This window comes from Saccostrea cucullata, unplaced genomic scaffold (assembly GCF_032062105.1).
Source record: "Saccostrea cucullata isolate Sc308-1 unplaced genomic scaffold, CSIRO_AGI_Scuc_v1 ctg5739, whole genome shotgun sequence".
Taxonomy (NCBI): Eukaryota; Metazoa; Mollusca; class Bivalvia; order Ostreida; family Ostreidae; genus Saccostrea; species Saccostrea cuccullata.
Genome location: NW_026935798.1, coordinates 1 through 68,571, shown reverse-complemented (window position 1 = coordinate 68,571; position 68,571 = coordinate 1). Strand labels below are relative to the sequence as shown.

The window sequence follows — 68,571 nt, the reverse complement described above, 5'->3', positions numbered from 1 at the left end:
TAGCCGTATCAACCCTGCAGGGCTGATATGGATTTGCGGGGCTGATATCCGTATCAGCCCTGCAAATCCATATCAGCCCTGCAGGGCTGATACGGCTATTGTGGCGTCAATATCACACCCTTAGTAAATTAAACCCAAATAACAGTACTTGTACTCATACACAATTTTAGTGGGCTCATATTCTCTTAATTCTAACTTTTTGAAAATAAGGTTAATCTTCATTTAGAAATACATATAATACTATAGAATATTTTCAAATTACGGATCAAGTGCATTGAAATAGAAATAGAAACAAACCCAAATCTTATAAGACATTGGACTATGAACATGTATGTAAGAAGTCCATGCATGATTATTTACTTAGTTTTTCTCAACTGTATTTTATTACTAAGTATGTAATAAATATAATAAAACATACCCTTCTCCACATCACATCCTGTATCAGTCCTCAACCAATATCAGCCCTCGGGCCTTCGGCCCTCTGGCTGATATTGGTGTCTCGGGCTGATACAGGATGTGGTATGGAAAAGGGTATGTATTATTCTCTATATAAATCTAAATTTTTAAATGAAAAAAAAATATTGTGAGTTGGATTTTAATGATGAAAACTATGTTAAATTGGTATGCCCGTCATATTTCTCTAAACTAAAGAGGTAAAGTTATGCAGTTAGATTAGGACTGGCATATAAAAATGTACCAAAAAATAAATTGTCTAATAAATTCAATGTTTTTGTTCAAGAGCGCAAGACAATCTTCATAACTAACAGAATCTAAATATGACTGCTATAATTTTGGTATCACAACTTTGATCAAACTAAGCAGATCTGTTACGCGTTATTTCTTGGTTTTTGAACCAAAGTCCTAAATTCCAATAATTATCTGTGAATTATGTTTCAAGTTAGTTAAGTAACTTACAGTAAGTTAGTAATAACTTTTTCAATTTATTTTGTTGCCTCGTTCCACAATTTCTCATAATAACAATGTGACCTTAATTTGTGTAAAAAAAAATCATATAAGTTGAAAAAGTGCGTAAAGCTGTATATACTACGAGAACGAGAACGGATTGGAGAAGCATTGAATTTAACAGGCGACAATTTACTTACATTTAATAAGGACAACTTTCCTTTTGTCACAGGTAGTACCCCAAATGTTTTTAGGGGCACTCACATGTGAAGACCTGGAGTTAAGGGTAGGGTGGTTGTCTATGTACTTTAACACAATCTGATGATGAAATGAAAGAACAACCTGAATTGTAGCATCTAGGTTTAAAAAAGAAATTATAGTGCAAATTGTACACGAGGCGAATAGACAGCATGCCTACTGAAGCATGCACCACGCCTTTTTAGATAATACATCGAGAGAGGAAGGCGGCCAAGAATATAAAGATCTGGAAGACAAAAGAAGGAGCAGTATACTTATATCAACGTAGTCTAAAAAGATTTTGTCACCACAATAGACAAACAGACACATTCAAAGGTATGTCATTAGACTAATATGTTCAATTGATTATTAGCAAGATGTGTATAAAGTGTGATTTTAAAACTAGAATAAATTTGACAAGGAAGTGATACTCCCAAAAGAGGGGGTTGGCAATACAATGATTCACCCGACTTTGTTTAAAACTGCATATCTTTGTATCAACCATTCCTTTTTACAGATTTTCGACAAAGCTTTTGGTTATCATTTGCATATATATATATTTTTCCTGCTCACAATTTCATTAGAAGGAAAAAATCGTCTCAGATGTGAACATTAACACTGTGATTGTTTTGTGATTGTTCGTGACTTTCACCTAAAAATAGCCCAAAACAGCGTATGCGTAACAGTTATCCTGGGAGAACAGGAACGTCATTTCCTAAATCATTCAGTTAATACATATACATAAATGTCTTGGATTTGTTTATGTTGTTATACCCCCCGCTTGAAAAGCGGGAGGGTATATAGTAATCGTTAATTCCGTTTGTCCGTCCGTCCGTCTGTTACGCTTTGGGGTACCCATCTCTTATCCGCAACTCCTCTCATACCACAGAATGAAATTTGATGCAACTTTCACAGAATCTTTATTGCATATTGCCATTGTGCACCTCCTATTTTACTTTTTGATCCGACACATATTTTGGGTTTCCCGACCACAGGAAAACATGGACTTTTTCACCAGTTATAATCATGTGGGAGGCGGGGGGTATCATTTAGTGAGCTCATCGCTCACAGTACCTCTAGTTTTAGTTGTTTTCAAAATACATGTATTATTGAATAGACTGGGAAGTCCCTGCTTTTACTGATACATTTAGCGGCATTGACGGGTTTTTACTGAACTAAGCAGGATGGATTTCAGGTTTTAAAATACTAGTATTCAGTCCTTATACTAAAACCAACATGTATGTTTAAGAAAAGCACTTTATGAGATTTTTTTCGATAACGCTGACATTTATCATAAATTGATTTCCAAACCTGGGAAAAAATCTCACTTCACTGTTTCTCTTAATCACCTCCATTGCAACAATAGATATATATGCAATTCTTTTTTTTTTCATTTTTCCAGAGACAATATATAAATTCTTATATTAGAAAATATGTTTTAAAATTACAGGTAATAAATGCATGCTAAACGTTTTAAAAAAATTCAGAATTATTATATGTGTTTATGAAAATAAAAAAGCTTAAGTTTTAAATTTGCAAATAATGGAATTACTGTGGAAAATAATATGCAAAATAAAAAAGAACTAAAAACAAATCTCACTAATATTGTTCGTTCAAAAACTAACTTCAGAATTTAAAAAAAAGATACTTTAAAAATTATTTACACAATAAATGTATGCAGCATAACTCCTTAATATTTAATTTTTGTGATGAAAATTAAACGTAAATTTATAAATCCTATATCAAGTACAGAGCTTCTCTCTGAAGATCTTACTCTTATTAAAAACAACACGACCACTTTAGCTTTTGTTTTAAAGCTTAGAGAGTCCGCCATTGGGTTCTTCTTCTCTGTGATACTGTTTTAAGGAATCATAGAGACTGAAAGAAAGGCTTTCAGCAAATTTGTCTTTCATATTAGATTTGACTACTTGAAACCTCTTCTTTATATTTTTTTCCGTAAAGAATCAACCGTTGGTGATGGCAGATTTTTGCAATTCTTATCTCTTTATCAAAAGAACAGAAAGCACATAGATGATAATAATTACGCATAAAGTTCATATTCACGTAACATGATTCCATGATGTTATAAACGTTACATTATCGGGTCTCTAAGATTTTATGCAGGGGTGTGTGTACACGGACATTAATTCTGTTTTCATATCCCGTGGTTAGGAAACAGGACGCACGTCAAAAGCTTCACTATCATCCCTGTTAGAGTTTGTCATGTCGCAGGTGAAATCACTATTGGTAACTGGTTTAGATAACGGAGACACCCTCGTGTCTGTAATACCTTAACAGCCCTTAATTGAGAATAGTGTCAAAGGACCACCGAAATACACGGTACATTTTCTAGAACTGAAAAAAACCCATTTGACTGCCGTCACGAGAAAAGGGCCCTTAAGGTCAAATTTTCATAAAAAGACTTGTTAGTGAATTTTGATAGCCGGACTCTTTCTGAATGCAAATATACATAAATTTTGAAAATATCTCATGTTTTCAGTATTTTATGAGCATTTTAGTGAGGCGCTCCAAAACCAACTTTGACATTACTCACTGAAAAGGTAATGACGTCGCCTGGGTCTAATTCATTTTTCAGAAATTCTTAAAATTACGTTATTTTAATAATCTCAATCGTTTTGAGAATTTAAAACTTGAGAAAGTATTTTTTTTTCTTCTAAGCGACTAGTATGTAACTTTTCTTAAGGTATTTCGTATATTATTATTATTTTTATACTATTTTAGAGCAGATCTAGTTATTTCGTAAAAAGGGGGTCTAGACAGAATCTAGAAATACTAGAAGTTTATACATGTAACATAATCAATAGGGAAATAATATTTGTTTAAATCCATACAAATAATTTTTTTTCATATGAAATAATCTAATTCGATTTATAAAATATATAAAGAACTCGCAATCAATCTAAATGGTTGTTTATTCTTACTTCAGATTAGAAGAACAAATAATAACTATTCTGTTTTACTTAAGGACAGATGATACAACTTTTTTCTTTGTACGAGGCTTGTTATCATGTCACGGGTTTAGAAAGGTAGACAATGAGCGATACCTTAATGATAGGGAAACAAGTTCACAATGAGACCGATTACCAAGTAATTTTCAAACATCCCCATAGACTGAAACGGAATATTGCATAAATTTGCGATTATTCTCTACATCGAGTACAAAAGAGTTACATGATGAAATTTCTCTCGATATAGATACAGCTATGTAGCCCGCTTTGTGTGTGTGTGGGGGGGGGGACTTATTAATACGATACACCTTTAAATTTCATTATTTTTCACAGATATTTCACCTACATAGCAACCGAATAATCCCCGACCTTTTGGTGCCTTTTACCTGAAATTGAATATTTTTATTTACCTATTTTCCTCATGCTTCTTATTTATTTTCATTTACTCATGCATATTACATGTAAATGCTTTATCGAATTGAAATGTTTGTCACTCCATATAAACTCAATCTAGCCCAGTGATAAAATTTTAAGTAGAGTGTAAGTGTTTGCATTGTAAGAAATCCCAATTTTCAAGTAAATGTATTCTTCGTTTACCTCTTAAAAATTATTTGGAAATAGATGAGCATGGCCATCTTTTTATGTTCATTGGAAGTGGAAATTGAAGTAAAACCATGGCTTACAACTGAAAAAAGATAACATCTCTAATTTTATTTCAAGACATGATACATTCAAACAATAACGTCATGTGCGCTGTATTTTAGATTTAGCTGGATGTCAGTTCAGTCTTTTAAGAGCTGCATATTTTACCTATTTTTGTTTCGGATGACTTGTGATACATTCCCCATTTTTAACTTTTATCCTTTGTTAATTTTGATATCAATCTAGACGGAAAGCTTCGACATTCCCTGTTGTTAAACGATACTCGAATAATGAAATCGTTGGTAGGTTTACTTAACTTCTGACTCCCATATTGTCAAAAACAATTTTTGCTAGAAATAATCTTCTCAATTTGATATTTGAATGATTTTATTTAGATCTTTTTCAATGTTTTCTTTGATTGAAAAAATTGATATCTTTTTGTTTTTTTATCGTTAAACTACTAACTAATAATGTTTTGAAGTTTAATTCCAATTCATTAAAATATATCAAATAACTTATATGCATTACCAAAGGACATTCTTAGCAAAAATACAGAAACAAGGTTCTAAACTCAAACAAACATAAACCGAGTGCTATATATACCTCTTTGTCAACGTAAAGCATCAAAATCACTGAACATGTACTTAAAACAAAAACTTCATATCGGCTTTGACGCATGCAGGCATTGATTCGGTATTACATGAATACGGATAAGAATTCATAACTAAATAAATAATACTGCGAGAAGTGTGAAGTGATAATCTTTGAATATGCCTACAATACCTAAAGATTGCGCTAAATAGCCAATGTATGTACATTTACATCAAAAGTATATTGAAGTGCACACAAAAATTAAGAATATTCCTTAAATTATGTGCTGTACATCAATCTGGTAACGTTGTAAGCGACAATTACAATAATGTAGAGAATGTTTAACATATATTATAATATAGCATACTAGAACTTTGTCTATTGATGCATTCGACTCCTCTAAAATTAAGTCCTAGCAGTTCATATCCCCATGTTTATACCGGTATATGCATTTCCCTTTTTGTTTTAGAGAAGAAAGCCCTCTTCAAAACATGGGCTCTTCAACTGTGTCGAAAGTTATTCAAATAACTGTTGTTTTCCTTGGGTCTACGTGTGCGTTACTGCCCAATAGAAGTGGGTAGGAAAAATGCGTGATTGAACACCAGTAACCATAATCTTGAGCATCGGTTGGGGATATCACGAGGGATGGACGTTTGTAACGAGGTCTAAATTTGACACCCAGACTCAAATACCCCTTATTCTAATTTGGCTGGGAAAATGTTCCGTTTTGATATGCCAATACCAAGGAGAAAGAGCTCTTGTTCCCTTTTATAATAGTCATTTTTTTTATAAGCAAATGATTCAATTTTGCTTTTATTCTAGCCTTTCATTGAATGATATCCCCCCCCCAAAAAAAAAACGCAAACTATTTCTTTATATTTTGATTTCAAATGGGGACACACCCCCTTGACAACCAGCTGAATCATCTGTATCAATGCAATCCTCTCATTTTCATTCATCGGGATTCAAAGAACATTCCAGATTTAACATTATGAAGTAGCTCAGTGTAACCACATGTAATCAAACACCTTTCCTGCCAAGTCTATACATCAGTTGATACCCCACCCCATGCATTCCATCATATCATTATAATGACGAAAGGTAAACTATATGTAATGACTATAAAAGTTTTTAAAACATAAAATGAAAGAATAGTTTTGACAGAAATCAATCCTTACGGTCGGTTTTCCTTACTTTATATAAGAAAAACGTTAAGAAATTATAACTTTTTTTTTTACTTTATGTTTACTAATATAGATACAGCTATGTGGATGTGGATGGCTTTGTTTTATAAGGGTGTGTGGGGGTCCGACGTATAAATGCGATACACTTTTAATCTTCCGTATTTTTTATGGTTATTTTACCTACATAGCAAACGACTAATCAATCATCGACCTTTTGGTATCTTTTACATAGAATTTACTATTTTTATTTACCTATTGTCATCATGCTTTTTATTCATTTACTCATGCATATAACATGTAAATGTTTTATCGGATTGAAATGTTTGTTACTCCATACAGGCTCAATCTAGCCCATTAATATAATGTTAAGTAAAGCGCAACTACTTGCATCATTAAAAAATCCCAATTTTCAAACTTAGTTTATCTTTTGAAAATTCTTTGGAAATAGATGTTGAAGACCATCTCTTTTAATCTATATTAATAATGGGAATTGAAGTAAAACCATGACTGACAGCTGAAACAAATGAACATCTCTAATTTTATTTCAAGACATGATACACTCAAATAGTAACGTCAGTGTATTGTAGATTTAGCTGGATGTCAGTTCAGTCTTTTAAGAGCTGCATATTTTACCTGTAGTTGTTGCGGATGACTTGTGTTACAGTCCCATTTTTTTACCTTTATTTTTCGTTAATTTTGATATCAATCTAGACGGAAAGTTTTGACATACCCTGAAGTTAAACGATGCTCGAATAATGAAATCATTGGTGGGTTTACTGAGATGTTCTTTTATGACTCCCATATGGTCAAAAGCAATTTTTGATGAAAATAATCTTCTTACACTTCATTGCGTCGACTTTATTTTAGATCTTTATCAATGTTTTCTTTGATCGCAAAATTGATATCTTTTTTGTTTATTATCGTTAAACTAAGAACAATAATGTTATCATTTTGAATTTTCATTCCAATTCATTAATATCTATCAAAACTAATATGCATTGCCAAAGGGCATCCTTAGAAAATACAAAATCAAGGTTCTTAACTCAAACAAACATAAACAGAGTGCTATACCTCTTTGTCAACGCAAAACATCAAAACCACTGTACGCAGGCTTGAAAAGTAAGCTTCATATTGGCTTTGACGCATGCAGACATTGATGCGCTAATTCCTGAATACCGATAAGAAATCATATACAAGTTTGGCTTTCCAGAAAGCCTTAAATGTCATCTCTTTGGCTCCATCTGTGTAAAAGAATAAACAGTGGAATGTAACATTTTTCTATTAAAGACAGAATATTATTATTATTATTTTTAGGGGAATGGCAATTAGATATTGAACCGGAAAAAGGGTAGCTTTCAAACTCCAAAATCGTATTTTGTAGATGGGAAGGAAAAGTTTACAGTTTTTGATTTTTTTCTGAAAAACAATTTATTTGGAGAAAACATGACTATACTAAAAGAAAAAGTATGGATAAATAATATCACGATTCATGTTTAAGAATTTCACACTGAACTATATATATAAATCGTGTTTAGAAAACTCTTTTATATGGAAAATCCTAAAACTACTTTTTTGGGGACACGTTTGATTGAAACGTATTTTCATACTTAAGTATGTGAAAGGATTATAATCTTCATATAGGCATATATCTAACTTTGGAATAATTACATTTTTAAAAGAAAATTTGGATGTCAATTTAAAATACGTTAAACATAAAGGAAAGAATGAATTGGTTGTTCATTTCATTTCATTTCAGAATCAATGAGCAATTCATATTTTCTGAGAATTTTTTTTAAAATCACATAATATTATTATAACTTAAAGAATTTTAGATGCATTTGTATTTCCTAATTTATTTAAAAACACACTCAAGATAGTAACAACAGCTGACCAAGTTTCACTTAGCGCAATTCTATATCAGGTATAAAGGTATATCAGCTTAAATTATAAGCATTCAAGAATTATCTTGAAAAAATCCCAATTTGCCAACCCTGATTTTACGACTGTTTTAGGAATATATTTTAATTTTGGCTTCATTTCAATAAAATGTGATTTGATTATTTTTTTGCCATTTATACAGTTGAAAATTGTATAAAAAATGATTGCAAGTTCTTTTATTATGCCTGGGTATATGATTAAAAAAAAAGACTGTAAACATTCAAGAAAATATTCGATCATAATCTTTGCGAGTTTTCTTCCAATGCGCGTAGTTTTTCAAATATATTCTTGTCTCTTCTTATCCCCATACATGTATTTTTTTGTGGAAAAATGGCAATAAATTATAGAATGACAACCATAAAAAAGTTTTCGACATCAATTCATAGCAGTTTATACCGGTAGTACTAAATGTATTAAATTTGATGTTGTTTTTCTGTTAATTCTTGGATCCACGCCTCAGCAGATCATTTGTGATTCAACGTGCTGACCTAGTTAGAATATTCCATCTGGTGCAGACCATAGATCATTTACGCAGTAGCCTACATGTTAACATGTAGATGATTGAATAAGTACATATATTTTGAACCCCATGCAAATAACCAGCAGGCGATATTGTGTGTCTTGCCCTCTGTGATTCCTGTGCAGCCCTTTTTCTTTTTCAATGATTGGATCGCTCATTGTTTACCGCTCTATATTTAGAAAATCGCATCATCATCAAAGTGACCACTCTGTGCTCCTCGGATAGTTCTTGCCCCGCACGAGCGTAATCATCCGAGGCTTACCGATTTTTAATGGCTGCTTACACTGGGACCTCACTTCCGGATATCAAACTTAATATGTCATCTCTCGTGAGAGATGACAATAAATAATTGATACTGCGACATGTGTGCAGTGGTAATCTATGAATATGCCAACAATACCTAATAATTCCAATCTTAATTTTATTTATTGATTCCCTGTGTTTTGATTGGACGAGAACAAATTCAAGAAAAAGTTTACACATCGATGAATTCTCCAATCAGAACTACTTTCTTGACTGTTGTAAAAACAATGTAAACAGATACTTCTAGTCCGTTTCAGCTAAATTATGATTACAAGAAACTTAAAATAAAAATGAATGAATGAATGAAAAGGAGATAAACAGCACTGACAGACGGGAATATTATGTTTATGTCACTGTCGGTTCACGAGTGTGAATTATAAAATCGCTGATCATGCTGTCATTTTCTCGACGTTCCATATTAGCTCAGTTGGTATCGTCGTGATAGGGAAAAGAAACGTACCTCAGACTCTTGCCTTTTCAGCATCAAATTCATATATTTATATCCTACACATCCGATATTCTCTTTAAATCTTTGAACGAACCAGAGCAAATCGAGGACGTCGTCGGTCTGCAACTTTCACTATTTATTGATTGTTTTGACAATTTAAGTTCGATTTTATCGAGATTCATCTTGTATACGTTTCTTTGCGGCATGGAGTATTCCTACGCCGTTCAAAATAACGGATTGTATGGCAGCCTCAAAGGGAAATTATTTTAATAATAAAAAAAAATATTGTAATTGGAATTATAAGAATTAAACGTTTTTTTTCAGAATTTATCGATGTGTTAACTCCCCCTTTTTACTCACACTTTACATAAAAGTGCTTCGCACTTTTATCCAGTTCGTGAGTAAAAAGGCAGAGTTTACACATCGATAAATTCTGAACAAAGAACGTTTAATCCTATAGTGATTGCTCTAAAAAGCCAATGTATGCACATTCATAGTATATTTATATACACGTGTAACAACATTGTTCTTAGGGTCCACGGATTTCCAAGATGTTGACCTCATCCACACATCCACTCTCAAACAAAAGAGACACAATGCCCATAAATTGTTAGACCAATGACCAATGAATGCACTAATTATAAAACAAAGGATTTAGAATTTCATCAGAAATATAAACCCTCATGCTTTACTGCTTTTCAGTTGAATTTCCTTTGAAACTAAACGTAAGATTAACTTTCGTAATTACCGAACTGTATACACTAAGCATTATAACAACACCTTTTGAATATCAAAGTATCTTCTACACTAATTATGCATCACATAATTATTTATAATTTTTACATCTAACTGGTAGAGCATGTACTAGTATATCAGTTTTTAAGATACATTGAAATTATGTTTTTCCCAGCAGATTAGCTTATTTTTTCTATTAATTACATGATTTTTTAACGACATGAGTGTACAAGTACATATGTCCCTCCTACATTTGTGCATCTTCATTAAGACTTTTAATACATTCAAAGAATCAGTTGAGGTGTACTTTTACAGTAGATTTGGCGGAATGTTAATTCGGTTTTTTCAAACGTGTTTATTTCACCTATAGAGGTTCCGGACGACTGAAGTTACAGACCTCATTTTTGACTTTTGTTCGTCACCTGTGTATATGGATTCGAAGTTAAAGGATAAGTTTTACACTTCCCTGTGTTTAAAAATGATAAAAAAAATCAGTTTTTGATTTAATAGAAAGATTGCAAAGAACAACTGACACAGAAATGAAATCTTCCGAATTTGCTATGTTCATGAACAATTTTTGATCGAAATAGTAATATGAAATTGCATTGATATGACTATAACCTTACATCTACACCTACTAGCTTAAATATTTCTGCTCCTGAGTATTTAACTAGTGAACTATGTACATTGTTATAATAAGGAAGGATGTCATGTCCCAAAATGTTGTATTTAATGGCCCCTAAGTTGGAAATTCTGGGTGTGGCTTTATTGATTATATAGGGATAGTACATTATTAAAAAAACAAAAATTCTCCGCCTGGGTATTAAATAAGCTTATTAAACACATAGTTATGTTGAATAAGATTGCCTTTTCAAACATTGTAAATTTCATGGTCCCAGCGTCAAGGATTATTGGTGTTCGAGTAGGGCACCATTAATAATATGGTAAAAATGCATGAATTCTTTAAAAATCTTTTCCTTTGTTTTCTGGTTTTGTTGTAATGATCTAAGTACATATTAAATAAAATGGTTTATTTCAGGACTCCTGGATCAGGGGTACTTGGGAGAGGGGATTACATTACATAGAAGATACTCAATTGTGTCATTTGATACTGGCTGTATCCAAAAAGTTGAAATGGTGTATATATCCGCAAGGCTTGCCGAGTTGGATAAAGGCAATATCAAATCACACAATCATAGAATGATGTTCTATTTATCTCAAACGACTTTTGTGTAATAAGACTTCCCCTGCGGAACTGCATGAATGATTGCTAATTCAAATTGATGACGTATAACTTGATGATGTAGCACAGCTGATGTTTGCATGCCTTGAAAGAAAGTAGATCGTGTTCAAAATTAAATGGTTGCTATCTGCTTTTTGAAAACATTATGTGCAAATTGCTGGAACTTTACATCAAACGAACGTTTGACTGAAAAATGTAAGGACCATGGGATCGTGAAATATTCTCTTTAATATAAATTAACCATTTATTGTGAAATGAAATTTATGATAAAATTTTCAAAATTTTGGAACATGGAGCTTCAGGTTCAGTGGTTCCTCTTGATTGGTGCACACAACTGGTGGTTATAAAGTGGAAATGCAATTTCTCTTCGTTATTCTGATCTACATAATTTTTTGTATCTAGTAACAAAACTAAGCATACTAAGTGTGTTGTTATGATATACAATAGTGCCTATTTCAAATTTGTGAAGTTCATGGCCTCTGGTTTAAAATACGAACCAAATTCAATTCTTTCAAAATTGTTACATGATACTTAAGCGTCCTATAAGGCATGTGTGCTTTTTGTTATTCATACCTAATTTTTAAAATGTTACATACATTTTTTATATATTATTAACACTAGTAATGCAATAACATGGTGAATGAAATCGATATTATTACCTGTTTTTTTTTTTTAAATGTCAAAGTTTCAAACGTGAAGTATTCATTCAAGATCTATATACATATATTTTTCTACGCCTCTACTAAACAATTTTCATAAATTGACAAAGTTTAAATATAAGGAGCTATATTTCAAAAGAAAAAAAAACACATCGCATTTTGTGTGCAATAAATATATGTAAGACGAGTGTTCCAGTAATATTGTTATTCAACCTCATTCGCGTAAATATCATGTAAATAGCTTACTGAAACCACATTTATACATTGATTGTTCACTGAGTGTAGTGAATTACAGTTTCATGTTCACAATTTTGACCTTGGAGTTTTAACTACTTAAAAAAAACTTTTGCTTTGGTAACAACTTTTGAAGGGAAGATTCTAGGACTTTCATATTTCACATACGTGTATTTTTAAAGGTAAATCCTTTCAGTTGATACCAACAAATTTAACCTTATGTCTTTCACCTTGAAGATTTCCATACTTTGCCATTACCTTTGAACGATAAAGGTTAAGGCTTTCGTTCTTCACATTTATAGTTCTTGTGAGAAGATCTTTTATTTGATACCAAGAACTTTGACCCTTTGACTTAACCTTAGACTCTGACCTACTACTGTGTATTCAAAAACTTTGACCTTGGCCACAGCTTTTGAACGGTAGATACTAGAACTTTCATATTTCACATATGTATTTTTTGAGGCAAGACCTTTCATTTGATATCAACAACTTTGACTTTTTGACTTTGACTTTGGATATTTGCGAACTTATAAAAAAACTTGAACATTGACCATAACTTTTAAATGGCTAAGGCTAGGGATTTTATACTTCACTTCATGTAATCCATGTGAAAAGACCTTTTAATGGATACCAGGAACTTTAATACTCTGATCTTGACCTTGGAGTTTGACCTTCTTAAAATAAACTTTAGCAATACCCTTTGAACAGTTAGGGTTAGGGTTTTCATCCTTCACATATGTATTACTTGTGACAAGACCTTTCCTCAGAAACCAAAAACTCATAACACTGTACTTTGGAGTTTGACCTACCTTTTAAAAATCTATCCTTGACCAAAACTTTTTGAACAGGTGGTGATAGGGATGTTGTATTTCACTATCCTATTCTTGCGGGGAAACCATTCTTTGGGAAATAATATACTTAATTTGCATTTAAAAAAACATTACATTTTTCTTAATACAAGTATGTTGCCATGCTAATTAGCTAACTTAAAATTGACTGGCTTCAAAAGCTGTAATACATGTAAATAAATGGTTATACTGTTTATTTAAATACATAGGTAAAATACCTTCGAGAATCTTTACAAAATAGCTTAAGCAGACATTACGAGAAATGAATTAATTCACGTGTATGCTTCGCAGCGTAGAACACATGCGAACAAGTTTTAAAAATTAATGTTTGAAACTGTTAATACGAAACTTCTATAAATAAATAAACATCAACGACCTTCCTTTTAGATTTGAATTTACAGATTACAGAGGTTTTAAATAGAGGGTTTTTTGTATAATCTATCTACAGCTTTTAAAGAAATGAAATTAGTTGGAATAATTTACTGCAGAACCACTTCGGAATTCCAGATCACACAAGCTCATTTGAAGTTCTTCATATCATAACTAGTCAGCCCACGGGGTGACGAAATAGAAAGTGAATGAATTAAATCTTCTTGTAATAATCACTGGATTAATTAATAACGTAAATGTTGAACATATATTATGCAAAATTGCAAATTATCGAGCAAGCCTCTATATTTATCACATCATGAAATAAAAAAAAAGTTTATACTGTTATTCTGTAAATTGAGGGAAATACAATGGAATGATTTCATGAGTTTGTCGCTTTGATTATGAATGATTTCATTAGAAACTGATATCATTTTTTGGTAAAATTAAGATTAGTAGAAAATTTTAGATATTATTTTAAAAAAAGAAAGTCTTATTTCGCCTACATATATTATAACAACATCAGTTAAACAAGAACTGAGATTAGAAAAAAAAATCTGATAATAGCAGTACGTTAGAGAAAACGAAATACACGCATGGGTTTGTTTTTTGCATAAAACGAGATCAGCCTTGCGCTAAATCTTCACCAGGGTAATATTACAAAAAATAATCTTTAAAACTCAATTCATTTTAATTTTGAGCGGGTTTACCGACACGGTTGGTAGCCATGGATTGCACATTCCAAAGATGATTACACATTTTGCTGGGTTTCCCTGTGCCGGCCTACTATCTCAAGTGTTATGTTTCATTTCTATTGAACCAGTGCAGATAGAACTAAACATGAATATAAAAGAAGTTGAAGAACTAAAAACTGTTGACAGGAAGAACCTTTTAAAATAAAAACCCGCAATTGTTAACATGCAACCATAAAAAGTGGGGCGTTTCAAACGTCATAGACTGAGCTAGACATGTGGATAATTAAAAGAGTTTAATTATGTAAGATGATAAGTCAAGCTTTTATCTACCGGGTATCAGCAAATAATTCAATTGTGTTTGTATTCAAGCCTATCATTGCTTAATATCGAAAAAGAAATGCAAATTATTTCTGTTTTAACTGGTTTTGTATGGTGACACACCCCTTTGACAGCCAGCTGAATCAACTGTATCTATCAATCCTCTCATTTTCACTCCTCGGGATTCATAGAAAATTCCGGATTTTTAACGTTTATTTAATGGAGTAATTCGATCTAACAACGCGTAAACAAATAACATGCCTGCCAAGTCTCTGTATCAGTTACTAACACCCCCTTCCCAACATCTCATCATATCATTATAATAATATAAGCTAAACTGGAATGACTATAAAAGTTATTAAAACATAAAATAGAAGAAATGTTTTGACAATAATCAATCTAAATGTTAGTTTATTCTTACTTCAGATAAAAAGAACAAATAATAACTATTCTTTTTTACTTAAGTACAGATGATACAACTTTTTTCTTTGTACGAGGCTTGATATCAAGTCACGGGTTTAGAAAGGTAGACAGTTCTGAGCGATACCTTAACGATACCTTAACGATAGGGATTCCGAGAAGAAATTTCAAGTTCTTTACAGAAACAGTTCATAATGAGACCGATTGCCAAGTAATGTTCAAACATCCCCATAGATTGAAAGGGAATATTACATAAACTTGTGGTTATTCTCTACATCGAGTAAAAAAGAGTTTCATGATGAAATTTCTCTTAATATAGATACACCTATGTTGATGGCTTTGTTCAAAGGGGGCGGGGGCAACTCATTAATGCGATACACCTTAAATCTTCCGCATTTTTCATGGATTTTTTTTACCTACATATAAAAAGGAATAATCCCCAACCTTTTGGTGCCTTTTTCATGATATTTACTATTTTTATTTACCTATTTTCCTCATGCTTCTTATTCATTTTCATTTACTCATGCATATTACATGTGAAAGTTTAATCGGATAAAATTGTTTGTAAATCCATATAAACTCAATCTAGCCCATTTACAGAATATTAAGTAAAGTGCAAGTTTTTTGCATTATTAAAAAAATCCCAGTTTCAAGTACATATTTACCTTTTAAAAATTATTTGGAAATAGATGATCATGACCATCTTTTTTATGTTCATTGCTGGTGGAAATAGAAGTAAAACCATGGCTGAGAACTGAAACAAATGAACATCTATTATATCATTTGAAGGCATGATACATTCAAACAATAACGTCATATGCATTGTATTGTAGATTTAACTGGATGTCAGTTCAGTTTTTTTGAGAGCTGCATATTTTACCTGTTGTTCTTTTGGATGACTTGTGTTACAGACCCAATTTTTAACCTTTATCCATCGTTAATTTTGATTTCAATCTAGATGGAAATGTTTCGCAATTCTTTGATGTTAAACGACGCTTGAATAATGAAATCATTTGTAGGTTAATAGTTCTATAATAACTACTGACACCCATATGGTCAAAACAATTTTTGATGAAAGCAATCTTCTCAAATTGCACGCGTCGACTTTATCTAGATCTTTATCAATGTTTTCTCAAATCGAAAAAATGAATATCTGGGTTTTTTTTATTATCGTTAAACTACATGTACTTACTATAATTAATATTAACATTTTTAAGATTAATTTAAATTCATTCAAATTAATCAAAAAGCTAAAATGCATTGCCAAAGGACATCCTTAGAAAATATAAAAACAAAGTTCTTAACTCAAAAAAAACCATTAAGATTTCATCAAGAATATAAACCTTCCAAGCTTTACTGCTTTTCAGTTGAATTTCCTTTGCAACTAAACGTAAGATTATCTTTCGTAATTACAGAACTGTATACACTAAGTATTATAACAACACCTTTTGAATATCAAATTCTCTTCTACACTAATAATGCATCCCATAATTATTTATAATAATTTACATCTAACTGAAAAAGCATATACTAGTATATCAGTTTTTAAGATACTGTGAAATTATGTTTTTTCCAGCAGATTAGCTTATTTTTCCTTTTAATTACATGATTTTTGTGACGACATGAGCGTACAAGTACACGTGTCCCTCCTACAAAGTCCATATGTGCATCTTCATTAAAACTTTTCATACATTCAAAGAATCAGCTGAGGTAAAATTTTACAGTAGATTTAGCTGAATGTAAATTTGGTCTTTTCAAACGTGTTTATTTCACCTATAGAGGTTCCGGACGACTGATGTTACAGACCTCACTTTTGACTTTTGTTCGTCACCTGTGTATATGGATTCCAAGTTAAAGGATAAGTTTTACACTTCCTTGTGTTTAAAAATGATTAAAAAAACAGTTTTTGATTTAATAGGAAGATTGCAAAGAACAACTAACACAGAAATGAAATCTTCCGAATTTGCTATGTTCATGAACAATTTTTGATCAAAATAGTAATATGAAATTGCATTGATATGACTATAACCTTACATCTACACCTACTAGCTTTCGTTGAAATATTTCTGCTCCTGAGTATTTAACTAGTGAACTATGTAAATTGTTATAATAAGGAAGAATGTCATGTCCCAAATGTTGTATTTTATGGCCCCTAGGTTGGAAGTTCTGGAATAAGGGTGCGGCTTTATTGATTATATAGGGATAGTACATTATATAAAAAAAAATTCTCCTCGTGGGTATTAAATAAGCTTACTAAACACAGTAATGTTGAATAAGATTGCCTATTCAAACATTGTTAATTTCATGGTCCCAGGGTCAAGGAGTATTGGTGTTAGAGTAGGGCACCATTAATAATAAAGTAAAAACGCATGAATTCTTTGAAAATCTTTTCTTTTGCTTTCTGGCTTTGTTGTAATGATCTAAGTACATATAAAATAAAATGGTTTATTTCAGGACCCCTGGATCAGGGGTACTAGGGAGAGGGGATTACATTAAATAGAAGATACTTATATTGTGTGATTTGATACTGGCTTTATCCTAAGAGTTGAAATGGTGCATATATTCACGAGGCTTGCCGAGTTGGATAAAGGCAATATCAAATCACACAATTATAGATGTTCTATTTATCTCAAACGACTTTCGTTGCAAAAAAAACTTTGAGACTTCCCCTTCGGAACTGCATGTAGCACAATTGATGTAGGCATGCCTCGAAAGAAAGTAGATCGTGTTCAAAATTAAGAATGTTTGCCATCTGCGTTCTTGAAGACATTCATATTATGCGACAATTGCTGGAACTTAACATCAAACTAACTTTTGACTGAAAGTTGTAAGGACCATGGGATCGTAAAATCTACTCTTTGGTATTGATAAACCATTTATGGTGAAATGAAATTTATCATAAAATTTTCAAAATTTTGGAATATAGAGCTTCAGGTTCAGTGGTTCCTCTTGATTGATGTACATAATTGGTGTTTATAACATGTATAAAGCGGAAATGAATATTTTCTCTTCATTACTCTTATTTACATATTTGTACATGTATATAGTAACAAAACTAAGCATGCTAAGTGTGTTCTTATGATAAACAATAGTGCCTGTTTCAAATTTGTGAAGTTCATGGCCTCTGGTTTAAAATACGAACCAAATTCAATTGTTTGAAAATTGTTACATGATACTTAGGTGTCCTATAAGGCTTGTGTACCTTTTGAAATTTTATATACATTTTTTCTGTGTGTTGATAACTACTGGATATTTCAAAACGCTGTAAGGAATTTCGTCATCGTAATATCTTGCGCGAAAAGCGATTATGTGAAGTTTGTAGTTCTGAAATTGAAGACGAATTCCATTTTGTTTTAAAGTGTTCACGATATAATGGTTTCGAGTAAAATATATTAAAGAATACTACTGGGAAAAACCATCTATGTTTAAATTCATACAGTTGCTATGTGCATATAATCTTAAGGACCTTTGTAATTTGGGAAAGTTTTTGTACCATGCCTTTAAGTTAAGTGATGAATGTCATAATGCCTTAAAAACAAATTAAAAATTGTTTGTACATTTTCCATCATCATGATACTGATTGTATACTGAAATGAAAAAGAAACGCATAATAGCATAAAAGCGAAAAAAAATTTACTATGTGGCCGAAAATTATGAAAATTGGTCAGATTTGTATTTTGGTTACTGTGCACTAAAATCGCTGGTCAAAGTTACTCAACCATGAAACGTATGGTGTCACGTAGGGGCAGTGATAAGAAGCTAAATACACGTGCATGTTGATGATGACAATTTTGTGATCACATTTTGTAGTGCCAAGAGATGCATTAGAGTTATAGACATCGATCGTTTTCCGATATTTGCAGTCAGTATAGATTTCTTGCAATCATAATATGGCTGACGGAAGTTAGATGGGGTATAGTAACTGAGTTGCATAAGTGAATAAAAAGGCAACAACATGTTGCTGTGCAATTTGTTTTTAACTGTGCCACCTAAAAAGTGTTTTCGGTTGTCAGAGAGTAACTTAAAAGGTTTCCAACCAACCATGAGGGTGACGTTGGCGCGTAACAAGTCACATCAAGATAGGGCTTATCATCATGCTACCTCGGTTATTTTCAAGTCATTATCACTAAAACCGATATTTTTACGGCAGGCGATCCTACTCATATTTTCACCTTAAAACTGACAGAAACTCTCTGCTCTAATTTGGTACGCAAGTTTGGCAACTTTACTTCGATTTTACTCTCATACGCGCACGTACGCGCCGTATGCGTATTTTTTTTAGCATGTTCACGCTGAGAAAATGTAGCCAGTGTTTGTTGATACATCCTTACAAAAATTCACGTTTACCAAATCAGCTATATTCTGTAAATTCTATCCTAAATCGAAAGTTCATGGGATTCATTTGGCGGGGGGATTTGTTGGCTTTGGAATAATACAGCTACTCTCAACCATTAAGACTACCGTCGGAAGGCTTGAAAGATAATCCTTGAGAAAGATAAATGCTCTGATGAACTCGATGCACAAGAAAATCAAGCCTGTTACTGATGCGCGAGGAAGATGATGAGAATTTTTATTTTAATTTTGGGGGTATCGACATATCAATTTCAACAACTCAGGAATTATCAGTCAAAGTCACACAAGATTTCGGTTACTTGTTGTTTAAAGTTGAACTAAAATGTTTGATAACAATACCGGAAAACATATTGGAAATAAAAGTTTTAATTTGATTTAAAAAAATATTATGGGTTTCTTTTTCCTTTCAGTATATAATAATTATGCTGACTGTTTAAAAAATACCAGCGTTATTCTTTACTGTTTACATGTTATAAATTTATATTGTACACAATAATATGTATGCCTTACGTTATAAAGTGAATTGATTTGGTCCCTCGCTTCGCTCGGCACCAAATCTCATGGTACTCGCGAAAAGTTAACCAACATTTATTATACTTATCTCACCTGGTCAAACTCCAGTTTTTCACACATTTTTTTAAATTACCTGTAATTCAAATGTATGCAAAACGTGGAAAAAACCTTTTTTTGGATTCTGTTCCAGAGTCAGCACATTAAGCCTTTCTACAATTCCATTCAACTTTTCTTTTGGTAATAAGAGCTTGTCGGTTTTTTTCCCGATTCAATTCGTTACTTTGTTTCCATTGAAGAAACATATCACATTAAGAAATCCCATCATGCGCTGAATCATGCAGGAAGGGATAAAATGCTAAAAAAAAAACTTGGCAGAAAATATTGTAATATTACTTTCAATACTAATAAATCTTTTAAATCAATGTGTGATGAATGTCTGCTTTTGTGAAAAAATCCGTGTGAAGGAGTTGTTGTGAAACCTATTTTGTTAAAAGATTTTAAAAGATTTCAATTCTAAAGGGCAGGTTGATCTTATTGACGTGCAGAGTATGGCATATGGGACTTACAAATTTACTATGCATGAATTACCAAGATCACTTGACAAAGTTCTGCATCCTTGAAAATGTCTCATCTAAACGAGCAGCTATAGTTGCTTACAAATTGCCAATAAATGTGATTTTTGTTTTTTGTTTTTGGCGCACCACATATTCTATAAAGTGACAATGGACGAGAATTTACTGCAAATATTATACTTGAGTTGAAAGAAATATGGCCAGAATTAGTTATTGTTCATAGGAAACCACGCCATCCGCAATCTCATGGAAGTGTCGAAAGATCAAATGGTGATGTTCATGACAATCATATCGGTAAGCTGGATGAGAGATATTCGTACAACAAAATCACCGTGTATATCCCAACATGCGGGATGTATACTATGTTGTGCTCGGGGTGTATACTTCCGAAGCGAGAGAAAGGGGGCAATGTATATTATTTGTCTATTTTCTCAACTTACGAATATTTTTACCAGAAAACATTATGCCTACGGAAAAAAGCATTATCTAAGGAGTATATGGATACCTATGAATCCAATGGACACCTTCTAGTTTTGTCAAACACCTTAAAACAATTCCGAGGATCGGAGCAAGATTGACGCTACACTACAATATGTATGTTAATGATCAAATAATTATTAATATCAGAGGAAAGCTTTGCTTTATCATCACTTATATGTTATTGTTAAATACATGTTTACCATATAACAATCTGATTAAAATTAGATGTTAGATCCACTCGCATACACTCTACACTAACGCTGGTGTAGAGGGTATGCGAGCCGATCTAACATGTAAAATTAATTTAATAGATTGACTGTATAAACATTTGTACAATTATCTGTAAAAAAAACAGTCTGTATATAAAAATATTGATGAAGAATCAATGTTGTGTCCGGGGTGTATGCGTCATGTTAAAAAGCGCGGGGGGGGGGGGGGTCCTGTCCACAAGTACCTGTGTGATACATATGCCTTTCACTAATAATCAATTTTCAATTGCCAATGAGTACATTACTAAGGAAAACTTTGTTCTCAGATATTATGAAGAATTATATTAATTAATTATATATAATTCTTCATAGTATTTGAAAACAGAGTTTTCCTCATGTGTAAACCTATAGGGTTTAGCACAGACATATTGTTTGAACATTTTAAACTTAAACAATATTAAAATCATAATCATTTTTAGTTTTTAGTAGTGAAAGTAAAATGATATAAAGGTTTATTAAATCAGAATGTATATTATTAGGGACTCAAATTTGGTGACTTTATAATTGGAAAAAGGACTTTTATTTTGTAAACTATTATATTAGTTAAAACAAATTGGATTTTGTTGTTTTCCAATGTACTATAATTTTGTAAATCATTTTGTAATGAAATTGATCTGAATAGACCAATCAAGCCCATCGATGGTAAGTAATACAAGCAAATTCAAAGAATTGTGGTCTCCCGCTTTCGGTGTCTTTTTTTTGGTGAGATTTCATTTCTTTATTGACATTTTGTGTCTAATATGAACGCTCTATCATTAGTCATCCATTTAGAAGTAACATTGACCTCCAAGGTCAAGGTCAAAGGGTTAACGCTCTCGGAATCCAATGAAAAGTCTTCTCAAAAGGATTACGTGTGTAAAGTATAAAAGCCCTAGGCTAGCACTTACCATTCAGAAGTTATGGTCAAGGTTAAAGTTTTCTCATAGGTACAAAAAAATCTCCAAGGTCAAGGTTGTTGGTATCAAATGAAAGGTCTTGCCACAAAGAATACATAATGTGAAATTTGAAAGTACTGGTATCTACTGTTCAAAAGTTTTGGCTAAGGTCAAAGTTTTTGAAAAGTAGGAAAACTTCAAGGTCAAAGTCCAAGGGGCAAATTTTTTGGTATTCAGTGAAAGGTCTTCTCACAAGAAATATATATATATATATATATATGAAGTATTACCATAGCCCTTACCATTCAAAAGTTATGGTCAAGGTTAAAGTTTTTTCATAATTACAGAAATCTCCAAGGTCAAGGTCAAAAGATATAAGTTGTCGGTATCTATTAAATGGCCTTGCTACAAAAAACACATACGTGAAATATGAAAGTCCTAGTACATGTAACTACCATTCAGAAGTTATGGCCAAAGTAAACATTAGAATTTTTTGTGTAAAAGTGGGTCAAACTCCAAGGTCAAGAGATCAAATTTGGTGGTACCCAAAGAAAGGTCTTGTCACAAGGAATACACATATGAAATATGAAATTCATAGCTCCACTGAATCAAAAGTTATGGGCAAGGTTAAAGTTTTTGTGATGGATGGACAGACGAATGAGATTTAATGTCCCCTCGCTTTCGCGAAAGCGGGGGACAAAAATTTGAACGGAAATACAATGGTATTATTAAGATTTTTGACCAAGAGCAATAAAATTGGGAACTTTGAAGTAAATAAATATAAGAGCTTGGGGCTAGAACTCCTGTGGTGTAGAGGTGGGGACTGAGCCCATCAATATTAGTAATGAGTATTTAAGGTAAGTCACTCGTGAACTTTGTTAGATCAAGGATTTATTGAGAAGTATATTTTGGATAAGTACTCATATAGAGTGACTCAAAATCGCAGAGAAAGTAGGGGTCAGTGTTCATTTTACTGATCTACGGTACAATGAAGTTGACCTTTTTGCACTTAAATTTTAACTCTTTACCTTTATTATATTTTATCAGATGTACATATGGCAAAAAATATTATCTTATTTGGAATAATATTTATCAGTGAAAAAATCTTGCAAAATAATGCGCATTAATTATAGTGTGAACTTTTCGCACTAAAAAGGAACATATTTTGGGGTATAAAAACTAAATAAGCAATAAAACATTTTCGTATATCAATCTTATTACGACTTAAGTGCTGATCAGTCACAAATATCGAGTAGTTTAAAATAATGAAAGAAAAAGTTGGGGTCAGTGATGTTAATTTTGAAATATTGGTCAAAATATTTGATTTTCAGGGAAAAAAGTGTGTTAATTTTTTATTGACTTATTTGACATATCTTCATTTTTTGGCAAAGTTTGTTAAAGGAAGGTGTAAAACTTGTTCTAAAATATAAGATAAGATCTATATAAAATATTTCTAGCAATATCAAAATGAAAAATATTCTACAAATAAAAGTATTTGAGGCTAAAAGTCTTAGATATTAAATATTATAAATGTGCAGATTTGCAGAATTATCTGCTAAATATCCTTCCATCACAAAAAATAGTCTCTCACAAATCTTGCTTCCTTGTAACTTTTTGAGCAGTTTTTTTGTTGAATGTTAAAACATTAACATTGTTGAAATTATATATATTAAAAAATTTGAATTTTGATAGATAATTTTGAAGTAAGAGGTTCTGCGTGAACTCATCCAAAAAGCTGATGAGTGACTTACCTTAACTGCATTTGAGGATGGTGCCATGTTGGGGTTCATAGGTCAACAGACAGACCTACGGACAAAGCGTAGGTGGTTAGTGATAGTGGGTTAGCCAATAACATTTTATATTCGGGACCATGGATACCCACTGAGCACAAAATACCCTGTTTTGGTCAGAAAAGAGTATTCCCGTTTTAATTCCGTTTTAATTCCCGTTTTTATTCCCATTCTTACTCTGATTTTCTTAAATTTTTAATTCTCTATTCGCATCTTACGCGGGTATGTTAAGGAAGCATATAAGTAATTTCTTGGGAAAGAATCTGGGTGGATTAGGCGAGTCATATGCCTACGCAAGGGCAGGTAAAATATTGATTAATTTTTTTTTGCAAATTCAACTTTTTGTTAAAGTTTGGTAATATTTATAACCATATACATACATTAAAGATAAAAACTGAATCAAAAGACTTACAAATTGATTTTAATTAATCCACCAAAATGGTAACATGCTTTAGAAACCATAAAAATGATAGAAATGGAATGTTAAAACTGTGTTTTTTATATAGAGTGGGTCTTCGTACCATTTTTTCGTAAACAAATATTGAAAGGGTGTGGAAGGATGTATCTCTCACCATTTTCAAAAAAATGGTACGAAGACCCACTCTATATAAAAAAGTTAGTTTACCTACTTAAACTTCGGAACATATTCTCAAAATACTCCAAGTCCAATTGTGCGTTTGCTATACATATAGAACTCAGTTGTCATAGCGGCGGTGTTGAAGCACTTAGTTATTTGTCGCGAGTGTTCGAATCACGATTTTTTTGAGTTCAGGTTGAAATTTAGATAAATATATATTTTTCACTAAAAACAAAATGTATAGATAAGATGATGAATTTATTTACGGTCAATTAATATATTTCCTATAATAAACAAGTTTTCAAGATACATGTGTATATAATATTTTGATATGGCTATTCTGCATGCAAAAAACAGTTAAAAAGAAAGGTAAAGCGTACCATCTCCAAACCCCTGAAAACATATTTGATAGAACAATTAACACGCAGTATGAAAAGCATCACGTTAAAAAAAAATATTGTAGCGATAACCGCAAGGTCTAAAAATATAGAAATTGTCATTTGGACGGTACTGTACAAAGTTTAAATGTTTATGTAAATCGTATCGTACAGCTATGGAATTTCCGATATGCTTACAACGCGACAAAATCCGTGTGGGCATATGACTCGCCTAATCCACCCAGATTCTTTAAGGTAGGATTCTTCTCTGGTTTCTGACTAGATGAAACATTCAAAGAATATTTGCTTATATGTCTTATATATTGAGGCGTAAGGAATTTAAAAGATCATCTTTTTCTTTCCTCATAACAATTGTACAACTTGAAATAGAGATGGTTAACTGCATTTGAAAACTAGCAGTGACTATATTTTTGGAGGAATGGTGGCGTATGAAAATATCTTCTTTTCTGCCTCTCAAAATTATAATAGAACAATGAATTTAGTTATAATTTTTACACAATCCAAGTCTTGGAGAAATTTTCAAATGTAAGTTTGATTAATAATGAGGGACTAAACTTTAAAAATATATCAAATGATTATGATTTTGCAAACAAACCAGAACTTTATTAGCTTTTAAACGCTTCCTATCGAAGTGAAGATTTGAGTCAAAAATCCATAAAAAGTATTTTTTCTCTCTAAGTAAACGATCAAAACTTTTTGTTTTTGTATCATTTTGTACATTTATAAGACTACTTTATTATATGTAAAAATAAGAAAAAGTTAAATATAGGAAGCATATGAAAATAATTAATATATCCTAAAAAATTATAATAGAACAAGGAATTTAGTTATAATTTTTACACAATCAAAGTCTTGGAGAAATTTTCAAATGTAAGTTTGATTAATAATGAGGGACTAAACTTTAAAAATATATCAAATGATTATGATTTTGCAAACAAACCAGAACTTTATTAGCTTTTAAACGCTTCCTATCGAAGTGAAGATTTGAGTCAAAAATCCATAAAAAGTATTTTTTCTCTCTTAGTAAACGATCAAAACTTTTTGTTTTTGTTTCATTTTGTACATTTATAAGACTACTTTATTATATGTAAAAATAAGAAAAAGGTAAATATAGGAAGCATATGAAAATAATTAATATATCCTAAAAAATTAAGAAAAACAGAGAAAATTCGGATTAGCCAATAATCAGTTAAGTTTAATTATTTATTAAATATATATAAATTTGGTAATATCATGCTATAGACCCGATATAGTAATATGTTTTTATGCAATAAGAACAATCATTAAACTTTTTAAATAGAAGTAGGTATCACATAATTGGCAACAGTTATTTTTTATTCTTAATGTCAAGGAAAAAGATAATGACCTTGACCTGACCTTGCCTCTAATATAAAACGGTCAAATTTAATTTCACTGACACTATCACTTACTGGTATTGTCTTCTTGATTCTGTGAAAATTTCATTAATTTTTAAATATTAGAAATATGAGAAGAATCCTACAGTAAACTTTTTGAAGAAAATTTAGTTTAATGAATTACCAAAACCACTAAAAAACGTTAACTGTTATTTACTATTAGACATTTCCAGCTAAGAACGCCACGAGCTCGGACTCGTACTCTGTACTTCAATATATAAGGGGCCGTATATAAAGATTTTAATAAGGGTTGTAAAGCTATGTACTAAGTATGGCGTATCTGAACTAAAAAAAGTAAAACAGGATTAAGATTATATTTGCTATCTAAATTCAAATTAAAATCACCGATTTTGAACCCAAATAGCAAACTCACATTTCTTTACATGTCGGTTAAATTGAGTTGAAACTGTTTTCGAAATGGTATTTTTATTCGAGTCGAAAATAAATCGGCTATTGTTTTGGTTTCTATGTAACGCGATTGATTTAAATTGTGTTATTTACAGGAGAGTCCTATCTTTATATTAAAGTAACAAATCAAAGATAAAGATACATTTAATTTACGAAGTCTGACCTTATAAAAAAAAATACGCCATATATGACTTGACAGGGGATGCTCACTCCTCCATGGCACCTGATCCCAAATCTGATGTTTCGGAGGTCCGTGTTTGCTCTGCTCTTATTTTGTATATTTCTTTAATGGACGTTGAGATTGAATACTGTTCGTTATTTCCATATCCTTTATGCTACATAGCACGTTGCTTTATCTAGGAAAAAGTGTTTTCGTTGTTTGTAAATAAATTTTGCCACGGACCCTAAAAATTTTGAAACAACTGTCAGAGTCAGTGTGCGAGTACGTTCCCGAGATCGCGAAATCTGGAAATGTCTATTGCATACAGATAAAAGCGTGTCTAACGCAAAGACGTGCATCACCGCCACGGCATCACGGGACTTCTATTAATAGCAAAATTTTCCTTAATTAAAAGGCTTACAGAACAACAATACCCCGGAGTTTGATCATTTCTTTGAGTATGTAAAATAGCTGAAAAACATCTATTTTGTCTAAAAAGTGCTGCTAGAATCCCACTATCTTGTCCGTAAAATATTTATTCCGCACATTCGCACGATACCTTACCCTTTGTTTTGAATTTTATACATATGAATCGAGATTTTTCGTACAACCATTCTTAAATCGAGATTCTAGCAGCACTTTCCAAGTTTGTCAAAACGCGAACTTTCAATCTGTACAAATCGTATGTTTTGAAATATCCAGCTTATTGTTGTTCTGTTGCATTTTTTGGTCAAAAATGACGGACGATAGGCCGACCGGGATACGTAATATAGCTGACTGTCTCCGAAAGAGAATATAATCGATGAAAATAAATTAGCATACCTGTTTAATTAATTGAACTCCATATGAATTTAACACAATATTTCCGATATTTCCTTTTAAACTCCATTTTATGTATCTTTGAACATGCCGTCTTAGCCAAATTCTCTCTACACGACATGATCGATTCCCAAGTTACTTGATGTACACATATGACGACATCGGTGGTAGATTTTAATCAGGATGACAGATACAGCATAACAAAATAAAAACATTTTAATTTTTGTTAATGTTTACAGGTTTCTAATCATTTTCTAGAGTTAAATTAGATAGCTAAGTACCAATATTATGAAAACCTGATTCTAAAATTGACGTCATCTTGCCTACTATGACGTCATAATGCTGCACTGATTTAGCCAAGGTAGAATATTTTGTATGCTTCCTTATTCCCCCTGCGTAATCTGTTTTTGGGAATCTTTTTTTGGGACTTTTGCTTATTTATTTATTGGGAGTTCGGTCTTCAGCTCTTTCTATTTTGGACGGATCCTTTCGAACATTTATATGAACAGTCTATTGGTTTATACGGATCAAATTTCGAAAAAAAAATCGAAAATGCTTACTAAAATCTCTACGATCACGGAAAAAATTGTAAATTGGATTAATAAACTCTTAAAAACCAATCCATTGGCTTACACATGACACATATACTATGTATGTCTTGCCGCTATTATTGTCATCACTGGCGTCAGAAGGAAATTGAAAGTTTGGGTGGGGCTAGGTGTAAAAGAAAAAAAATCCAGCCTACACACTAAGAAAAAATGACAAGCAATAATAATAATAATAATAATAATAATAATAATAATAATAATAATAAAAAATGATAAGATAAAAGGGAAAATGTGCCGTTTGTCCAAAGACGGAAATCTTGTTTCGTGGGGGAAGGTGGGGGATCGAACTTTATTCACCAATTTTTTTCCCCGTACAATACCACTTACCCTTTTTGGATATAAACTGAAACGTGCTTGTTGAAAGTAGGGGGGGCTAATTTTAGGTATAAGACAGTATTTCTGGAGGATGTTAAGCTTGGATAGTAAACCTTCTGCTTGGGTAGATAATAAAAAAATACCATCTGTATAGGAGAGTCATTTATGAAGCCAGGGTCAATAGTTTGGAAGATCATTTTTCAGTCTATGACTTAGCTTAAAAAGGTTCAGACTGCAGTTATCTACTAAAGATCATTATATAAGAGCATTTATTCCATATATAAACAGAGGCGTAGTCACAAACTTAAAAGTTGGGGGGGGGGGTTTCAACTCCAGAAATTCTTTGACAAGCAAAAAAAAAAGGGGGGGGGCATCGGACAGTTTTGATGAAGGGGCACCAGCATGTAGTACACAAGTTTTCTGTAGTGTTTTATATATTTCCAACCCTCCAATCCCCAAATTCCAAAGCCTTAAGGTCATGTGTGTTATATAAAGAAATATTAAGATGTACAGCATGTAATATCCATGGGTGAATACAGGATACAGGGGTATGGCATGCAATAGTCATATCACACTTTGAATGGTGAGGCCTAGGGGGCGAAGCCCCTGGAAGCTCCTGAGTTTTCGTGTTATTTAATAGTAAAACCAGAAACAAAAATAGTGGCATTGTTTTATAAGATATGTATCAATGTATGGGATTAATAAGACTAATCATTTCATACTCTAAAAATTTTAAGGATGTGTGTCCCTCATGCCCCCTTAAATCAGCTAGCCATAGTGATTTCAACCCCCTGTCTAATTAAGCTGAATGAGAGGATTTCAAATAGTGTTTTTAAAGTTGATTGACATTTATCACAGGTATACCGAAATCAGAATCTCCAATACTGCAGCTATCTTGTAGAAATTACTTATTTTGATGAGATTTGGATTGATTAAAATTCTTTAGTACATATATGTGTGTGTGTTTGAGTGTGTTAGCGCTATGACATGGCAGCTCCACCTCTGACTATTTAGCTTGTTTTCTCCTTTATTGCTATAGTTCCAGTTCTAAGATTTGTTGTGCATTTTTGTAATAGCCTTTTTAATTAAGAACAGAATTCCATTTTTCTCAAAAACCTTGTTTTTTTTAGCAAATTTTTCAAAATAATGTCTGGTTACTATGTTCATTGAACCGTGACGTTATTTCGATTATATTGGTACGAGCTATCTTATTCTTTTATTCCTATTGTGTTTTAGGTCGTTCCATATATTCTCGTACTCAACTTAGATATATATGTTTTGTGTTACTTCATTCTGGCTCTACTGGTACGAGTTGTCTTATTATTTTGTTCGCATTTCATCTTAAGTCGTTCCACATATTTTCGTACTCAACTTAGAAATATAGTTATCGTATGATGTGTTTTGAACGATCATGTGTTGCTGGTATACCAGGTCGTACGGAAACTTCTCGTATCAGAAGGGGGACGAAGGCTGGGCGCAGGTTCATCAGGCATATCCACACTGTCTGTGGTGGGCGGTTGAGATACGAAGGACATAAACCGGGGGTTCATGGAGATAACCTGGTGTATATCTTCGATGATATATTAAGCAGTCCTTCATCTTCCTTAAAAGTTCCTGATGAACCATGCGAAGCTCTCCCAATCCCAACTTTGATTCAAAACCGAGTAAAGAGAATTGGTCCTAAATCTACTCGTGGTCGGGATCCGAAGAACAAAACTCTCCGCTTCCAGACGTCACTTTTAGCTTTTAAACGAAATCTTAAGACTCATCTTTTAAAGATTTTTTTATTTTTTGATTAAGTTATCAAGTTCTATTGTCCTCAGACTATTTATTTTGGGCACAACCTGTATTGTGTGAAAATTTTAATGTGATCTCAATTTGATCTTAGTCTAGCAGCATATAATTTTAGCTTACTTTCATGTTAGTTACGATCTCTTAGAATGATTTTAGGTTTTATGTTTTCATGATTATTGTTTTAATGATTATTGTGTTGTATTTAACTACTTGTATATCTGAAATAGTGTTTGTTCGGCGCCTTAGAGTAAATTATTTTAAATAGGGCGCTATACAAATTTTATTATTATTATTATTATGTAAAAATAAAAGAGTGCTAATGAATCAGAAAAATTAAATAATCAAAAATCCAGAGGATTGACAAAACTTACTTTGTGACTTTGTGTTATACAAGAAATGGGATAGGGCCTACAGCAAATAAAATTAATAATGACTTTCAAATGTCAACACAAGGGGCCAGCTTGTGATTCTCATTTAATTTTGTTAGATAACAGATGCTGACTGAAACAGAAACGTCTAAACTTAAATCTAAGATTCGCACTCCCTATCCCAAAATAGCGAAAACAAGAGATCTTGACAGATTTAATTACTATGTTACATTACTATATTAAACAACTATTACTTCAAGAGAAATGCTTACTCACTTGTTGTTGAAAATAAAAAATAAATTGCCATAAAATGAGGATTAATATCATTTCAACATTGCTGTGATTTTGTTCTACATGAATAAGTGTGGGGGAGGCACAGACATACTCTTGCCCCCCCCCCCCAGATCTGAAAGGGGGGGGCACTACCTTGTGACTACGCCTATGATACATTACAGTCAATTTAGATTTGAGATTTATTAATTTTTTCATTTGTTTTTATTCCACTCTTTTTAAACATTCATAGACACGTTGCATTGCCAGCGCTACAAGTAAAAAAATAAATATCGGGATCGAAATAAAAAACAATAGTGTCATATGACATTCGAAAGGTCAAAACCAAGACGCAGACGTCGAAAAGAGAAGAGCCTACATGTAAAGTCACTGTAGATAGCAGTTTCTTGGGAGGAACACGTATGAAATAATCGGTAATCAAAATAAGGTCATATCTAATAGACATAACACAAGGTTTAGTTTGTGTACGGTAGAGTGTGTGTAATTTGTCAACAAGGAAGTAAATTATCTTAATTCTTGCCAGGCATCAATAAAGTGAAAATAAATTTTTACAAGTTTGGATTTCCAGAAAGCCTGAAATGTCATCTCTTTGGTATCAATAATGTCAAAGAAATAAAACAGAAAGTGAAATATTTTAATGCAATGAATATATGGATTATTATACCTGAAATTCCCGAATGACTTATTCATCAAACAGAAAACTAAGCTGACAGGTATTTTAACATAAGCAAGAACAGTCCAAAGATTATTCCTGCCCACGTAGCTTAAGTATTTAAACCTTTCGAAAGAAGCCACCCATACCTACGTTTTGTTCACTTTTATGAAAAATGAGGGGCAGGGTTAATACCACGCAGTGATTTAACTATGCATACTACTACAAATCTATTTATAGAAATCACGTCATTGTCAGTTCTCCTTGAGTGGCTTACCAATTTATTAAGGCATAGTATTGAAGATCAATATATATATACGACACACCGAAATATAGATATTTATAAGCATCGTACTTCTTTTCTAAATTTTCTTTGGCTTTCAAGGCAAATAGGCCTAAACCGAAAGTACATCACACAGTTCTAAGCTAGTTCTTCAAAAACAAAACCAGTTTACAGCTTTTTGGAACTCCTTGTGTAGATTCTCACTTGAGATATTGTAAAACATCGAGGATTCCCGAAAAATTAATGGAGGCTTACACTAGGACTTTACTTCCGGCAAACAATCTTAATGTGTCATCTCCCGACCGAGATGACAATAAGAAACAGCTTAATCAGTGAGCTTCGGGGTGGCATCGAGTGTTTATTTGGTATAATTTCTGAGATTTTTCCATTTCATTTACTCCACATAGGATTCTATAATCATGATAGTAGGAAATATCTTAAAAAAATAAACGGATGGCAGTGATTACATTTATATGGTATACAGCTAAAGAATATATACAGTCTGGTTGAACCCCTGAATGGGGGTAAACGGAAGTAGGAAAGCCGTACCCGAAACGGGGGTATGAGCATACGCAGATGCTTAAGAATATGTGTATTTCACGCCAAAAGTAGAGGTTTATAAAAACTGCCGCTGCAAAGCGGTTTATTTAAAAGCGTAAAATGCCCCAAGTTTTGTTATATCGTATAACATACGTTGAAATAAGCTTTATTCCTTATAATTTAATTTCACTGTAAACAATCATGACAATGAGACAACTTTTCCTCCAGAAAAAAAGGCTTATATTTAGCATATTTTTACAGTAACGTCAAGCGTAGTGATACGTTTTTGACGTAACTCATAGTGACGTAGACAACTTACGTTATACAAAATGATTAAATCTTTTAACCAATCAAATGCTAAAATTAAATTATTTCACGATAATAAGTACTCACGGAAAAAGAAGGAATTTACAGTATCCCCTGTGGCTTTGTATATACAGTAATTAGGAAAAATCACCTCGTTCACAGCTTTCTCACGTATTGTGGTCCTTAATTTTTGAATTGCTTCAATGATATGTTTTCATTGAGGATCGTTTAAATATGTACACTGTACTGTTTTTTTTTTATATCATTTTGAAATTATTTAGTACACACTTCTAAAATCTGACATGAATACATTTAAATTATTAAAGATTAAAAAAATGTTTAAATTGAGCTATCCAGACTAATTAAGCTTATACATGTAATTCAATAATAATACAAGACAAGTTGTCACAAGAGATCCCTACAATGTCCGTTCCTTCTGCTTTGCTAATATGGTCGTGTGGTTGTCAAACTTTAGGTGTGTTGCAGATTGATTAAAGCGTTTTCCCAAATTAAATTTATGTAAATCATTTGTAATTATTGGTGTATCTAATTGCTGTCTATTGTGTGTATATGTATTTTTAAAATGAATAAATTAAGCCCACAAACAAAATATGTTTGTTCTGCTTTCCTGACCGACCCTAATTTATAGTGCCGACCCAAAATATTTTTTTAATGCTTTTTAGCTCACCTAAGACGAAGGCTCAAGTGAGCTTTTCTGATCAAAATTTGTCCGTTGTCTGTCGTCATTGTTGTCGTCGTTGTTGTCGTCATTTTCATCTTCTTCTCAGGAACCACTGGGCCAATTTCAACCAAATTTGGCACAAAGTATTCCTGGGTGAAGGGGATTCAAGACTCTTCAAATTAAGGGCCACGCCCTCTTCCAAGGGGAGATAATTATGAATTAGTGAAAAATTGATAGCATTTTAAAAAATCTTCTTCTCAAGAACCACTGGGCCAGGAAAGATGAAAATCGTGTGGAATCATCCTCAGGTAGTGAAAATTCAAGTTTCTTCAAATCATGACCCCCAGAGCTAGGGTGGGGCCAAAATGGCCGACCAAAGTTTTACATTAGAATATAGGAAAAATCTTTAAAAATCTTCTTTTTAAGAACCACTGGGCCAGGAAAGATGAAACTCATGTGGAATCATCCCCAGGTAGTGTAGATTCAAGTTTGTTCAAATCATGACCCCTGGGGCTAGGGTGGTGCCAAAATGGCCGACCAAAGTTTTACATAGGAATATATAGGAAAAATCTTTAAAAATCTTCTTCTTAAGAACCACTGGGCCAGGAAAGATGAAAATCATGTGGAATCATCCTCAGGTAGTGTAGATTCAAGTTTGTTCAAATCATGACCCCCGGGGCTAGGGTGGTGCTTAAATGGCTGACCAAAGTTTTACATAGGAATATATAGGACAAATCTTTAAAAAGCTTCTTCTTAAGAACCACTGGGCCAGGAAAGATGAAACTCATGTAGAATCATCCTCAGGTAGTGTAGATTCAAGTTTGCTCAAATCATAACCCCCGGGGCTAGGGTAGGGCCAAAATGGCCGACTTAAGTTTTACATAGGAATACATAGGAAAAATCTTTTAAAAATCTTTTTCTCAAGAACTACTGGAATTGGAAAGATGAAACTCATATGGGATTATTCTCAGTTAGTGTAGATTCAAGTTTGCTCAAATCATGACCCCCGGGGCAAGGGTAGGGCCAAAATGGCCCACCCAAGTTTAACATAGGAATATATAGGAAAAATCTTCAAAAATCTTCTTCTCAAGAACCACTGAGCCAGGAAAGATGAAACTCATGTGGAATCATCCTCAGGTAGTGTAGATTCAAGTTTGTTCAAATCATGACCCCCGGGGCTAGGGTGGTGCTTAAATGGCTGACCAAAGTTTTACATAGGAATATATAGGACAAATCTTTAAAAAGCTTCTTCTTAAGAACCACTGGGCCAGGAAAGATGAAACTCATATAGAATCATCCTCAGGTAGTGTAGATTCAAGTTTGCTCAAATCATAACCCCCGGGGCTAGGGTAGGGCCAAAATGGCCGACTTAAGTTTTACATAGGAATACATAGGAAAAATCTTTTAAAAATCTTTTTCTCAAGAACTACTGGAATTGGAAAGATGAAACTCATATGGGATTATTCTCAGTTAGTGTAGATTCAAGTTTGCTCAAATCATGACCCCCGGGGCAAGGGTAGGGCCAAAATGGCCCACCCAAGTTTAACATAGGAATATATATGAAAAATCTTCAAAAATCTTCTTCTCAAGAACCACTGAGCCAGGAAAGATGAAACTCATGTGGAATCATCCTCAGGTAGTGTAGATTCAAATTTGTTTAAATCATGACCCCCGGGGCTACGATGGGGCCAAAATGGCTGACCAAAGTTTTACATAGGAATATATAGGAAAAACTTTAAAAATCTTCTTCTCAAGAACCTCTGGGCCAGGAAATATGAAACTAATGTGGAATCATCCTCAGTTAGTGAAGATTCAAGTTTGTTCAAATCATGACCTCTGGGGCTAATTTTGGGCCGAAAATGGCTGACCAAAATTGTACATAAGGATATATAGGGAAACCTTTTAAAATCTTCTTTTCAAGTACTTCAAAACCGTTCACGGTAGCCTAGTGGTAGAGCGTTCGCTTCGTGATCGGGAGGCCCGGGTTCGATTCTCGTTCCCGTCGCCGCGTCAAACCTAAGACGTAAAAATAGGTAGCGACTGTTCCTTCGCCAAGCGCTCGGCATCAGAAGTGAAAGTCACGGGTCTTTCGGATATGACCTTAAAAACGTAGGTCCCGTGTCACGGTAGGCGCTGGCACGATAAAGAACCCTCACTGCTCAATGGCCCCGAGTGCCCAGTATAGGTCCAAATTTGAAGCCCTTCACCGGTATATGGTGACGTCTCCATATGAGTAACAATTCTCGAGAGGGACGTTAAACAATATACAATCAATCAATCAATCAATCAAGTACTTCAAAGCAATGATTAGTGATATTTTTCTATTTTTATGGAATCATCCTCAGGTAGTGTAGATTGTACATTGTTCAAATCATGACACCCAGGAGGGTTAAAATTCAAGCCACCCCCCCCCCTTCCCCCAGTAAACTTTCAGTTTTGATCTGATATGTGCTTTTTCCTAGTAGATGTGCTCAGGTGAGCGATATGGCCCTTGGGCCTCTTGTTAAAAAAATTTCTTCTCAAGAACTACTGGGCCAGGAAAGATAAAACTCATGTGAAATCATCCTCAGGTAGTGTTGATTCAAGCTTTGTTCAAATGATGACCCCCAGGGCTAGGGTGGGACCAAAATGGCTGACCAAAGTTTTACATAGGAATATATATGAAAAATCTTTAAAGATCTTCTTCTCAAGTAGCACTGGGCCAGGAACGATGAAACTCATGTGGAATCATCCTCAGGTAGTGTTGATTCAAGTTTGTTCAAATCATGACCCCCTGAGCTAGGTTGGAGCCAAAGTGGCTGACCAATGTTTTACATAGGTATATCTAGGAAAAATCTTTAAAGATCTGCTTCTAAGAAACCACTGGGCCAGGAAAGATGAAACTCATGTCGAATCATCCTCAGGTAGTGTTGATTCAAGTTTGTTCAAATCATGACCCCCAGAGCTAGGGTGGTGCCAAAATAGCTGACCAAAATTTTACATAGGAATATTTAGGAAAAATCTTTAAAGATCTTTTTCTCAAGAACCACTGGGCCAGGAAAGATGAAACTCATGTGGAATCATTCTTAGGTAGTGTAGATTCAAGTTCTTTGAATCATGACCCCCTGAGCTAGGGTGGGGCCAAAGTGGCTGACCAATGTTTTACATAGGTATATCTAGGAAAAATCTTTAAAGATCTGCTTCTAAGGAACCAGTGGGCCAGGAAAGATAAAACTCATGTGGAATCATCCTCAGGTAGTGTTGATTCAAGTTTGTTCAAATCATCACCCCCAGAGCTAGAGTGGTGCCAAAATAGCTGACCAAAGTTTTACATAGGAATATTTAGGAAAAATCTTTAAAGATCTTTTTCTCAAGAACCACTGGGCCAGGAAAGATGAAACTCATGTGGAATCATCCTCAGGTAGTGTAGATTCAAGTTCTTTGAATCATGACCCCCGAGGCTAGGGTGGGGCCAAAATGGCTGACCAAAATTTTACATAGGAATATAGGACAAATCTTTAAAAATTATCTTCTCAAGAACCACTGGGCCAGGAAAGATGAAACTCATGTGGAATCATCCTCATGTAGTGTAGATTCAAGTTTGTTCAAATCATGAGCCCCGGGGCTAGGGTTGGGCCAAAATGGCTGACCAAATTTTAACATAGGAATATACAGGAACAATCTTTAAAGATCTTCTTCTTAAGAACCATTGGGCAAGGAAAGACGAAACTTAAGTGGAATCATCCTCAGGTAATGTAGATTCAAGTTTCTTCAAATCATGACCCCCGGGGCTAAGATGGGGCCAAAATGGCCAACCAAATTTTTACATATGAATATATAGGAAAAATATTTTAACATCTTCTTTCCAAGAACCACAGGGCCAGGAAATATGAAACTTATGTGGAATCATCCTCAGATAGTGTAGATTAAGCTTGTTCAAGTCTTGACCCCTTGGGCTAGGGTGGGCCCAAAATGGCTGACCAAAGTTTTACATAGGGATATATAAGGAAACTTTTTAAAATCTTCTTTTCAAGTACTTCACAGCCAAGATTAGTGATACTTTTCTATTTATATGGAATCATCCTCAGGTAGTATAGATTCTACTTTGTTCAAACCATAACACCCAGGGGGGTTAATATTCTAGCCCCCCCCCCCCCCCCAGTAAACTTTTAGTTTTGATCTGATATGTGCTTTTCCTAGTCGATGTGCTCAGGTGAGCGATGTGGCCCTTGTGCCTCTTGTTTAATGCTTTTGTCCCATGATGTACAAGATTTTCAAGACAGAAAGAGGTTTAGCTAACCTTTCTATAATAAGTTTAAGTCACTGAAATGCCTAAAACACCATTTCTTTTGTCATTAATGTTATTTCTATACATGTTAAATTTTGATTAAACAAGCAAAAAAATTTACAAAAAAAAAACTTTAGCCCTATTTTTTTTTCAGCTTGAAAGCGGAAATAAACATATATTTTTTCTAGGCCTAAGTACAAGACCCCCATATTTTTAATCATGCACCAAAATAATATTAAAATATATCCCTAGGGTTTAACAGAGCTTAACTATAGGTTGAGAAAATTAACACACTTGTACTGTATGTGTATTTACAATTTTACCGATTACCTAAGTACTCGGTCGAAAAAACGTCCAAGTAACCTGTTATCAAATATTGATTGATTTGACATCCCTAATAAATATATAAACTTTAATTTAAATTTGTTTTTTTTTTCTTAGCCAAAGTACTTTGTTGAACAATTTAACCCATTGGCCATTTGTCTTCTTTTACAACTCTCTTTATATATAAAAGGAAAAAAAAATCAACTGATATTCTTTCAAATCGTGACAACAGAACATTTTATTTTATTGAATAAATAAATAACTGCTTTTCACCATTGGAAATCCAAATACTTATACATGTACTAATTTGTAGAGGTGCATTTGCAGTATACAATGTACTGTTTTTTTTAAATTGCTACAACCAAAGGTATCATTTGAATTTTGTAATTTTAAAATGAACAAGATGAAGACACAATTTTCTTTTATTTAAATATATAAGCTGAAGAGATGTATTTTTGTAATAATGGTGAATAATAATATTATTCTTTATTTTCTTTAGCCAGAAGACAGAACAGTATCAAGATGAATGAGACTATACAGTTTCTACCAGATACAAGAAATCACTGTGGTATATATTTCTCTGTTACTATCTATAACCATGTCACAACATACTGTAGACCATACCTATCATTCTATAGATTTTGTCACTATCACGAATATCTACATTTATCACTGATCATTGACAGTTTTGTAAGTCTATAAAGAAAACGACGTTGATCATTTTTTAGCATGCTGTGTAAATTATAAAGTTCTTCTATTGGAAATAGTTGACATTTAATATTTCAAATGAATTCATTATCCTGACATTGTAAAAAAAATATAATAAGTATAAGATATGTTTTTCATATTTTTTTCATTAAAGATGCCTTGATAAAGTATTTCACTTATATCTTAAGAATTCAAAACCTTCAGTAATTGTCAACAATGTTTTAATTGATCAATATTTATTATTTAGATCAGACTAATGGTGAACAGTTGGACCCTGCTTGACAGAGACTTATAAAGGATTCAGTACTCAGTGTAAAGGTATTTATGTTTATCCGTGTCTTAATTCAATATAATTCTTCATGTTGATAAAACTAAGACATCATTGATAAATGCCTACATTATAAAATGAGAGACGTGTTACTGATGTCTATAATTGTAGTACAATGTTGTAATTTACAGAGAGATCTCCCTGACTGAGGAAATCCACACATGATTCTGTTATAAAACATCAGGATAAAGAAATAGATGTCTGCTGTCAGTGATGTATAGATTTGTGTTACAGAAATCTGTCACATTGCCAGGTGTTAGTGAGTGTGATCACATTTCACATCAATCATCAGACCGGGTCTGGATCAGTGATAATAAAGGCAATCTCATACTGACAAACACAACAGGGGAAGAACTAGATAGTGCGACAGATATACGTGGTGATGATGGAGTACACACTGTGAATTTTTATGGAGATTTAATTTATATAGACAGTGAATTAAACATCAATAAACGGTCTAAAGATAACAAAGAAAAGACTACAATAATAAAGTACAACAACACGTCACCATGGAGACCAGAGTGTGTTTACAGCCCCCCTTCCACTGGAGACCTGCTGGTCGGGATGTATAGATATGATACAGAGACAGGCAAGGTAGTGCGGTATAACTCCACAGGAGAAAACATCCAGACCATACAGCACCACAACAACACAGGTCAGAGACTGTGTAGAGAACCTAACTACATCACAGGGAACCGCAATGGAGATGTTATTGTGTCTGACTGGTACCGTAATGCTGTAGTGGTGACAGATCGTGACGGTAATTACCGCTTCTCCTACAGAGGTCCTCCATCAGGATCAGGACTAGCACCACGTGGAATCTGTACTGACGCACTGTCACACATCCTGGTGTGTGATTATAACACCGACTCAGTACAGATGTTAGATAGTAACGGTCACTATCTGACAGAGATACTGACACCACAACACGGGATATACAGACCATGGGGCCTGAGTTATGATGAGAATACTCACCTACTGTGGGTAGGGTCACGGTTCAACAACACAGTCAACATATACAGAGTTGTAGATACAGACTCTCTGACTGGTAAGTAATATTGTAGATTGTTTGATTGTATTTTATAATTATAATACTTATACTAATTAATAACACCATTATGTTAGGGGGATTATTTAAGAATAACTAGTTACTATACGAGTACATGTACATGTATATATTCAAGTGTTTACTTACCAGACGAGTGTTTTTAAAAGTTTAATCACAAATGATTAATTAATATGTTAAACAACAAACATGAGATGGTAAAGATAAAGTTTGTGAATACAAACGTGATAAAAAGATTAAAAAGAAGTGATAGATTTACATCCTGTTTATCATTAATTGTATAGTGTCAATGTGTTGTGTGTAGGTCTTCAATCACTGATTCATGTTCATTGATGTTTGGTTCATAGATTTTTGTACAATATACATATAAGATATACTGTCAATGGTGAATAATTACCAACTTTTGAGATCTTGTGTTTTTTTGTACGATAAATAAAATGAGTGAAGTATGATTCATTTTTGAGAAGTAGTTAGTGGATTAAATTTGAAAATCTTTTATAATTATTACAATATCCTTAAGTTTTATAATGTACTTGTATTTAGTTTAAGTAAATTCTACCATGGTTACATTTAAAACAAATGACAATTTGTACATGTTGTACTGATGTTGACAGTTAGATATAGACACCATTGACATTAACACAGTTCTGTCTAGGAATGTTGTGTATTTCTGTAGCAGGTGTTCAGTAAATCTACACTGTGTACTGGGATGACATTTTTTGTATGAAAAACTTCTAGATGAAATATGGAAATAATTGAACAGTATTCAAGTTTAAAATACATAATGAAGTTAAAGATTCACTTCAACTTTATTAACAAAAAGTTAAATTCTAAGACACCAAAGAATACGCCATAAATACAACTACAGTGATAAATTTTAGTAACTTGCTTATGAAAGGGAGACAATTCAATTTTGTATTTGAAGGTGAAGAAAAAAATTAAGTTACCTCCCATTAAGGCATTTCATTATAAAGGTGTAAAAAATAATTCCCGGACAAAAATTAACTTCCTGCCTTGCTTCCATGAAACTAGAAATATAATTTTATTATTACTGCCTGTATCAAATGTAATTACAAGATATGGTGAAGAAGGAAATAATTGTATATATATTTATCATTAGATTTATTCTGTTCATTTGTAACCATATGTATCCCAATTACATGAATTAAAGAGACTGAAAGCCCCTAACTGATAATGCACTGAAAGTTTTTTTATTTGTACACTGTTATACAAGCATTGAGGTCACTGACAGAAATATGTAGGGTTGATTTTTGTGGTTTACACATATTGATACTTGGGGGCTGGAGGTAGGCTGGGGGTATGAGGGTTGGATTGGGGGGGGGGGGTATATATGGTATGATTTCCTAGTCCAAGTTATGTTTTTCATTATTGTGATGTTAGAACTTAAACGAGTGAACACTTATACTGCATACACACTATTTATGAGCAAATAATTGGATTTATACTTTTTACCTCACCTGAGCCGAAGGCTCAAGTGAGGTTTTCTGATCACATTTTGTCCGGTGTCCGTCTGTCTGTCCGTCTGTCAGTAAACGTTTCACATTTTCGACTTCTTCTCAAGAACCGCTGGGCCAGTTTCCAACAGACTTGCCACAAACAGCCTTGGGTAAAGGGAATTCAAGTTTGTTCAAATAAAGGGCCACGCCCTCTTTCAAGGGGAGATAATTGAGAATTAGTGAAAATTTGGTTGTATGTTTTAAAAATCTTCTTCTCAAGAACCACTGTGCCAGGAATGATGAAACTTTAAGAAGGGGAAACATCCTCAGGTAGTGTAGCTTCAAGTTTGTTCAAATCATGACCCCCGGGGGTAGGGTGGGTCCAAAATGACCGACCCAAGTTTTACATAGGAATATATAGGAAAATTCTTTAAAAAAATCTTCTTCTCAGGAACAGCAAAGTCATAATCATGATAATTGCTCATATTTCTATGGAAGCATCCCCAGGTAGTGTAGATTCAAGTTTGTTCAAATCGTGACCCCTGGGGGTAGGGTTGGCCACAATGGCTGACCAAAGTTCAAATCATGACCCCGGGGTTAAGGCGGGGACAAACTTTTGGATTTAAACTTTTCCAAAGTAAACTAATTACTACTTTTTCCTAGCCACAATGCTCGGGTGAGTGATGTGGCTCATTGTCCTCACGATTTTTTTTATTTACGCCCCTTGCCTACCCTGAAAATTGTGTGTGTGTCACGGTTTTGTGTTTTTTTTAATTGGGGAACGGGGTGTCCTTGTAAATTTCATTGTAGTTGTGTGAGAAAATCTTCCTTGACACAAAGGTTGCATACCAAATTGTGGTATATTATAACTCTTATATGTCATATGAGTTTGGCTAAGGTCATCAGTACTTTGTTTAAGTGCATTTTTAATTTAAGGTACATTGGTTATGAATATTTTCTTGAAGCAAGCAATTTAACATTGATTGGTCATCCACGTGATGATTAAAAAGCTTATCATTTGATCTAAGGTGTTATGTGACCCAAAGTTATGTTGGCGAGTTACAGGCAAAATAGAAAATCATCTTTAATATAGTCATACTCAAAGAGTGCTAAGTAAATTATATCTTTAGGTAAAAATAATTATGAAAAATATACTGGTATTTAATATTTTAAAATTAATAATTCTAAAATTGATAGAAGTAATTAATGATAATTATTGATTTATTTCTGTATTGTTTTAATGTTTCGTATACATGTATGTCAATGTATTGGTAACAATAAATTCCCATACAATTACATTTAATCATTGTACAGTAGATCATAGATTTTATAGTAACCTTTTATCAGCACCATTGACAAAATGCACTTCCTTTGTATGTCTTAGCATATATATGATTTAATCACATATATTGTTCTAATAAATGTAAATACATGTAATATCTAGATTTCTTTTCTTAGATTGTCTGGACTCCAAACATTTCTGCTCCAATATACTTCAATATCATAATAATTAATTTGTTATTTTGTTATATTTAAAAAAAAAGAATGATTATTTACAATATAAAACTTTTATTTCTAACAGGACTTCCTCTGGAGAACATCAAATGTAGAAAACATCCCAGAATTCCCCTGGACCAGTTCTGTACTCTGTGTGGTGTTCCCTTGTGTGTGGAGTGTACCAGCTCTGAAGATCACAGCAGACATGACCTCAGAAATATAGAGACATTGTTTGACAGCATTCACAGGATAGAAGGTATGAGTTTGAAGCTGTTTTAGAATTTGATACATGTAGTAAATGAAATATATTTTAAAGAATGACTTTCATTCTGCTTCAATTATCAAATAAAATATTTATTACTGTGACCTTTAACGACCTGAGCCAAACACCAAATGAGTAATCTGATCAACGATTGTAGGCCATCAATTATCTAACTTATTGTCTATAGGTTTATCTGTAACAAACATAAAGGAGGTATATATGGAGATCACTTTGTTATTTGTCTGTCAAGCTGTTCATTTATGTCTGTACGATTATGTCCAAATCAAGATTTATTATGGTGAAACTCCTGTGATCAGGAGTTCGGATCTCGACATCGACTGACCTAGTAAGTCGATAAAATGGGTAGTAAAAGTTCCTTTGCCATGTGCTCGGCACATAAAGTGAAAGTTACAGGTCCTTCGGATGAGACCTTATAAACCGAGGTCCCTTGCAGGGATTTATCTAGCTATTTTGTTTTACTAAAGTTTTATATGTAAAGGGTAGTAATGAGAGCCGCAGGCTTGATCTGAGCGCAGGAGGCGCTAATTTTCTAGTGGATCCGTGGGCATGCCCCTACGGAAAATTTTTAAATAAATGGAGCAAAATCCTGAATTCTTAGAGCTCCTGAGGGTCATTTGTAGACCCTTACAAAGGCCACAAAAACTTCACTTTTGAGACAAAATATTAAATAACAAAAAAAAAAAAAAATTAAAAAAAAATTAAACCAGGTCATGATAAGTACTTTATTTAATTTTTTCTCTCAATATCTATCACAAATAAATTCTGTACTTCATGTCTCACTTCTAACATTGTTTTTGTTGTTACTCCTTTCTTCCGATTTATAGTGATTTAAGCTCCATCTTACTTAGCTGCAATAATGTAGCCCTCTCCGATTTTTTTAATCTGATATTTTCTGGAGAGGGCTACAATTCCATAGCATCTCCGTAATGGTGCAAAAATATTTTTTAAATACGAGCGACTGCAGGCCGAATAAATTGTTTTTACATTCAACTTACTTCTAATAAGACGAAATTTTTATTCACTGTCGACATCATAGCTCGTTACACGCGAAAACCATGCAAAATAAATCTGTGTGATTTCTTCTCGCTTATTCGGCAGCCATGACAGTTCACGCGTGACGTAGGGAGACTTGCCCTTGAAATTTCGAATAACTCAATAAAGCAAATATCGATGTTTATAAATAATTGTAATGAATAGTAACACCAAGCATCGATGGATAAAACCATTCCATGTCTCATTTTCTCGTAAACAGCGATATTTATGCTTAAAATAAGGTAATTCCAAAGAAATCCGCTCCCTATAGATCCTAAATCTCATTGGCTGTCCCAAAATATAATCTGTCAAGGTCAGTAAACATGGCGGATAAATTTAAGTTGTGATGTTGACATACACGAAAAATACTGATATATGGATTGTTCTGTATATTTTTTGATCGATTTATGTCTGGGATAACTACATTTTGGAAGTTCTGGTAAGACATATAAATAAGATAGCCATTTACAGACAATATGAGCCGAAATCCGTGCGGGAGCGAATCGCTCCCGCTCTGCGCCATTATAGAGATCCTAAGGAGTTGTAGCCCTCTCCCAAAAAAAAAAAAAAAAAAAAAAAAAAAATCGGAGAGGGCTACATTATTGCAGCTACATCTTACTCATCTACACTTTTCTTAACTCTGCGATCGCATATGTATAATTTGACATCATGGACATGGCACATGTTTACCGATCAATATCAGATAGAAGCATGAATAATCTACTCTCTCTTTAAAAAGCGTTTGAATGACTAGGATGGTGAATTAGGATATGCTGTTAAACTTCAATCGGACAAAAACGGAAAATTTCAGTACGATGTTTTAAATACTCCTGTTTAATCAAAGAATTTTCTATCTGAAAAATGGGAATTTTTCACCTTTTTCAAGGGGGAAAGGTACAGTTTACCTGCAGTAAAAACAGCCTTGATAAATCCCTGTCTTGTCACGCCAGGTGTTGGCACGATAAAGAACCCTCACTGCTAAATGGCCCTAAGTGCCAAGTTAAGGTCAAAATTTGAAGAATTTCACCGGTATATGGTGACATCTCACATGAGTGAAATATCTCGAATGGGACGTAATACAACATACATTCAATCAATCAATTGTAAGAGTGATAATTTATTAATTAATTTCTAATTAATTAATAAATATCAGATTATTTTGTATTCTATTTGTATATATTTTTATTTCAGCTTATTAGATAAGTGTATGGCCATTCAGGTGTAACAGACAGTGCTACCCTGTTATTTGCCTTTAGGGATATAATTAAGGTCCTGGCCATAAGTTCTATAAGTCATTTGTTTCTATTGGGTTTTAGTTTTGTGTTCTTGTGTTTTATTGGTTTGTCAAATTCCCTCCAAAGTGTTCTTGGTCTTTCTGGTCATTCTTTGTCCAGATTGATGCAGAGAGGTCCTCACTGTTTGTCCCGAGGGTCTTGCTGCACTGTTTATCCCAAGGGTCCCTACATGGGCGCCAAATTTGTAACAGGGTTGATGGTAAATAACGAAAACACCTGTCAGGGTTCGCACTGTTTAATAATAGATGTTATTACTATCACTACGATTATTAAACAGTGCGAACCCTGACAGGTGTTTTCGTTATTTACCATCAACCCTGTTACACAATTATCTGTATATAATTCTTGTTTTTTTGTAGACGGAGATGAACTTTTGATGTGCCTTCTTCTTTCCAATTTTTACAAAATAAACTTGAAAGACGAAAACTGGATGACAAAATATAATTCTGTTGCCAAAAGTTTTCATTTGAAGGAAATCTCAAAGCCATTTGCTCTTAAAGATTTAGAAAAATACAAACCAATCCTGAAACTTAATGAATCAGAGATCAGTTATTCTAATGAGCTCTTCAAAAATATCAGTTTCCTGAAATTCTCAAAGAGGTCTGGCTTTTCTGAAGTTTTCTTGACTGGGGCAGAAAAAGAAAACGTAGCTGAGTACTGTAGATCGTGGAATTATCGGAGAAGAGAAGATGAGGTTTGCTGTTGGTTACTACCAGATAAAAATGAGGAATTTTTAAAACGTCTTGGAGAAGATATTTTCACGCACCCAACGATGGCGGACCAGTCATTCCATGAAGTTGTATTTAAGAAAGGTAAGTCTATTTTCAGCCGGTTACTCAGATAAAATTTAACAAAAGGAGTAAATGAATTACATGTATTTGTCTGTGATTTCATCTATAACTATAAATATAAGCTTATAGATCTTATTTATACCCCCCGCAAACAAAGTTTGGGGGGGGGTATATAGGAATCACCTTGTCCGTCTGTCTAGCTATCTGTCTAGCTGTCCGTCTGTCTGTGCAAATATGTCCAGTCCATATTTTTCTTCCAGAGGAATATTAAAATCTACTACTTCACCCAAAGTTTGCTTATGACGTAAGGGTGTGTCATGACCTTGACCCAAGGTCACTTAAAGAAGTTCAAGGACAATGAAAGAAAAATTTCATTATTCGTGTATCTTATGGATAAACTTGGTAAGTTCCCATTTCACACAAAGATTGCCCATGACCCAAGGGTGTGTCATTACCTTAACTCAAGGTCATTTGGGTAACTTCAAGGGCACTGGAAGAAAAAAAATTCATGATTCGTTTCCGGTCCATATCCATGATCTACAGTACTTTCTTATGAATAGACTTGGTAGGTTCTCATTTCACACAAAGATTGCCCATGACCCAAGGGTTTGTCATAACCTTGACCCAAGGTCATTTGGGGGAAATTTCAAGGTCACTGGAAGAAAAATTTTATGATTCGTGTCCGGTCTATATCTTTCTTATGGATAAGCTTGGTAGGTTCTCATTTCACAAAAAGATTGCCCATGACCTAAGGGTGTATCATAATCTTGACTCAAGGTCATTTGGGGAAGTTCAAGGTCACTGGAAGAAAAATTCATGATTCGTGTCTGATCCATATCTTTCTTATGGATAAACATGGCTGCTTCTCATTTCACAAAAAGAATGACCATAACCCAAGGGTTTGTCATGACCTTGAACCAAAGTCATTTGAGGAAGTTCAAGGTCACTGGAATTAAAATTTTATGATTTGTTTCTGGTCCATATGTTTCTTACGGATAAACTTGGTATGTTCTCATTTCACACAAAGATTGACCATGACCCAAGGGTTTGCCGTAAATTGCACCTTTTTTGCATTAGGGGATCTGTAGCATTATGGTCTAAGACAAATATATAAAACTGTAATGCTACAGATCTGCAGCTTAGTTCTGTTTTACTAGTATTTTGTCATTACAGTTGGAATACCAATGCAGATCATCTTAAGGGGAGATAAATCTGTAAAGAATTTCATTGAGAATTTAAAGAAAGGGAGGACAACCATGTACCATGCCTCTGGAATGATAATAGGGTGTGCTGGTAGTGGGAAAACAACATTGTTAGAGAGACTGAAGGGCATTGACCTGGAAGAAATAAAGAAAAATATCAGTTCAACCAGAGGAGTCGATATCCACACAGATGTCTTTGATGTGAAGGATAGCATTCAAGGTATTCTTTATTCATTGTTTTCATTGATTGTGATGAATACATGTATAATTAAATTGTATGATGGAATTGGATCACAGATCATTTCAGTAGAGTCATATTAAGTCACACAGTATGAACTTTTTGAAAAAAAAATGACTAAATACTATGTAAACAAATGGACAGAATTAAGCTCTTCTGAGCTAATTGCCCACAAAAGCGAATGTTATGGCTATTGTGTAGTATATGTAAACTTTTTTATTATATACCCATCAATTTCCTTGTTTTTGTTTTTGTTAATTTTACAGAGTTTGATCCGATTTTCCGGATCACCTTACTGTGGTTCGATGAATCCATATCACCCCTCTCTGAAACTGATGACGAAGTACGCAAAAATATGACGTGATTTTTCTTGCGCGTTAAAAAGTCCCTTGTTATCATGCTTTGTTTTATGGATAAATAATATACAATTGATCTAAAGTTTTATTCTGCTATATTTAGCTAGTTATAAGGGGGTATATAATAAGTTTATCATTATAACAGTAACTTGATCCGAAGAGCCGTATCACGTCTCGTTGACAGGCGCAGATCATCAGATCAAACTCAACGCTTCGCGTCTCGTTAGATCTGATGATCCGAGCCTGTCAACTCGACGTGATACGACCCTTCGGATCAAGTTACTGTATAATATACAGTGGCTGGAACGTTATTGTTGACAACTTACACGCACGATCCCGTTACACGAACGATTCCGCACGATTAACGCACGATAAAACCTGTTACACGAACGATCTTTCACGTTCACGATTCTACACGTTACACGATCTTACACGATTGTTAACGCAAACGCACGATTCTTCACTCAAAATAGTTCAAAATATTTAGGAATCAATATTTTCAAAACGAAAAACGGCTTAATACTTATTTAAAATTTCAAAGAATTATCAATATTATTTCATAGACTTTGAACCAAAAATGGAAAATGATATTTCTGTAACTAAATATATGCAAGACTTAATATTTTAGATTTAAAATAATTATTTCTAAGGTAATTCTCCAATCAAAAAACAGATTTTGTTCGTTCTATTAGACGATGTACATGTATGTGGGTCGTATTATTTGATTGAATTGAATATCATGATATGCAGAAAGGGGGATACGATTGAACAAAATTGGCAGCATGGAATGATTTAAATTATAATTACTATTTTTTTCCTTATGTTTCCAATGATTAAGTGTATGAAAAACTTGCCAATTATTCAACTTTTTTGTAGAAATTTAAAATTAATTAATTACAAATAGGCTAAATAGATAAACACAGATAATCAAAACTCCCGAAAATCATGCCGTGTCCATGTATATTTGTCGACTAACTAGTTATGTAAGCATTGAGAAATGTTTATTTCTTTGTAAAAAAAAAAATATTTATTTTCAATGAACTGATTTCGAGATTATTTTCACCACAATAAGAAGTAAATAATAATAATTAAAATCAGATTTTTCAAAAAGGCGTTAAATATTTAAGCACGGTTTATCACAATATTGATCGCGCTATTTGACGAGAACTTAATATTGTACGACTTACTATATTGCTTGTTTACGGGCGATAATTAGTTCGTTCTGCATTCTATTATGTAAATTGCACTTTTTCATTTTATTTGGATTTTAATTAATAAATTAAGCAAAACAAACAAGGGTAATGCTTATTTTACAAATATCATTCCGATAAAAACTTACAAAACGAAATTTACACGATTCTTAACGCACGATCTCGCACGATTAAAAACGCACACGATTGAGTCTGATACACGAACGATCTTGCACGTTAAACGAACGATCACTCACGATACACGAACGATTCTACACGATTGGTTTGTCAACAATAACGTTCCAGCCACTGTATATAGTTATATGATAATATATAGCTCACCGGAGCCAGAGCTTATCTGATTAAAATTTATCCATTTTTCTTGTTGTCAATGTTGTTGTTTAAACATTTTTTACAATTTAAACTTCGTCTCCAGAACCACTGAGTCAATTTCAACAAAATCTGATTTTGTTTGTTAAACATAGGGCCCCACCTTCTTTCAAAGGGAGACAGATTTTTATGCCCCCCTTCGAAGAAGAGAGGGCATATTGCTGTGCTGCTCCTGGTTGGTCTGTTCGTCCACTTAGTTTCTTTGTAACATGAAAAAAAAACATTAAATATAAATATAAGAAATAAAATATCATTTAGGTCACCTGAGCCACTCAGGAGACCTACATGTATTGCTATCTGTTTTCGTCCATCGTCCGTCTTGTGTCGTGTGTTAACATTTGAACATTTTCGGTGTCTTCTCTGAAACCACTGAACCAATTTCAACCAAATTTAGTATACAGCATTTATGGGTAAAGGGGAACAAAAATTGTGAATTTTTATGGTCCCTGCCCCCATTGGGGCTGAGGGATAGAGCCAAAACCACTAAAATTAATGAAATCTTTAAAAATCTTCTTTACTCCCGGACATCTTGCAGTCAAACTGATGGCATAAATGTAATAAGAATTTAGTCCTCTACCAGAATTGTGAAATTCATGGCCCCAGGGTCAGGGGTTCTAGTGCTTGGGTGGGGCTATATAGATTATATAGTGCAATTGCATTATTTTTAGCTCACCTGAATCGAAGGCTCAAGTGAGCTTTTCTGATCATATTTTGTCCGTCGTCCGTCCGTTTGTCTGTCCGTCTGTAAACTTTTCACATTTTCGACTTCTTCTCATGAGCCACTGGACTAATTTTAATCAATCTTGGTACAAAGCATCCTTGGGTTAAGGGGAATACAAATTGTTAAAATGAAGGGCCAAATCCCCCCACAAGGGGAGATAATTAAGAAAAGACAAAAATAGGGTGGGGTCATTAAAAAATCTTCTTCTGAAGAACCACTGGGCCAGAAATGCTGAAACTTATGTGGAAGCATCCCGGGGTAGTGTAGATTCATAATTGTTCAAATCATGACCACAGGGGGTAGGGTGGGGCCACAATGGGGAATCAAAGTTTTACAATGGGGAATAAAAACATCCTTGGTAGTGTAGATTTCAAATTGTCTAAATTATGATAGTGGGGTAGAGTGGGGTCACAATATGTATTACAAGCGGAAATCTGGTAAAGAACGGAATGGTCAAAGCTTCTCAGGCGAGCGATGTGGCGCATGGGTCTCTTGTTATTGAAAATCTTCTCTGCTCCTGTGTATAAAATAATCTAACTAAGTACATGGTTACATATGTGACAGGCAAGAGAGCCTCTTCCAAATTATTGAATTTAATGGCCACAGGATTTGGGGTTCTGGAGTTAGGGCGGGGCTCTTTTGATTATTATAGTGATACTACATTAATTCTTTGAAAATCTTCTTCTCTGCCCCTGGGTATTAAATAAACTAACTAAGTACATAGTTATGATGGGCAAGAGTGCCTCTTCCAAAATTGTGAATTTGATGGCCCCATGGTTGGGGGTACTGGTGTGAGGGCAGGGCTCTTTTGATTATATAGTAAAATTTGGTTATAGCGAAGTCACTGGGACCTATAAAACTACTTAGCTATACCTATATATATATATTTGATTAAGGAATTTGTTAAATTTATATACCTGGGGATCCAAGATAACTTATCTGTGAATTCCATGAATTCGCAATAATTGTGGTTGTACTAAACGAAATTTGCTGTATAGTGGAAATACATTAATTCTTTGAAAGACTTCTTCTCTGCTTCTGGGTGTTAAATAAACTAACTAAGTACAAAGTAATGATGAGCAAAATTGCCTCTTCCAAAATTGTGAATTTTATGGCTCCTGGGTTAGGGGTTCTGTTGTTAGGGTAGGGCTTTATTGATTATTAGTGGAAATACAATATGGGTACAGTCCACTAATTGTTTTCCCATAGGCGACAATGTTAACGTTTCTTCTCATAGCGATGTCCCTAATTTTCGTTCAGAAGTGAGTGACCCCTCAAATCAAAGCACATCAACTTGTCTTTCCTTGGTTAAAATCTCGAGGTGGCATGTCAGATTCGTTTTCCGGCAAAATGCGTCTGTCTGCGGGAACCTCTAAAAATGAAAGTGAAAGTAGGGGAATTTCAGAATTATCACTGGCGTTATAATACACAAAATAATTCAGCTGATCTTCTCGATAAATTACATTTTCAAAGCTTTTTTGGTAGGAAAGATACTCTTTATCAACAAGTGTGAGGCTCAGTTCAGTACATCTGCCCAATTTTTTTTATGCAAGTCTGCAAATTAAGGAACTTGTAATTTTTTCTGCACTACTTTCTTCTCCTACCGATTCTAAAAATAATTAGTGGGATGTACCCAATATGAAAAAGCATTTTTTTGATTTTACAATATTTCACACTGTTTGTCAATCTAGAGCATAAGTAGAGACATCATGCCAAGTTTCATGAAAATTCAACAATTAATCAAGATTTTACAGCATTTACAGTTCTAGGTGTTATATCCTTAAAAAAGGCTTCAATCTAGCCAAAACTGCACCCAAGTTTTAGGTCAAATTTAAGCCTATTAACACATTTATACCATTCTTAATCAACTTCATAACTTCAAATACATATAGTCAAATCATAATCAAGCACTTAATTGGGTCAATTTCACTTTTTTTAAAAAATTAATGTATACTGAAGGGAAAAAGAAACGCAGGGTAAACGTTTGAGGTGAATTAAATTTGTTTTTCTTAAAATACTTTTTAGTTTTCCTATCTAACTTTTAAAATCATCTTTCAAAAAGATATAACCAAATTCTCATATGATTTTGTGTAATTATTCATGAGTTATTGAAGCTCAAATGACGATACCCCCCAAAAGGGAAAATCGAAAACTCTCATTATCTTCAATGTCCATCTTGTGCATCTGTCAGAGTCTTATTTCTCCTTTGCATCGGATTTCATCAGAGTGTTTATCTTTTAAACCCTGGCTATATTTAGCATGGGTAACCACGCAAAAAAATAAGTCAAACGACGCGCGCATGCGCCAGTGAGAGGAATACAACAGTAAGTTGACTGGCTCAAAAAACCTAATTGCGGAATTGTTTTCTTTCAAATTTCGTATGAAAGTAATGATTATAATCGTGTACACTATAAATGGCTGTTTTTGTGGTAGTAAGGTGGCGATTTAAGAGATGGCAGGATGAATAACCCGCTCGTTACATGGCTCTGTTCCGCGTTAACGTCAGCGTCACGGTTGATTGAAATCCACTCCAGACCCTCTCTGACAACTGCTAAAAAGTTTTATTTGGGAAAATTTACAAGAGACTGCTTAGTAAACCGTTGTTGCCGTTTTCATTAATTAGGCAATTCAAAAACAAGACCCCATTGGACTTCCGTAAACTGTGCCAAGATTGCAATAAATTCATAATGTCTCTTAATATTGAAAAACGATGTGCATACCTCATATGCATCAAATAATGCAACAAGATTTGTGAACAAACACGTCGTTATCAAATTGCACTTGTTTTGGGCTTTTTAGCGTTTTCCCTACGTGACGTCATAAATTTTACGGTTGAGTAATTCTGAATACTGATTTTGATGCACAGTAACTAAATTTCCCATCTGACCAATTTTCGTAATTTTCGGTCGTGTGGTCAAATTTTTATCGACAATTATGCTACCCTGCGTTTTTTTTTCCTTTCAGTATATTTTCGCACAAAATATGACCACTTTTCACCCTCTAATTCATAGTTTCTCCAGAAATGACAAAAAAATGAAGTTAACAAATACCCCGAAAGTAGTAAAATAAAAAAGAACTGATTATTTCCTATCCATTGATGTATCATTCATGAAATTTGGTCCATGAATAAAAAAGTTATAAGCCTTTATAATCCTATATAGAATCATTTGATTCAAAGCAATTTTTATACCAATGCAAATTTACTCATCTATGACGTCACAATGACATCATAATAATGGATAGCTCAATACATGTGTATCATTACTTTTCCCGTACTTTTTATTTAAGACAAAATCAGTGCTTATATACTATTATTAACTTTAAAAAATAAAAATATGTGGTTTTGCAGATTAAATAAATAATCCACTAAAGTTGTTTTGTTTCCATGGTAACCATTTTGTAATTTGTAGGAAAATGAGACAAAATTTTGAATTTCCTGACAAATCGCATAATGTCGACTGTCAAATATTCATGAAACTTCAATTCTTATATCCGTGTAATCTTAATAATGCATAATTTACAAAACAAAGATGTAGATCTAATTAATTTGAAATTCTTAAATAAGAAAAAATCTATATAAGTGCAAAATGTATATAGCAGTGCATGTACAGATTAGTTATAGCTAAATACTTTCACATTCTGATCACCTATTAAATATGTAAATTTCCTCACCCCCACCCCATCCCCCACTTCAATGAATTTTTTTTTTAGAAAACTTTAACTTACACATTTTGCCGACTGTCACATTTTGCTGGTGCTGTTTCAAGATGTATTCAAATGGGCATGCATTTGCTGGCCAACAGTTTTAAACACCATCTGCATGGACCTCATGTTTTTCCTGTACCAATCACCATGAACCTAAAAAAAAAATCAATACAATAAATGGCACAATATCACATTTGCAGACAGACAGACACATAGACATTCAACACGTACAATTTTACCATATTCCTTTTATGCCCATTAATTGAAATTAATTAATTCAAAAAATGATTAATTGCTCCCACCTGAAATCACACTGTTTTCATTGGTAATTAAGTTAATTCAGCAGAATAGGTAAAAATCATGTTTTACTGACAATAATTGTACATTCAACAAATAAATGTAATGCAATTGCTAAAAAATATGAGAAAAATCAGTTAATGTGCATGTTCACACACATCGCTTAACTCCCAGAGAACTGTAACCAGCTTCACCGCGCAACTGATCTGAAATGATGTATGTCATGTGACGTGCCGATCATCGACAGGTTCCAATAAACATTAAATTGTTATTTACAAATATTGTACTAAGGTATACCTCTTACCTCCTGTGTAAAATACAAATGCCCATCACCTATATACTGCTAAACATTGCACTGAACAGTTTTGATAACTTTCTGCTAAGTCTACTTTCACTTCGACCTTGACCCCAATTGAATACCGATCCCGAACTCATTTGTGATTTTTTGTGTATTGAAAATAAACAACAGTGGAGCATGTACATCTAAATAATTGCTTCTTAGTCAAATTATACATTTATGATTCTGAATAAATAAATTATATAAATCGATACATTTAATCTACATGATACATGTGTAAACAATGGGTGATACATGTATGAGCATGTTGACTGTTCAGGGGGGGGGGGGGGCTAGACATTTTAATTATGAATCAATGTTTTTAAAAATGTGTATAAACAATAAAAGAATTGTTTTTTTCATTAATTTGAACAATTGAAAATAATAGAAAACACCAACTTTGAAATAAATTCAAGATTTATGACATCTTTCACTTACTTATAGGCTTCCTAATATGGGTACAGTCCACTAATTGTTTTCCCATAGGCGACAATGTTAACGTTTCTTCTCATAGCGATGTCCCTAATTTTCGTTCAGAAGTGAGTGACCCCTCAAATCAAAGCACATCAACTTGTCTTTCCTTGGTTAAAATCTCGAGGTGGCATGTCAGATTCGTTTTCCGGCAAAATGCGTCTGTCTGCGGGAACCTCTAAAAATGAAAGTGAAAGTAGGGGAATTTCAGAATTATCACTGGCGTTATAATACACAAAATAATTCAGCTGATCTTCTCGATAAATTACATTTTCAAAGCTTTTTTGGTAGGAAAGATACTCTTTATCAACAAGTGTGAGGCTCAGTTCAGTACATCTGCCCAATTTTTTTTAATGCAAGTCTGCAAATTAAGGAACTTGTAATTTTTTCTGCACTACTTTCTTCTCCTACCGATTCTAAAAATAATTAGTAGGATGTACCCATATTTCTTCAAAGATCTTCTCTGCTCCTGGATATTAGATAAACTAAGTAAGTATATAGTTACATTGAGCAAGAATGCCTCAACCAAAATTTTGAATTTGATGGCCTCTGTTTCAGGTGTTTTGTCATTTGGTGTAATGGGGGGGGGGGGCTCATTTGGTTAAATAGTTAAAATACATTAATTCTTTGAAAGACTTTTCTTTTGCTCGTGGGTATTATGCCAAAAATATACCGTAAGTACATATATCTATGATGAAGAAAGGTGCATCTAGCAAAATGGCTGATTTTATGCCCCCTGAGTCAGGGGTATCAATGGGGGGGTGGGGGGGTTACAAAGTCTAAAAATAAATTAATGCTTTCAAATCTGCTCTTTAGTATTTATCAGCCATTTATGATGAAATAAAATTTATGATAAAATTTCTAAAATTTTGAAATATGAGGCCCCAGTGTCAGTGGTTCCTGTGGGGTGGGGTGCACAACTGGTTATAAAGTGAAAGTGCATTTTCTCTCCATTACTGATCTACCTCTGGATATTAAGTAATTAGAGTATGCATGCTATGTGTATAATTATGATAAGCAATGGTGCCTCTTTCAAAATTGTGAATTTCATGGCCTCAAGTTTAAAACACGAACCAAATAAAATTGTTGGAAAGTTGTTACATGATACTCAGGTGACCTATAAGGCCTTGAAGGCTTCTTGTTTAGAGTTTCATTGGGTTATGACATGAAGTCGGTACGTGATCAAATCTACTATACTGCCTGAAAATTTGATCACATGAGCGACTTAATATCATAAGCCAATGAAACTCTAAAAAATGATATCTTATTTCTTGAATAAACATGGATCATACTCATAAGATATCTGTGAATATCATTATTTTGAGTTCAGTGCTCATAATACATCTACATTATATTTTTAGTTGCATATTTATTTAATGTAGACTAGAGGTCTATTTGCAGGGACAACAAAGTGAGAAGGCCTTAAAAATGTATTCGTTTTTATTTACAGCAAATTCTTCAAGCCAACAACAGCGCTTTAAACTTAAACTTGACAAAAAAGATATGCCACTGAGTGTTCTAGAACCTCATTCGCAAAATGCAGCTGATGATGCGAAAACGCAGGGGAAAATGGAACCAGTTGATGATGAGGGTCATGCGATTAAAGTATCAAACAGTGGACAGATATCACAAGATGATACCAACATTAAAACTACCTCATTCTCTCCACCACAAGGTGCCATGTCAGCTTCAAATTTAGCAGAAGTTACGAAGGAAAATAAAGATATTCTTGGACCAAATAATCCAGGAATTTCAGGAAATTTGCAGATTGATGCAAAAAACATTTCAGATAAGAAAATTACAATGACTGACTTTGCAGGACAGTGTGCATATTATGCCTCACACCAGATTTTTCTGAGTCCACGGGCATTCTTCATTCTGGTGCTGAATATGGAGAAAAAGTTTGATGATACGGTTGGAGGAGAGGTGTGTTGTCAGGAAGGCTCCGTTTATAAGGAATGGACAAACAGAGGTAAAATTTTAATTATTTTTTCAAGGCACCACCGCATTAGAACTGATAAAACATTATTTCATAGATAAATGTTATGGACATATAATCAACTTTTTTATGTTTTCTGAACCTGTCTGCACATTGAATTTGGAATTTTTAGGTCACATGAGTAAACTCGTCGTACGTCAATCATTGGTTGTAAACTTTTGAACATTTTTAGCTTCTTCTCTGGAACCACTGAACCATTTCAACCAAATTTGTTACATAGCATCAATGGGAGAAAGGAAACAAAATTTGTAAATTTCATGGTCCCTTTCCCATGGGCAGCAAACAGTCAAACTGTTTGCACAATTGTAATCAGCATTGAGTTCTCTACCAAAATTGTGATATTCATGGCCCCTGGGTCAGGGGTTCTAATGTTAGGATGGGGCTACATAGATCATGTAGTAAAAGTTCATTATTTCTTTGAAAATTAAATCTAGAAGTCTCGAGTAAACTCAGGTGACCTATTGCTATCCGTTTTCGTCCGTCGTCGTGCGTCGTTTGTCGTGTGTTAACATTTGAACATTTTCAGCTTTTTCTCTGCAACTAGTGAACCAATTTCAACCAAATTTGGCACAAAGCATCTATGGATGTAGGGGAACAAAAATTGTGAATTTCATAATCCCTGCCCCCTTGGGACGTGAGAAGTGGGACCAAAGCCACTAAAATTAATGAAATTTTTAAAAAAATCTTCTTTACAACTGGACAACAAGCAGTCAAACTGTTTGCATGATTGGAATAAGCAATGAGTCTTCTACCAAAATTGTGAAATTCATGGCCCTGGGGTCAGGGGTTCTAGTGCTAGGGCGAGGCTAATTAGTAGGTAGTGAAAATGCATTATTTCTTTGAAAATCTTCTTCTCTGCTCCTGGGTATCAAATAAACCAAGTAAGTACATAGTTATGATGAGCAAGAGTGCCTCTACCAAAATTCTGATTTTTATTGCCCCAGTGTCATGGGTTCTGGTGTTAGGGCGGCGCTCTATTGATTATATAGTGAAAATACATGAATTCTTTGAAAATCTTCTTCTCTGCTCCTGGGTATTAAATAAACAAACTAAGTACATAGTTATGATAAGCAAAAGTGCCTCTACCAAAATTTTGAATTTTATGGCCCCAGGGTCAGGGGTTCTTGTTTTAGTGTAGGGCTCTAATTATAATGATTATATAGTGAAATGCATGAATTCTTTGAAAATCTTCTTCTTTGCTCCTGGTTAATATGCTCATGATCTAATTACATATTTAAGGCCAGGATTTATTTATTTTTAGTTTTACAAACCCTCCGCTCAAGGTTTTGAATTTTCAGGAAAAATAAAACATTATTTTTCTTTCCGATGTCTAATATGAGTCAGGATCGAGATTTCAAATTTACAAACTGGCACTTCCGGTTTTACGATGGGTAAATGAAGCTAGATCTGAGAAGATAGCTGGGTTTAGTGTAAAATTCATCGATGAGTGCCATTCAAAACGTTTCAACCGTTCAAAGAACAAATATACTGACGACTTTGTTGCACAATGACATGCTGGTGAGATAATTATTTATTCGTTTCAAAAGTAACTGTAAATTATTTTTCTCCCACAGGTCTTTAACTACCCGTGGTAGCTATTGCATATTGCCAGGGACATTGTTTAGGTCTCTTCTGTTATAGCTTACAATCTAAGCATTATTTTTCAGAAAAGGGTTGCTTATGCATTATTTGTAATGAATAAAACTATGGGAGAAGTGAAGTCAATTTGAGGAAGAAATAAACAATAACAATAACCTTAGGAAATTAAAAAAAAAATTAAACTATTAAAAGGCAAGAATATATACAAATATATGCAGGCATGTAGCATCATTTGTATCAGCCAGAAAAATTGTTTTACACTCAGTTAAAAAATGTTGACCCTACTCCCCAATACTCCCTGTGTGTTTTATAATAGGAATTATAATTTTAGGCATAAAGTAAATTTTAAAACAATGTCTACACATTCACATTACACATATTAAAAAAAAATGAATATATATTGAAAGACTTTTATAGAATTGATTTTTAAAAATATATTTTGATCAACATTACAAATTTATATAACTGGCCCAAACTGGCAGATGATGAAATAATCAATTAAATGTTCTACTTTCCTATTTGTAAGCATTATGTGCCCAGTGGTAAGGAGCCTATTAGGATAGCATAAAATGTACAAATGTTAATAATTGATTTAAAAAAAATTATTTCCTTTTTTATTCTTATGTTCATAACTAAACCTAAGCATAAAAAAATGCTGGCCTTATAATGAAAAAAGGGGCCTCTTTCAAAATAGATAATTTCAGGGCTGCTGGGTCAGGGGTACCAGGGGGGTTCTTTTACTTAAATTAAATTATTGCTTTGAAATCTGCCCTTTGATAAGCAATGGTGCCTCTTTCAAAATTTGTGAATTTCATGGCTTTTGATTTAAAACACTAACCAAATACAATCGCTGGAAAGTTGTTACATGATACTCAGGTGACCTATAAGGTCCATGGGCCTCTTGTGTATCTTAGTGTAGTCTACTTGTGTGCCAAGTAATATTGAAATCAAACCAAAACTGTAGAAGGAGTAGCGTTTTATAGAAATTTCACGGAATTTTTTTTTGTAACCATGGCAACACCGTTCACAGAAATCCAAAACCAATGCACAATTTATGTATCTTAGTGTAGACTACTTGTGTGCCAAGCTATATTAAAATCAGACCAAAACTGTAGGAGGAGTAGCGTATTGAAAATTTTTTTACAGACAGACAGCTAGACAGACGGACGGACGAAAGACACCTTACTATCGCATAAGCTCTTCTGGTCTCTGACAAGTAGAGACTAGTAGAGCGAAAAACTAACCAAGTAAATAGTTATGATTACCAAGAATGCCTCTTTGAAAATTATAAATTTCATGGCCCCTGGGTCAGGAGTTCTGGTGTAAGAATGGGGCTCTAAGTGTTAGTCCATTATTTATACACTGAATTGACGACGGATTTATTTTTTTCCCATTATTTCCTGATCATGACAATGAGCACACGGAGGGTGTGACGGGTCAGCAGGGGATGCTCACTCCTCCGTGGCATCTGATTCCACCTCTGATGTTTCGGAGGTCCGTGTTTGCTCTGCTCTTATTTTGTATATTGTTTAATGGACTTTGAGATTGAATACTGTTCGTAATCTCCATATCCTTCTTCATAGTAAAAATACATTAATTCTTCAAAGATCTTCTTTGCTCATATTAAACAAACTAAGAATATAGTTATAATAAGCAAGAGTGCTTCTTCCAAAATTGTTGATTTTATTACCCCTGGGTTGGGGGTCGTGGTGTTAGAGATGGCTCTATTGATCATATAGTGAAAGTGCATTAATAAATTCCTAAAAAATTTCTCCTCTGCTCCTTGGTATTAAATAGATTAACCTACTATATAGTTATTATCAACAAGATTGCCTCAACCATATTTTTAAATTGGATGGCCCCTGTCCCTGGGTCAGGGGTTTTGGTGAAGCGGGGGTTGATTATATAGTGAAAATACATTAAGTGTTTAAGATTCTTCTTCACTGCTCCTGTGTATTAAACCAATGAACTATGAACATTGTTATGATAAGAAAGGATGCCTCTTCCAAAATTGTGAATTTCTTGGCCCCTGGGTCAGGTGTTCTGTCATGATTTCCTGCAATCTGTCTTAATGAAAACTCTTACAGCGGAATGTGTCTTTGATAGCTCTACTGGTCAGAGACCAGAAGAGCTTATGCGATAGTAATGCGTCCGGCGTCCGTCCGTCTGTCCGTCGGTTTGTCCGTCTGTCTGCCCGTCTGTCTGTAAACAATTTTCCAAAATGCTACTTCTCCTACAGTTTGGGTCTAATTTCAATATAACTTGGCACACAAGTAGACTACACTAAGATACATAATTCTGTGTATCGGCTTTTGATTTCGATGAACGGTGTTGCAGTGGTTACTAAAAATAGAATTTTCTGTGAACTACTTTAAAATTGATAATCCTCCTACAGTTTTGGTCTGATTTCAGTATAACTTGGCACACAAGTAGACTACACTTAGATACATTATTCTGTGTATCGGGTTTTGATTTCGATGAACAGTGTTGCCGTGGTTACTAAAAATAGAAATTTCTGTGAAATTCTTTCAAAATGCTACTCCTCCTACAGTTTTCGTCTGATTTCAGTATATCTTGGCACAAAGTAGACTACACTAAGATACATAATTCTGTGCATCGGTTTTTGATTTCGATGAACGGTGTTGCCTTGGTTACTAAAAATAGAAATTTCTGTGAAATTCTTTCAAAATGCTACTCCTCCTACAGTTTTGGTCTGATTTCAGTATAACTTGGCACACAAGTAGACTATACTAAGAACATAAAGAGACTTTATCAACGATCATTATTTTATTTATTGCTGTTTATAAAGTTTCAAATCCCAGCTACGTAAGTACTTTCTCTTCCTTTGCTATAAGTTCAAACCAGTAGAGCTTCAGTCTCGACAGAGACTTCTGGTTTTTCAGATTATCTTGAGTTCTGGATGAAGTCCATACACCAGTACAGCAGTGATAAGGCTCCTGTCATCCTGGTTGGTACACACTGTGAGAATAAAACAGAAGAGGTATATTTCTTGATAAAAATCATCTTTTTACTTCAAATCATGATACATGTAACTATATGCATTTTTAGCTCTTCTGAGCCAAAGGCTCAAAGAGCTAATGCTATGGCCATTTGTGCTGTGTATGTTAACTTTTTAGAATATGGGCCATAACTCAAGAACCCTTTGACCAATCAGTCTCAAATTTGTCACAGTATCCATGGCCCAAGGGCTACCATTTATAGTAAAATAATGGTTGGGACTCTTAAACAAGAGGAGATAATTAGCAAAACAAAAAAGGTACTAGTTGCTAAAAAATCTTCTCCAGAACCACCAGGCAGATTTTCACCAAACTTACATACAAGGATTAGGATATGTCAAAAATTAAAAATTGCACGGGGAATAACCCTGGGGCAAAGGGCGTGGTCTCAAGGTCACTTCAAAGATTGACTTTAGATTGACCTAAATCTACAATTAACTAAAGCCGTTTATATTTTGTTTACTATACAGACTAGGATCATCAAATCTTGTACGTTGATGCATCTTAGGACTCCACATCATGTAAAATCAAAAGTAGGTCACTATGACCTACTTTTAAAATTTTGCGGTAATTTGTTTTCAAATTGAATTGAAGGCATATTTTGGACACTTTGAGGCCTATGATCATCAAACTTTGTCTTTGATGTATCTTTGGTCTTTGAACAACGTCAACTTAATAGTAGGTCACCGTGTCCTACTTTTTGAACTTGATGACTTATCCTTTTTAAAACATTTAATCCCATTATTTCAGACACTGAGAGGTTTAGAATCATCAAATCTTGTAAGATGATGCATCTTGGGACCTAAAACATATTTATGAAAAAGAAGGTCACTGTGACCTACTCTTTGAACTTTGCAGGCCTTTGTTTTCTAATTGTTTAAAAGGCATTTCCTGATTACCTTCACACCCACGATCATAATACTTAATCAGGAGATGCATCTCGGGACTTCAAAAAATGTTGACATAAATGTAGGTCACAATGACCTACTTTTGACTTTTTATGGCTGTATTTAAGTATCTTTGGTATTTTGTGGCTTAAATTTATCAAACTTTGTGAGTTGATGGATCTTGGCTTTTCAGAGAGTGAAGACCAAAAAGTAGGTCACGGTGACCTACTTTTGACAATCAATGACTTTATTTGAGTGTCTCTGGTACATGTGGTATGTATGGACTTAGAATCATCAAACTTTGTCAGTTGATGTACCTTGGATTTTAAGAGAATGTCTACTTAAATAAAAAGTAGGTCACATTGACCTACTTTTGACATTTAATGGCTTTATTTAAAGAAATATGAACTGCATGTCTGACATTGCAATTCTTTTTTTTCTAATTTGTAATTAACTATTGCAATGACAGAAAAATAAAGCATTCATAAACTTCTTTTGTTTATTTACGCGATGGAAGAACTTTTTATAAGCCTTGATTGAAGCAAAATTGAATTATTATTGTCCTGTACAATAAAGCTTTCTTATATAATACTTTATATTTGGTAAAACAGAAATATATCTTATAAATCATTTTTTAAAATTTTTTTTGGCCTTATTGGTCATAATGGTTTGAATTACACACAGATGAATCATAATAGCATATTTCACCTGCAAAATTATTTTTCAAAAATGCAGCTCATATTACTGTAAGTACCTCTGGATTTTATTGGTTAAGAATCATTAAACGTTCTTAGTTGATACATCTTGGGTTTTCAGAGAATGCTGACAAAAAAGTAGGTCATGGTGACCTACTTTTGAATATTTCAGGTATTTATTGGCTTAGAATCATCAGACATTGTCAGTTGATGTATCTTGGGGTTTCAAAAATCATCTTCTTAAAATAAGGTCACAGTGACCCACTTTTGACATTTCATGGCTATGTTAAAGTATTTTGAGTACTTATTTGCTAAGTTTCATCAAACTTTGTCAGTTGATGCATATTGGGTTTTTAGAGAACGTACACAAAAAAAAGTCAGTCACAGTGACCTACTTTTAAATAGATTAAATACTTATTGGCTTAGAATCTTTAATATTTGTCTTTTAATGCATCTTGAGTCCTTTGAGGACTTCAATCTTGAAGTAGGTCAATTTGACCTACTTTTGTTTTTTTTTGTTTTGTATATATAGCTTTATCAAAATATCTTCAGTCCTAATTGGCTAAGAATCATCTAACTTTGACAGTTGATGAAAGTTGGGTCTAACGATACTTAGGGTTAGAGACTTCAAATGAAAGTGATAGATTGACTGATTGTATATTGTTTAACGTCCCTCTCGAGAATTTTTCACTCATATGGAGACGTCACCGTATGCCGGTGAAGGGCTTCAAATTTTGACCTTTACTCGGCACTCAAGGCCATTGAGCAGTGAGGGATCTTTATCGTGCCAACGCCTGCCGCTGACACGGGGCCTCGGTTTTTAAGGTCTCATCCGAAGGACCCGCAACTTTCACTTCAAAGTGCCGAGCACATGGCGAAGGAACAGTTGCTACCAATTTTAACAACTAGGTCAGTCGCGGCCGAGATACGAACTCACGACCTCCCGATCACGGAGCAAGCGCTCTACCGACTGAGCTACCGTGAACGGTAAAGTGATAAATTGTTCAATTTATCAGAAGAGCGATTCAAGGCCGTTGGGCCTCTTGTATTTAGTCAGATTCTCATATCAATTGTATAAAAAAAATTATTGAAAAATCAGTGAAAGTTGAAAATGGATGTTATTGTTGGAAAGGTGAGTGTACTGTAATGCCTCTGTAGTAAAATAATTCTGATGAGGTCATTTGAAAAAGTAAAGAAACATGACATTTTTTTGGTGTCCCATTTTAACAAAATAAGCCCTTATTTCTCTCTTCTTTATTTAACTCCCTATGCAGGAACTTGAAAAAAACTAAAGGCATCTGTACGTGTGAATAGAAATTTTCTGCAAAGGAAATTTAAATATTTGATTATTTTTTAGCTCACCAGAGCCAAAGGCTCTAGTGAGCTTTTGTTATCAAAATTTGACCGTTGTCTGTCGTCGTCGTTGTTAATGTCGTCTTTGTAATCTTTTCACATTTTCATCTTCTTCTAAAAAACCACTAGGCCAATTTCAACCATGCTTGTCATAAAGTATCCTTGGGTTAAGGGGATTTAAAATTGTACAAATGAAATACTACGCTCTTTTCCAAGGGGAGAGATTATTATAAAAAGAATTAATGGTATCATTTAAAAATCTGTTCAATAACCACAGGGCCAGGAAAGATGAAATAGAAGTGAAATCATCATCAGGAAGATTAGATTCAAGTTTGTATCATGAACCGGATGGGGCAACTAAGGGAGATCAAATTTTAACATAGGAAAAATCTTCTCAAGAAAAACAAAATCATGAATGGACCGGACACAACCCTAGTGAACCCGAAGTGGACCCCAAGTTTGCTTCTTGGGTACACTCAGGGTCCTCTTTGGTTTCACTATCAGAAATGTTGAGACCGCTCTGGGTGCGCTTTGAGTCCACTCTGGGTTCGCTTTGCGTTTGTTAGGGGTCAGCTCTGGGTCTGCTAGAGCGAACCCGGCGTTCGCTTTCACTCATGTGTGAAGCAGATCCTGCTTTTGTGTCCCCATCAGTAACTCTGCCTCTTGTATATATTCCAATACAGTAATAGAATCGATCATTGTTGTATTTGTACACTGTATATGTACACCATGATATTATGGAGATCATTAATAAATTTTCCAAAGTTCATCTGTACATTTGACGTAGATTTATAATTGTTTTTTTTTTATTTCTCCGTTCTCAGAATTTCGATCCCGAAAAAGTTATTTTCAACGGGTATTAAGCAATTCTTTTTTTATTATATATAAACTTGAAATCAAAACAGAAGATAGAGAAAAGATGTTGACTTGATTTTCAATGTATCGAATGGTGTACTTGTGAAACTGATGAAAGAATCTAACCAAAGTACCTTTCAAATTCATGCGTTATATAGTTATTTTTCTAATTTCTTATCTTTTTTACTAAATCGTAGTTTTAATGTTTAACAGACAGATGAATTATAACATATCATCTATAAGTTACCCAAATTGTACACCGAATGTGTTTAGATTTCATTTGTAGTATTTACACATTTAAAGTACGTAATAAATATTCACCAGACATTTTCTTAAAAAAAAAAGATTATTTCAGATTCTTGTTAATGCTCAGAACTGAGGAGCAAGTATGATTTGAATTAGAAGGAAAAATTAAAAAAAATACGAAAACTAGTAACACTTTTTCTCCTGATTTGAATATATTGATATATTAATGAAATTTAAAATTATTTCTTAAGAAGAATATTTAAATATAAATTAATACACCAAAAAATCTAGACCATTTAAAAGATCATAACTGTAAACTCTCAGATAATATTATAATCATGATGATAGAGCCTGATGATTTTGAGATAAAATTTACTTTAGTCGTCAGTCGACCACATGGGTCAGTAGTTACAGTCCCTTAAACGTTCTACATTCCCACCTGAATGGTGAACGAATGCTGAATGAAAGGTGAAAATTTGTTCTTTCCTCTGTTAAGTTATTTTCCTTTGCTCTGATGACATGTATAATGCCAGCATCTTTCAAGCTGTGTTGACAAAAAGCCATGCTTGTTTACGACAGTCGATAACTCTTAAGACATAAACAGTGTTACGACATCGACAAATGCCGTCATTTTTACCGGAAGTGCCCTGTTATACAGTCATCTAAATCCTTAAAAACATGAACCAAATTCAATCATTTGAAAATTGTTGGTTGATCCTCATGTGACTTATAAGGCCCATGGGCCTCTTGTATAAGATATTGTACAGGACGATATACATTGAATTTTTTCAAGCCAACTAAGATCAATAATTTTGATGTGAATTTTTAACAATTTAAAGGAACGTATAAATTGAGATAATGGAAATAAAATAATTGATTGAGAGCACGTACATATTCTTTTGATGTATCTCGAGATAATGAAAGTAAACCAGTTGCCTCCTCTTTTTTAGCAAAAAATGTTTAATGATCTTTTTTTTTCCTTTTATGCATTGACTGATATATTGACCCAATTCATATTTATCATTAGACCCTGACTAAAAAAAAAACTAAAGAAAACAAATAGGTAAAATATACACATAATGTTCTACCTGAAGAATTTCAATTAAAATATATAATGTTAGCACAAAAATATATAAAGAAAACAAATACTGTATTTAAATATAAGATACAGCGGGAAAATTGAAATAAATAGATGTAAAATAATACTTTAATTATCTTAACAAATTTACTCTGTACATTGATACGCTTTGCTTTTATGTATAATGTTTGGATTTATAGAGTAACACTTACACATTTGACCTTTAATCCCAATCGACAGATCAATTTTGAATGATTAATGCACTGATTGTTGAATCGCTATTCTGGTTGACAGCTCTGTAAGGCAAAAACAAATTTGGGTATGCTTTCTGGGACCACTACTGAATTTGGGGTTCGCTCTCTTGGTTCTCTTTGGGTACGTTTGGGGTCCAGTGTGGGTGTCTTTTGGGTGCTGCCCGGGTTTGTTCAGAATCAGTCCTAGTGGAACCCGAGCGAACCCGAAACGGACCGAGAGAGCGAACCCAGAATGCGCTCTGGGTTCGCTTTCTCTTAGGTTGTGTGACTTGTGTCCTGTCGGTACTGTACAGTGCAGGGAAATAATTTTGTTACAGCATCAATGCTGATTTTGGTGCTTCCTATGCTTGCTGATTTTGATGCTTCCTTTGCTTGCTGATTTTGATGCTAGTTATCCTTATCCTGATCCTGGTTTGATCCTTATCCTGATGCTGGTTTAAACTAGGTCAATGCTAGTAATGCTACCGGAAGTAGGATTATCCTGCCGGAAGTGGATAATTCAAAAAACAGCATCGCTATTTTAAGCCATTAAAAATAATTTTTGGGGTGATTTTTATTTTTAGTTTGTATTAAATGACTTTCCTTTATATGTTTTCAGTTTTTACCGAAAAAATTAGCGATTTTTAACGAATTTCGTTTTGTCGTATTGCAATCGCAAAAAAACAAAATGGCGACATAGTGGAAGTTGGAAGAAAATCTTCATCTTGCGAAGTTATCGTTACATAGTTATTTGATATTGATTGCAACTAAAATGCGATGATCTATCCTTTTTGTGATGCAATTTCAGTAGGTGGAATAGACCTAATGTGTGCAACGTGTAACTGTAAGCATGGAAACGTGATGGACAATGAACATGATGAAGTTTATGTCAAATCCAGATGAAAATTTATTGCGTGTCCTGTGAATATT

The 68,571-nt window shown here is 33.6% G+C and overlaps 1 protein-coding gene and 1 long non-coding RNA gene across 2 annotated transcripts; one reads left to right on the top strand and one right to left on the bottom strand.

Annotated features, from left to right (window-relative positions):
• Positions 1-39,266: 39,266 nt before the first annotated feature.
• Positions 39,267-62,667, top strand: LOC134243798 (uncharacterized). The gene is made up of 7 exons (XM_062726031.1): positions 39,267-39,341; positions 39,483-40,399; positions 43,457-43,627; positions 46,341-46,793; positions 47,946-48,194; positions 57,130-57,651; positions 62,181-62,667. Exons 2-7 carry the CDS (start codon positions 39,565-39,567, stop codon positions 62,426-62,428), a joined length of 2,478 nt encoding a protein of 825 aa, XP_062582015.1. The 5' UTR covers positions 39,267-39,341; positions 39,483-39,564; the 3' UTR covers positions 62,429-62,667.
• Positions 52,047-56,031, bottom strand: LOC134243797 (uncharacterized). Its single transcript, XR_009987113.1, has 3 exons — positions 55,647-56,031; positions 54,596-54,727; positions 52,047-52,241 (listed from the first exon to the last, which is right to left on the bottom strand). It is a non-coding gene; the product is annotated as an uncharacterized LOC134243797 (long non-coding RNA).
• Positions 62,668-68,571: the final 5,904 nt, after the last annotated feature.

Bases quoted from the DNA above. Each gene is read 5' to 3' on its own strand.
- LOC134243798 (XM_062726031.1), top strand. From the start codon at position 39,565: ATGTATAGATTTGTGTTACAGAAATCTGTCACATTGCCAGGTGTTAGT. The intron at 40,400-43,456 runs GTAAGTAATATT...TATTTCTAACAG, and splicing joins AGATACAGACTCTCTGACTG to GACTTCCTCTGGAGAACATC. The intron at 48,195-57,129 runs GTATTCTTTATT...TTTTATTTACAG, and splicing joins TGTGAAGGATAGCATTCAAG to CAAATTCTTCAAGCCAACAA.